The sequence below is a fragment of the Vicugna pacos genome, chromosome 7, assembly GCF_048564905.1.
Source record: "Vicugna pacos chromosome 7, VicPac4, whole genome shotgun sequence".
In the NCBI taxonomy this organism is placed as follows: domain Eukaryota; kingdom Metazoa; phylum Chordata; class Mammalia; order Artiodactyla; family Camelidae; genus Vicugna; species Vicugna pacos.
The window spans coordinates 30,515,550-30,587,638 of NC_132993.1; the positions used below are offsets into that span (position 1 = coordinate 30,515,550).

A 72,089-nucleotide genomic window follows, 5' to 3' on the forward strand; every position below is an offset into this window, starting at 1 on the left:
AAATATATGAAATAGAAGATTTTCCTAGCAGCATTCCAAAGCAAGATCTCTTTAAAGATCTAGTGTGCAAATTATAGCCACAGTCTTTGCTCTAAAATTTAAATATATCAAAAACATGAACAACTTCAAAGTTGCCTTAACATATTTTACATCTCTAGCTCAAGTGATATAAATTCTGCTGTTAAATTTAACTGATGTTTCAAAACTACTAAATGTTCCCCCCCATCTTCCTCCATTCCCTTTGTGTAACTGTCTGTGGACCAGTCAACTGATTCTTCTGTCCAGCCCGGCATTCATTCACACATTTATATATCTGTCCATCCATATAGTTGTCATCTAGTATACCCAATTTCTTGATTCAGAATTTAGCAGTGGTTTTTAATATTGAAACTGCACACAAAGATTTTTTTCCTTAAGTATATTACTCATTTAATTTAATATTATTGAAAAATGTGGACTGTTAAGAGTTGCTTCACCTGGTTTATAATAAACTAGGATATGAATATGAACATATACTATTTGCTCTAAGTATACATTACTATTGAGAATTTAGAAAAAATGAATATTTCAGCTTAGATCTCACTCATGATTCAGAATTCTGTGTTTACAAAATACCCATGATTTTGTCTAGTTTTAAACCCATGAACTATTTTCTTACTGCTCATGTATGTTTCTAGGTGGAATTTTGAACAGTTAGTAAAAGCACAATTGAAGAAAAACCTCAAAAGTTAATATGCTGCTATGCTGATACTGAGATATAAAGCTGAACTCTGAATTCTAGTAACGAGAAGGAATGCTTATTAGAAAATGTTTTTATGATTCTTGTCTGAACATACACAACCTCACCTCCAACTGAAGCAATTTACTTTACAGGTGTACAGAATTCATTATGATAAACAAAGCATGTTTAGTTTCAAGAAAGTGAAGACACAAAATTTTGATACGATTAATTATCTAATCCTCCAGTGATAACTTTCAGAATGACACCTCTATCTGGAAATCCAAGGCTACGTGACAAATTCTGTCATCGACAAAAAAACAGGAACATGCATGCTCTCCTTGTTTTAAACTTAGTGGTCTTATTTCTAATACAATCAGATGTGATTTATAATTTATGGAATATTTAATAAAAAGTTACATTTTAATAACAAGAAATGATTATATCACCTTTATGCAATAATGATGCCATAAAATGTTGACAGTAAATTATATTTAAAAAATAGATTCAGTGGAATGTCCTTTTAACACTGATTTTTGAGGATTCATCTAATATGTACATAAATCTTACGTTTCAAGGCTAGGACCTGATTTGTGGCATACCTTCATAAAGTAAGACTGAATGATAATAAGTTTTGATATACATGCATAAACATATGTGTGTATATCTGTATATAAGTATATTTCAATAGAAAAAAAAGAGAGACAGAGGCGGGAAACAGAGAGCTATTCAGTGTGGGTGTTTGCATATACACACATATACATAGAAAGATGTAGATACTCATGTCTACTCACTTAAATTTTCACTTAAATTCCTCATTTGAAAACAGATTTAAAATTGTAGAATAGATAAACAAGATTACACTGTATAGCACAGGGAAATATACACAAAATGTTATGATAACTCACAGAGAAAAAAATGTGACAATGAGTGTGTATATGTCCATGAATGACTGAAAAATTGTGCTGAACACTGGAATTTGACACAACATTGTAAAATGATTATAAATCAATAAAAAATGTTAAAAAAAAAAGAAAACAGATTTAGTGTTTCTATAGTATTAGTTTAACTATGTCTTTTATTATTTTAAGCAATATTTCTTCGAATTGTTTCACTTTGTCATCGTCCCTGCTATTAATTAGATAATCATTGGGTTACTAAGTTCTACTTTGAAAGAAATCCTTCTGGAATTTTTTCCTGGGTTAACAGGAAGGCAGAGGACAAGAAGGATGTTTAGTACTCATTCATACCTTTGTGTGGCTTAGTTTAGTTAGTTTCCTGGGTAATGTTGATGTGGAACAAGATAGACATTAATGCATATTCTTGCAATGCTTATAATGAATTAACATTTCTTGACTGCCTATAAACTTCCAGGCACTGTGCTAGACATAGAGAATTTAGATCCCACAGTCTTCACCTCATTGTAATAAGACTAAATGAAATTCTGAGTGCAGATAGAAGAGAGGGTGCTCTAGAACTATCGTCCGCGGAGTGAATTACACAGACCTGGATTCAAACCTGTCTCTGCTACTGTTTGCCCCTGTGATGGTGGGGACATGCACATCGCCTCAGAACTTTGCTTCCACATAAAGGGAATGGAGGTATCTGTTCGGTAGTTTTTCTGGGAGGATGTGTTTATTAAACACATCACAGGTGCTTAATCGTGATAGGTACTATTGTGGAAGATAGAGAAGGAAAGAGTAATTGCTAAGATGTATATTTATGTATGATATATGCAATTAAACTGAAATGAACAAATAGGTCATGTTAGAGGAAAACAGGATTACTTTATCTCTTGTAATGACCAGCAAATATCTTATTAAGCAGGAAAAAAAATTATTTGTTATGTTTATCACAAGTAAGTTTATCCTTCTAACAATCCAAGTAAGATTATTTATTTTATTTCTATCAGTGGAATCTTATCCCCATTTTCTTATCTCCTTTTTCACTGTTAGCTGGGCTCATCTGTTTTTTAATAGATGCAACAGTGTGCATATTGTTCTTCATACAGACCAACACAAATTTACCTGCAACAAGGCTGTTTTCTTATTAATTGTATACATTGATGTTACTAGTTGTGAACTACCTTTAAACTTGTAAACCGGTAACATAATGTGGATCACGTTTTGTTAGTCTTGATAGCTGAAATCAGGAAATCGTTGCTTTTATCTAGATACTTTACCCATATGTAAGAAAAAATAAAAATTAAAAAAAATCTCTTCTATCTTTCACAGTTCAATATATATAGGACCAAATTATTTTGAACACCTCTAAGGGCAATGAGCAGACTAATTATGTAGGTAATGATTGTATAACTTGTTTGAAGTTTGAAAAAGTTATTAGAATGGTCTTAAAATTGTTTTCTTTCTTCCTTTCTTTTTTTAATGGAGGTTCTAGGCATTGAACCCAGGACCTCATGCATGCTAAGCATGTGCTCTGCCACTGAGCTATACCCACTCCCCTGTTTTCTTTCTTGACTCTGAGTAATGAATTACTTTTGAGGACAAGGAGAGGAGGGCATTGAGTACACTCTGTAACTTGGAATTTGAATGCTTACAACACCATTAGGTTGGAAGTGTTGAAAGGCAGCCCAACTTCCAAAGTATCTGTTTCCTTATTTATGAAAAGAGAATGATGGTAGAACTTTCTTCATGAAAATTTAAAGTGTATATATTCTAGAATTAAATTTTCACAAAAAACAGTTTTGTCAAAAGTCACAGGATTTTTTTCAAAGGATAAACACACCCTTAGCATTGAAATATATGGCTTAGAAAGCAAAAGTATTTGTAATGTAAGATAAAACTTTATCTTCCTCAATCTAGCATGTGTCTACAGTGAATATTTGGCTAAAAAGTAGTCAAGATGTTTAGGCTAAATGATACATAGCAAGTTGTATCTGTAATTTGATCAAAGTAATTAGTGTAGGCCACATACAAGTATCTTTGCAATTAGTAACTGTGACAATGAATTTATCACAAAAATGAGAATGTGTTGGGGAGACTGTCCACTGAGTGCCATATGGTACGATGTTTAGTGACAATTTCTTTAAGAGAATATTTCACAGATTTAATTCTGCAAGTTTAAATACAGCCACTTGATACGAACTTTCAGAATTCTAGAGTAGTTGTTTGAGGTAAAGCAAAAGTTGGGAGTTTTGAGAATTTTGTTGCATATCAAAATATGAATTTCTAATTATACCAAAATCTTGGAAAATTTAGAAATATGCCTTTTAAAGACTACAGTAGTCTGACATTTAAATATAATTTTAAGAACTTGTATGTGTTAATGTTAAATTTCAGTGCAGTATTAATAAGCACTAGCTCAGCACCTTACACACAGTAGGCACAGGAAATCATAAAACGTAATTCAGTTATTTTTCCACAGTGCTTACTGTGCTGTTTTTCGAACTCGTTAAGTGGGTTACAGTTTGTCTTTTTTTTGTTATATTATTTCAATGTATAAAATGAGTTGAACTTTTCTACACATTTATTAGACTGGATTTTTGCCGCCTTTGTCATTTGCTATAAATAGGAATTCTGCTAATTTAGACAATACCTTATCATGAAAAGGGAAGGAAATCTGATATGGCATACTGAAAGAAAGGATAGATTCCACTGAATGATTCCCAGTTAAATTACACATTTTAGGATGATAGTTTGTATTTTCATTCTAAAATGTTTTATTGAATCCTTAGTTCTGAGAGCATTAGAAATCTGTATTGATAATAATTTTTTAATATATTCATTTATATGTATGTATGTAATAAGGAATGTGGAATTTACATTACTGTGAATTTTAAATCCCAAAGTTTGTGCCTGATGAAGGTATTAGACTTTTGGAGACAAATTGGAAGTTCTAATTTTCTGGATAATTACTAACTGATTCTTAGGAAGGAAGTAAAGCAATGTCTGTTTGTACCCCCATCTAGTAAAGAATGATGTCCTCATTCAATTCTTTTTTGTTTTAGAACAAAAAACATTCCTACTAGAAATTTTAGAGGATGAATTTCAGTTGCTTCTAGCATATGCCACAAATTATAATGCTCAGAGCATAAACTTTGGTTTGAGATCTAGATCTGCCACTTTAGTAGCAGTGTGACCTTGGGTGATTTTTTTAACCATCCTGTAAGATGGGGATTTTAACATCTCACTCATAGCTTTGTGGTTAAAGATTAAATACTATAATGCATGAAAAGTACTTATTAGCACGGTGCCTGGCACATGAATAGTAATCCTTAAGATTAACGTTTTTCAATGCCTCCAAGAAGAAAGTCTGAAAAGATTCAATGTAAAAATACAAAATACAGAAAAAAAAAAACTCTCTTCAAAAACTGTGGACTCAAGAAGAGTGTCCATTTAACATATTTGAAACAAATGTATCTTTCTCTGAAAGATCTGAATCCTGGACTTGTTAGTCTGCTTTGAGTATATGTATAAATATGTTCTAAAATGTATTTCTTTTAGTCTTACTGATATCTATGCATTATTTAAAATATTTCTCCCTAACAGTTTTACTTGACACTTAAAGTGATTTAAAGAGTATATACAAATATAATAGTTTTAAAGATATGCATATTTTACACATAGATACACACATACACACTTAGCTTACCACTCTTTGAGAACTGGGGAAGGGAGACCAAGGGGAAACAGAAATAATGGTGCTTATAGTACGAGTGCATTGTTAGCACGTATAGGTGTGTCAAACTGGGTGACCATGCTGTGGTTAAAGGCACTAGGGCTTTTTTTTTTCTTCGTATCTACACACACACACACTCATACTTTCATTTATAACACATACACATATATGTTCATCTGAATATCTCTCTGAATTTCTCTCCGAAACCAGTGTACTTTAAGAGCAAGATCATTTCTATTTCCTAAGACTCAGGCAAGGAAGCATTCATATTCAGTGTTTCATCTTAAATGAAATAAGCAAAAGATAAGACCAAACTAAAATGCATGAGCAATTGGTTATTTAAACATATAACAATGAAAGGAAAATAAATGTACATACAGTTGGCCAGAGTGAGTTGGCGTGTGAAAGGGAATCTTTTTGATATGTAAGAGGATCCATAAAGAGAGAGGTACTGTTAGAAGTAATACCAGTAAAAGCTGAAACATGTTCCTTTCAAATAATAAGAATTACACATCTGAAAATCTGGTGTCAGTCAAACCAAACCAGAGCAAACCAACACAACAACAACACTTTGCACAAGTCGATGTATAAATGTCAGGAATTTTAAAATTACTTAAATTTATCTTCCTCGGCAGTTTCTGCTTTAACTTTGAGAACACAAAAGCAAGTCAAATATTGGATTTGATAGATATTCACTAAATAATTCTCTACATTAGAGAAAATATATTTGAAATAATGCAAGCTAAAAAAAAAAAAGCCTGAGAGATCATCATGTTAACAACATAAGTAGTTGTAAAATTAAATGAATGAAAAATAATTCAGATTATTATCATTTCTTGCTAAGCCTGCTAAAAAGTTGTATAAAAATAAGTACACTTTCAATAGTTCTGATACGTTCAGAAAACAAATACTGGCAAGTGATTTTCAAAATCCATTGTGTTTGTTCATTCTTTGAAAAAAAGTGACTAAAGATTTACTATAAAAACATACAGTCTGCACATAAAAATGTGCAAAACTGTGAACATTTAAATTAGTAGTAATGAGATAAGCTATCTGCCTTTTTCAGTTCACAACAGCTGCACATATTTTAAATGGCTCAATTAAAATTTATTCAGACTAGATAACTGATCCAATGTGAAGAGTGATGTCAGAATTAGTATTTTATAAAATAGGGTTTAAAATGAAACAGGTATTGGAAAACTGAAGAATTACTCTGAAACTATTTTCTTGAGAAACAGAAAGAGCTATGCAAAAGCATGTAAATAAATAGGAAATATAACTCACCATATTCTAAGTAATGTTTTCTCTCAATTATGTAATATAATACATCTATATATTTATGTTCTTTCCTTTCCATTTTGGGGCTTTAACAATGATTTATTTACTCTTAACTTCCTTTTTTTAGCATATTTAACTTTTCATAGGTTCTTTCTTTATGTGGTTTTCAAACCAAAAGTTGTAGCTTTGCTAAAAACAGATGTATCCAATGTCTTGCAACTGAAGACTGAACCAGACTATGGATTCATTGAATGTTAGAACCACAAAGCACATATAGACAGGAGAGATGTTATACGCATGGACATATAAAATGTGTCATACACATACATAAATATGTCAGCAAAGAGTCACTGCAAAAATTGTGGTTTGGTTCACATAAGTAAATTACATCTTATATGTAAAATATGAGACTTTTTCCCCTATATTATAAATATATAATATATTTACAGAATACATAATAGAAGTATAAATGTATGAATTTTATATCCATAATATCTGAAATATGGCAGTGAACTAAAGGAATAGTTTTCAAATATGGGCAAAGACATGACTTATTTCTATATAATCACCAAATCTTAATCTAAGTGCAAATGATGGCAAAGATAAATTTGTGTGTGTGTTGTGTGTGATTGGTTTGAAGTTTATTCATTGTGAATGTTTCTTCTGAGATAGTCTGGAAATCTCGCTACTCTACCATAAAGAGGAAGTAAAAAGAATTCACTACAATCTTTTTTTGTTTAAGGATTCAGCAATCTACTTTACTTGGCTGCCAAAAGCCAAATGCCTCTTTGGTTTTCCTGGATTGGATCCCACTGTTCTTTCCTCAGCATCTTTCGTTTTGATCCACTAAGGCTTACTGGTAGTTAGACGGTACTCCCTTGGATGTGCCCCTTGTGGCCACTGCAGAGACAGCCACTGCCTGTTGTCCGCCAACGTGTCATTGAATAGGACTCATCAGCCATGTCTGTCTCCACTCCCCTTGCTTTCTCTCTGGCTGTACACCCGGTTTCTGAGCTTGCTGGTGCAGGGGTTACTAATTCACAGAACTGAGTGAAATTCCTTTGTCGACCTCAGATGCCTTAGCAGCTACAGAGAAGGGTCTACAGTATTTTTCGTATTATATCTAAAGAAAAAAAAATTAAATAGGAAAAGAATATAAGACTATCTCCTGAAAAAAATACACAAATCAGTCTTCATATGCACTCACAACAGTGTGTTAAATTTTACTTATAACAGTGATTTTCGAAGCATTGTTAAGCATGCACTAATATCACTTAGGAGAGTTTCACATGCTTAGTAATTGCCAACTAAACAGGACTAAGACACAGTGCATTTTTCTCTCGCAAGTTCTAATTTCCAAAGAAAATTCTGATTCAAATATGTCATCCTGTTTAAATTATATTCCAGAAATTCTAGTGTATGACATAGTGACAAAAAACAAAAAACCCCACTTTTTATCTAGTGCTCAGAGCATTTCTAGATCAAGTGTACAAAAGGTTAACTTAATTATCATAGCACAAGTTAAAGAGAAAACTATACTTAAAAAATAGATTTTTTTGGTTGTTTTTAAATGTAAAGTAAGAAAGGCATGTATTTCAGGCCACCCCACTTCTAAAGGGATATAACACCATCTTTGTCATTGTGCTTTGCAGCGAACATAGTCTACATTTAATCTACACCAAAAATAATTTTATCATCTATGTAATCAGAGCGTTTATTGCCACATAAAATTTAATTTTGATGGAAGGAATGAAAAGTATATTTCATTATGTATGTGTCTATGAATATATGCCTATATGTACACACATGTAGTTCATTATTCTTGACTGTGAGGGCTTATGACTATTGACGTTGTCAATTTTTATCTCATTACTCATCACTGCTTACTGTGGGTGCTAATAGTATATTTCCATGGAGTTTGTGGGTGCTGTAATGTAAATTCTGACATTGCTAGTGTCAGTCACTAATCTACCTCATTCAGTTCATGTCAAAATGATACATCACAATGCTCAACAACTGTCATCTCAGCTTTAAATAGATCTACATTTTCTCAACTTTACAATTAATTGTTTTTGTTTGGAATCTAGTTACTTTTTTTTTAACAATTTGAGCAACTAACTCATTCTAATATATTCAAAACAACTGCTGATTTTAAAATATTCCCTTTGAAAAAGCAAAAAGAATAATAGTGCTAAATGAATAATAAAAATAATTTGTTGTAGAAAGAAAATTGATCAAAACTTGCATTTGGAAAAAGTTAGGGGACTTGGACTATTATAGACTTTTCAATTTTACTTTAAGTGCCTTTCATAAGAATAATTACACGGTGTTTAAATATATTTAAGTTAGGATGGCCCTATTTCACGTTGAACCTCCCCACTGTTATACAGCTGCAGTATTTGGACATGCTGTTGACTTTTTTGCAATGCATATATTTATTTCAATAGTCTTCCTCTGTTTCTCTTTCTTTGCTGTCTGTTCCCATCTCTATTGTTATTACTTTTTTTTTTTTTTTTTAGTTTTTATTCTCCTTTCTGTATCTTTCCTTATGCTTTTTCCTATGATCTTTTTCTTTACTCCCCTGAGTTATCTGTTCGGTTGGCCTTACAATAATTAAAATATTATAAATTAATTTAATTAGGTCATATGCCTGTTTTTCTCTTTCAACCTAGAAAATATCCAGTCCTACCCTTCAAAAGTTTTGAAATATATATCAGGACTTTTTCTTTCTCCCTTTCATTTCTCCTGATATATATGATCATTTCTGTGTCCGTTAAAATTTCATTTCTCTAATCTGTACTTTCATATTGTTCTTTTTATTCTTATTGTTCCAAACATATTTTAATTTTCTCCTATATTTCCCCAAACATTCTCTAAGACCAGTGGAATTCCAGTTTCAAAAAGAAAATATTCTGAATACTCACGATGGGAGTTCCCAAAATTAAAAGAAAAACATTTAAAAAAAGAAAGGCAAAATAACTGAATTGTTTCAATAACCACAATTATTATGATAATATTTCGCTATTTAAAAGTAACAAAGTACTTTGGATATGATGAAATATTCTGAAAATAGTTGCTAAAATCAGTGAAGTTATTCACACAAAAAAGATAATTGAGTTTATATGTGTATAAGACCAGCTAAACTGTATGTAAAAGATGCTTGAAGATGTTGAGGTTGCCAGGGCAATATGAATGTGATTTCTAAGCCAGCTAGCCAGAGAGGAAGAGGACTCCAATCTTTGCAGTTCTAAAGGAGAACTATGAAAATGCTCTCCTAAAATGGGTAAACTGATAATATACTCCATTTCCAAATCCATGCTTTGTACAGCCCGAATATGCACATGTCTTCTTCACTTCTCTTTTTGTTTTGTCTTTTCTCACGGCAGTCCATTCCACACCACCATCGGATGCATCTTCCCAGTGGGCAGCTTGAGGTACATTACTCATATTCTCCTAAAGCCTTCAACAGTTCGCTCCATGTCTGTCAAGTAAAGTTCATTTTTCAAAGATGTTCCATAATCTGGCTCCAATCTATTCTAGCCAATCTATCTTTCTGACCTAATACATCTGTGAAGTGAAGAGCATACTCTTAACAACCCCAGCAAAATTGGACTTTCACCTCTCTGCCATCACTTGCATTACGTCCACTGCCCTCAGTGCTCTTCTCTCAACTTGATGTGTTCAAACTCTACGTGTTCAGTCAGAATCAGCTCTTTGAAAACTTCTTCGATTTTAAGTAACTAGAAGTAATGTTTTCTTTTTGTGAACGTTTTAACACGTTTGTTGTACCATGTATTCTGTTTGAGTGTGTGTGTGTATGTACGTACCTTTAATTTCCACTGTCAGACTCTAGATGATAACTATTAGTTGCCTAAGTGAAAAGAGCCTCCCATCCCAATATCCAATTACTTTGTTTACCATATACTTTATGTTAGGTAAGATTTATATGTATTTGATAAATGATTGAATAAATACATCTTTAAAATTATTATAGTAATATGTAAGGAATTATATGAAAGATATTTTGTTTAAAATGCCTCCAATTTAGAGGTACTTTTTTCCCAAAGTACCTCCAAACCTTTCTTTATGATTGCATCTTAAATAACAGTAAGGGTTTGAGATTAGGGCTGATTTGGGGTACTCTTTGGCAAGAGAATAAACTATTGAGAAACAATACTCCATGACAACATCTTTCTATGGTAATGAGTCACCTGATTATTGAATCTTACAAGATTCCTCCATCCCCAATACCTATCTATTTCTTTCTTGGAGTGAGCTTATCAAGGCTCCGGTTTCTGGTAGCTTGGTGGTAGACTAGACACCTCTTCCCCTGTCCTGATCCTTCTCAAGGGAGGTGGTAAGAGAACAAAGCTGGATCTCTTTTACTTTCCTCTGAAGACTTCCAGTCCAGGGCCTGATTTCTGGCCTTGGTCCTACTGTTGGTACAAAGTCTAGATTCTTTCTAGAATTGAAGGAATCATGTGAAGGGGGTTTGAGAAAAAATAAACAGAATTCTTTTTTTCCCTCTCAAGCCATGGTCAGATATAAAAGGAGACTCCAGAAGGTGATTAGATAATTATTGCTACTTTATGATATAAACGATCAGCTCTGAGGACCTGCTCTCTGGCATTTCTAACATTGGCTTATCATCTTGATTCTTAATTCCTGCGTGTTCATCTGGCATCTCTTTCTGCTTTTGTGTCACCTTGATTCATCAAACCTGACCCTATTATTCTGATGAGGTTGTGACAATTCAGGTTACTGCAAAATAGGTCCTGATATCATTGTCCATATTTATAATCAGACCATGACCTGTTGCTCCACCAGGAGCACAAAGGTTATCAGGTTGCAGCACCCCCCTGCCTTCATGGACTCTGCACCACTCCCTCCCTACTTTCCCCTTCTCACAGAGAGGACTTCCTTCCTTCTTTGAATACAGTCAGCCTGGTGGCATGTTTTTCCGTTACCCCCAACACATTTATAAAAAGACTCTCTAAGCCTAACAGAAACTGCATTTTAACTATAATATGGCTAAATAGCTCAAATATTGTGGAATAGAATTACATCAACTTCACCTCGTCATACCTTACTCTGAAGACCAAAAGTAATGAGAACTCTTCCTTTTCATCTAGATGGGTAGCAAATATTGCTACAACAGCTTTAATTGATGGCTTTCTCTATGTATGTTATTTTCTTTTTGTTTCAAAGCACAATGAAGGCATTGTGTCCTCTTTCCTCTACCACTTCTGGGAGGAACACTTAGGAGACCAGCGATGTGTTCTCCACCTCCTGCATAGCTCATCTCCTTTCTTTGCCATGATATAGTATGACCATCACCAAAAAAAAGGTATATAAATAACAGTTACTCCTATCTTTGCTTTCTGGATTTGAAATGTGACATATGAGACTGAAGGCCATTTATTGAATCAGTTAAACAGCTTTGAAAAAAAGCTAGTGAGACTGAGACAGAAAATAGCATAACCTTATTTCAATTGCCATTTTATGTACATAGGGAAAGTGACATTCAAATTGGCACTTTGTTTCACTGATTCAAATGTGCTAGGTTATAATCATGGAAGTAACTACTACATTGTTCTTTTTTGAGGACAAAAAATAACAGAAAAAAGACATCTTGCTGTTAAGGCTAGCTTTTAAGTGGGAAATTAATTTTTAAAAAAGAATCTTCAAAAAATAATTTTTATAAAAAATCAGAGATAACAGAATTTATGGGGTAGATACTTGCATATCAGTGTAAACTAAAAATAAATTTTCTTTTAAAATACCCTTTGGTAATAGGTGATAATTGCCCCAATCTATTTTCCCATGACCTCTTTAAAGAGATGGTCATAACACTTTTGAAATACTCATTCTCAAATGTTTTATTTACATACTGAGTGGCATACAGTTGATAAATGTTCTCCTGACCACTTCTGGTTATCAGGTGTTTAAGGCACCACAAAGTGGTGTATTGAATTGTTCTTCCAATATGGAATCTGAATTTGGCATCACTAAAGAATTTCCAATTTTTGGCTACAGTAGTAAAATAGATACTTTATTTCTCTCTTAGACTAATGTAAAGCACTTCTATGATATTTAGTACTTAGTGCAATTTTCTCCACTGGTTACACATAGATCAAGTTATTTTTGATATAGTTGATGTTAAAAGTATATCAATACTCTGCCCCATTAGAGCATATCACTAATGCTCTATTCCACCAATCATTAAGGTCAATGATAAGAGGTGACTAGGATGCTAGTATCAAACATTCAGTGTTATCCATGAATTTATCATGGACATATGTCTGCTTGAAATTATAATGAACTTTGAATAAGAATTTAAGTGTAGAACTAAGACAACATAGATAATTCAAGGCAAAAATCTAGTTATCATGGAATATAATCATGGAAAAAAGCTGTGGGTATGGATCTGTACTTAAGTTACCCTGGTAACTGTCATGGTGCCCTGCTCTTTCTTCATTTGTATTCACATCGATAGTTAGCCATCATGTGCATAGGTACATGTACTAAAGGATACTTCAACACAAACATTTTGGTGCATCCATGTCTTGTACTCAGTAAATAGCACCTGATAAGACATTTCTAAGATGACTTTCATATTTTATGAAGTCTAGGACAAGAGGAAAAAATCTGGACAAATTGGTAAAAAAAAAACAAAAACAAACAAACAAACAAAAAACCCCACTTCACCCATATCATAATTTGCAGAAGTGTCCTTTGTTAAAGTGTCTAATTTCTTCTGATTTGAGATGTTTTTCACAAGTTGAGTGTTTATGCAAAACTTTAACTTTTTTTTTCTGGTCTATTCCCAAGTTAAAATCCTCGACACTTGGAAATATGGTCATTGCTGAGTGAAGTGTTCTAATGACAATGTTAGGGTTTCAGTGTACAACAGACTCAGGGAAGGGTTTCACTGGCAACTCTAACAAGACTGCACAGTGAAGACATATGTTTATCCTTTATTTAGGATGACAAAAACTTAAACATATCTTTCAGCACTGTCTCCCTTTTTCTCACACAGATAGACTGTATATCAGTAATCTGGACACCAAGTTATTTAAAGCTATTATTTAGTACCATAATAAGTAGTAATTTAAATACAAGGTAAAATCACCACATTGTCTTGTTTACTACTGATGTTAATTTTAAGCTGACGTTCAGTGCTCCCCAAAAAGGCAGCCTATGATTTGTTATCATTAAACTGTCAACTCTGCCTTGAGTTGGAAATAGATTCACACTACACTTCTTACAGCGTATCACTTTATTTTCTATCAGTCAAAAAAAAAATCTAGAGTCGTTTTAATTGTGTCTGTGCTATTTTTCTATTAACTGTTTCATGCATTTTTCCTGGCCTTTTAATTGCAGTTTAATAGTGGTCATTAACACATTAAGGGGTGTTAGAAGAACATTTGAAGTCCTCTTGACTTCTACCAAAGTTGACACTTCAATGCTAGAGTAATTTCAGCTATTCATTTATTTAATAGTGACCTATGCAAATGTGGAACCATGTCATTTTACAAATTGACTGTAATAATTAACTAGAAAGGCAGAGTAAAATGAAACAGGTTATAATTAGAATATAACTGCTACAGTATTACGTCAGCTAGAATAAAATAATCTCAAATGATTAAATTGGTTTCAATTATTAAGAATCAGTTTAATGTACCCACTGTTCTGATTTTTACATTTCTCTTTTTTGTGTGCATTAGATGTCACCTCATACAATTTATGTATTTTATTCATCTTGGTAAAACAGGCATTACAGAAGTTTAATTAAGTAGTAAAAGACTTCACATTATTCTGCTGAATTCTAAATTAGTTGTAGGAACTCGTCAGAGTGCATGCCTCATACCACTCAGGATCATTTCAATTAGCTGTATCTGTTAAGCCACTCACCAGTCCCCTTACACAGTAAATATATGTAACATGTCACTAACCATCAGAATGTATATTTTAATCACATTATTATCGTAACTTTCCCAACTGCTTCTTGGATACATCATCTTGATATAGCTTTGTTTTTGTTGTTATTGTTTTAAACACATAACAGCCATCTTTCCAAAATCCCAAGAATTTCACACCACATATGTGGTGTTAGGTCCGGCTTCCTGAGCATATAGCAGAGAGCCTCTGCACTCAGAGGGGCCCACACTTCATTCAATGTTCTGCTCTTGCTGTACTGACGTTCTTAAGATTTTTGAACAAGGAGTCTTGCTTCTTTCCTTTTTTACTGAGTGCTACAAATTACGTAGCTAGTCCTGCTGGAAAGTTCTAGTACAGAAGTATAAGAACTTCTTCATCTTTGGCCACAGATTCAACATTTTACTATCATTTACCTCATCATTAGGAACTGACTCTTCCTAACATGCAACTTCAAGAAATTTTGCCACGGGGACAGTGTGACTAAGGAGGACATCTACTTAGCCAGTTTAATTAGCCAACAGCCTTGGTAATCAGTAGAGCTCAAACAGTCACAGCCATGTTTTATCCTAGTACATGGACTGTGTTTTAGTTAGCATCTTCATATCCCAGTACATACATATATTGGTTTCAGTCGTTAGCTTGTTCTTAAAACAAAGAAGCTCTATAACAATGGTGACACAGGCCTGAAAAAATTTGTTTCCAGATGGTACATATCTCCAAATTCTGGAATATCCTTTATCCTATAAGAATCTAAGATGATGCCGGATAGTTATAAATTCACTTTTTAATAAAGATGAACTCTGGTGACCTCAACATATAAAGTCTGAATTTTTATGCAGAAAATGTTTTATTCCATGATGTCATGTTTCTGATATTATGTGTTTTTCTTCTATGGCATCTTCTTTTATTCTGATTGATCTTGGAAGCTTTAGCACTTTGGTAATCCTAGAAGTGCGGTCAGGAAACTTCATGTACTGTGGTCAATTAGGGTACTAGTTAAAAATGCAAATCTCTAATGCATCAGAAGTTAAAGTCTTGTTAATTCTTCTACCTTTTCATGTGTTATTTGTTCTGTTCCTTTAGGCCTTTCTGGGGAGGCTATAATAATGATTTTGTTATGTATGTAGGTATATTATGTACTGCTGCATAACCTGATAGGATATTGAGCATGCACATCTGGCTTCTATGCCTTAAGGAAATCCTCTTCAAATCAAAACTCCAACACAGGAATTGATCAGAATGAAGGTGAAGTCCTCCTGTAACTCAACGTTACTGAAATCTGTTCCATCCTGGAATTCTGAAGAATATTTCCAATGGTTAGAATTTACAGTTTGGAAAATTAAAAAGAAGCCATTGTCCTATCTAGAAAATGGGTAGTGCGATATCTAGACATATACTGTGAAACAGCTTTAAGAATTAAGAGTGCTCCAGAACTGACTGAACAATTCAGAGATTGGATGAACATTAGCATATCCCATGTATGAATTAAAAAATTCATTCTCAAAGCTTTTAATATTGATTTGTAGATCCCCAGTTATGAATCTGGGGATAACCTCAAACACACCCCAAAAGCAAACTGATTCACTGAAGTGATTCACTGAAGTAGTTTCCTAAACACTTAGATCTTATCATCAAATAAATTGACCTCTCTTCACAGGACTTGGAGACCAAAACATTTTTTGCTATCTACACTGTTGTAATTGATCAATCAAATACATTAGTTCAACAATTTTTAACAATAACCCATCCTCACCTTTTAACAATCAAAAATAACTAATCCAACTAGTTTTCTGATTGATCTGACTCATCAGTTTAAGCTGAATATTGAACCAAAAATTCAGTATATTCAGGGCACCATGAGATCAACTGGGTAAAAAGAGGAAATACTTATTCCAAAGAGAGTAGCAATAATTTTTTAAAAACACCATTTAGGATTTGAAAGAATGCCTTGAGCTTGAAAATCACTTCTATTTTTTCCAAATGGAATTAGAGTTCTTTATTATAATATAATTATAATTAATATTGTGCAGTTGTAATAATATAATTATTATTAATTACATTTTCTAAATGTAATTAAAATCCATTGCTTCGAACAAAGGCAATCACTGGATTACAATTATCTGTATTTCTAAAGGAAACAATTAATATGGCAGGTTTCAGTTACATTGTACAAATAGCCAGATACTGTACGTCTTATAACTATTAATTCATATACCTGGAACAATAGTAAACACAGGTAATATATGCGTATTTTATTCTAGGAGGCAGTTTTTCAAGATCTGTCTTTAATTCATTTGTAATTTAGTTGGTGATTAAAAAAATACCATTCATTTAGATTTGTTTCTATATTTATGTGTGACATCTTGTATGACACATATTTAACTTTCCAGAATCATATATATCATAATATATCACAAACAGCATCATTAACATTTCAAATAGGGGTTACTTCTGTATTCATGAGTTAGAAGTTAATAGTAGATTAAATATAATTGCATGTGCATTCTCATAATAGAGCTACAGAGTTGTCAATTAAATGTTATTAATGGGAGGTTAAATTTTCTATGAGTTCAGAGACAATGTCAGATTTCAAATTCCAAGGTTTACACCAATGTCACCCATGTAATTTATTCAAATTTTAAAAAACCTCAGTTTATGCAGCAGTAAAATGGACTGAAAATAGTCTCATTTCTTCCAAAATGATTGGGAAGGTTAAAGACTGTATTCAAGATAAATAATAGAATAAAATATTGTAACTTCTAATTGCTGATAGGTGAATACTTAGTTTTTATTTACATAAACTCTGTTGTAACTGATTTGACCCAAAATTGGGAAATAAGGCAAACTAAGAAATAAGCAGTCTTTTTATACCCTCTCTAGTTTTCACAGCCCCTGACTGTCAATAATTCTCTACTAAGTTGTTAGCTCTTAATGAAGATATTACTATAGAAAAGATGGGTGGAGAGCCAAAAACCCTTATTTCAGATGACTTTCTTTAAATTCCAATTTCCCATTAAGAACTAAAGAAAAAAAAGTACCTTAATAAGCAAATGTAACCTGATGAAAGGTTCAATATTGGTATAATATTATATTCAGAGAAATGGTACAATAACCAAAAACTTGAAAGTAAATATTTAAAATCTTTACTCAATCTCTCCAAATGGCAAAAGGAAAAGTAAATTGTTGACATGCTCTCAGAAACCTTTCTGTCTCAAAGTTCTGACTAAATGACCATCCAGTTCACTACAACCTCACTCACTTTATTATGCAGATTAATAAATGAACTTAATCTTTATGTATTCTCCCTCCTTAGAGTAATTCCCCCTACATGAATTCTCTACAACAAAAGAAATCCAGAGAACTCACCCAGCAAAAGAGAATCCTACTTAAGAACCTTTCCTTAAGGGTAGAGGAGTTGGGGAGGGTTGATTAAGGATAGTACGTAAATAAGATGATCTGTGTGACTATCTTCCTCTTGGCTGATAAATGTTCTATAGCTCCACAGACCACTCTCTTGGTATTTATTGATCATTCAATTGTTTCTTGTATCTATACTTTCTACCACCATTTCTTTTATTGATGCTGCATAAATGAGCTTGTCTGCTGCCTCCTAGCCCTTTCAACAAAACCTGGGTCTGGAATGTAGACGTGCTCCACCATCTCTGTCCTGGTAACATGTGGGGCATATGTTCACTAAGCAAGTACTCTCCCTGCCACTGACTGCCAAGTGAAGCAAAAATGGCACTACCAAATATTTGGATACTTTTCAATTACCAAGTACTTGTGTAATCTTGCGGGAGTCACTAAATTTGCACCTCCTTTGCTGGGGGACACAAAATACCAAAGGGTGAATGGCTGAACAGTAACCATGATGTACCTGGTACTGACCGGCAATAGAGAGCAAATAGGGCCCTAATCTGAGCCTGACCCTGTGGTTGGGATGCTGCTCTCTGGAAGGGAAATAAGAAACCCACTTACTGCGATTCACCAGGACCTCATGATGAATATTTCAACTTCATCAGGCAGAAATATACCTGCCCTAGTTCTGGTCTTGAGTTTCCTTATTTTATCTTTTACTGCCATGATAGCTTCTTACTTTTCTCATGTGAAGGAACTTCACCAATAGAATTCAGCAATTCTTTCTGGTGGTGAGGGAGTCTATGATTTTTCCAGGAACTCCCTCAGAAATATGATTCAGAGGAAAAGGACAGTTTATTACTCAGCAATAACAGTAGCTGGAGTATCAGCATTCCCATAGGGTGATGGGAAGGGAGTCTGATGATTCTGCACATGCATTTGGGAGCCTTACAGGAGAGGAATCCTGAGCCAGGGAGCCCAAACCCCTTTATGATGGGAAGTAGCACGACTGACTTGGCCCCAGAGGGATGGAGACATTATTTTTATAGTAATGAACTGTAAACAAGCCTGCAGGTTGCTCCAGAGGGAGACGTTATCCCTATCTGCCCAAGGTTGTTCATTTTACACACATTCTTGGAAGGATTGTCCATAACAATTATAGTCAGTGCTTTTATTCACAGGACATACCCAAAACAAAGGAGACCCATGAAGGATATTCTCACAACTCTGTTATTTTCTTCTTTGATATATTAATATTAGTCCTACTTCCTCTCATTTTTCATACTTATTAATTCCATCATTGTTATGTTTTCTCAGCACTTACTTTTGAAATGATGATAACTTTTTTAAAGCAAGAAACAGAAATTACTACATATGGATTTACATAAAACTAGAATATCTTGATTATAAAGTACATATGTGTATATAACATTGTATATATACAATATTATGTGCATAGTGCATACTAAGCACATAAAATGAGCAACAAACATTGCCTCATTTGTTTACATGGTGTAAAAATAATTTCTTTAGTATTGATGGTCCTCATCTATCATGCCTCATGTAAAGACATTATATAAACTAAGAAAATAAAGTGAAAATACTCCCCATAAAGAAACATTGAAAGTATTATAATGGTTTTTTTCCCCTGATGATTATGGTAGACAAAAATGACAAGAAATCTAGTTTATATGGTTATATATTTTCACATCAAGAAGTTTATCATGAAGTTTTCAATTAAAACATGTATGTAGCTAGAATTAATTTTTAAAATGATATAGAAACATGCCTATAATAGTGTTGTGTATCTCCTGTGATGTAGTTGTGACATTATGCTCCATTATGAGATTTCTACAAAAGATAGGTAGAAATGAAAAAACATAATGGCTATAACGGCATTTGATAGGCCAAGAATGTTGCTGTTAGAGATGAAGTTGAAAAACAGATCCTCTTTAAAGGAGCTATTTCTCAGGTATAATCTGATATAATAAATAAAAAAGGATGTAGCCATGTCTAGTGAGCTGAACAGCAGAAACTTGGGCAGGTTTGATTTTGGTGCCCTAAATCCCTGCTTGTTATTTTCCTTCCTAAATCATATTCATCTACTTAATTGCCCATGTAATTAAAAGAATCACAATGTGCCAGAATGAAATGCAGCTTTAAGTGATTAAATAAATAAAATAATTTATATTGTTAAATTTTATAAACAAAACAAAATAATAAAAAAGGAAATGCATTTCTAGTATACAATTAACTGGAATTTCTAGTAGCAAACAACTCAGGTTTGCTGAGTGTTTTTTCTGAAATAAACAAGTTCTTGCCGCTCTTTTTGATCAGCTTTGTCTAAATAAAAGAAGTGACTTGTATGTTTTGGGCAAAACTATTTTGGGTACATAACCATCACAACCAGAAAAAAGTTTGCAGATTTGAAGGAATAATTTTCTGGTTAGGTCATTCTGCCCCGAAGAAAGGCACTGAGAATACTTTAAGTATTTAACAGGAAGAACAAACTTACATTTTAAAATAAAATGACAAATATTTATTGACTGTTTATTACGCTTTTTCTATATAGATGAGTTCCATAGAATTTAAATAGTACTCTTAGATCTCTTCATCAGTTCTAGATACCAGCTAATGTGGAAGCCAAAGGGAAATACAGGGCCACAGTAGGAGAATAAAAAGTACTGGCTTGAGTAAATTAATACTCAGGAGTGGCTATAAAACAATAGGCTTTTTGGATTCAGGCAAGTTGTAAACCAGACTTTAAGCATCCTAATAATTATTTAAATACATGTCAACATTTCTTTCACTATTGAAACATACTGTTTTGTTGTTTGTTGGTTTAAGATTAGGAATTTTGGCTAGTTTAATTTATATGGTTTATAACTTAAGAAAAAAAACTTTAAAGATCAACTTTATTGAGATACCGGTTGCATATAACAAAATGCACCTATTTTAAGTGCATTACAATTTCATACATTTTGATAAATGTACACACTCATATACACACCACTACAAGCAAAGTATGGAACCTTTCTGTCACTCCAAAAAAGTTTCTACATGCCCTTTTGCAGTCACTTTCCTTGAACCCCTAGCTCCAGGCAACCACTAATCTACTTTCAGTCACTATAGATTATTTTGCTTGTTCTAGAATTTTACATCAGTGAAATCATGTTATATGCATTCTTTTGCTCAGCATTATGTATTTTTAGATTTCTCCAACTTGATGGGTTAACCAGTACTTAAACATTTATTTTAATCCCTAAGTGGTAGTCCATTGTATGAATTGTAGGAATATGCCAACATATTCTTCATACATAAAACTTATGTTTTAAATTCTTTAGTGTAAATATCTAAAAATGGAATTGCTGAGTTATGTGATGTGCATATATTTAACTTTGCAAGAAAGTGTCAAGGAGTTTTCTAAAGTGCCATTTTATACTGGCATAAGCTGTATATGTAAGTTCTCATTGTTCTCCATCCTTGCCAATACTTGAGATTGTCAGTGTGTTTTAATTTATGAATGTGAGGAGGTATCTTGATGTGATTTAATTCGCATTTCTCAGATGACTAAAGGTGATGAGCAACTTTCCAAGTGCTTATTGGCCTTTGATATCCTTTCTTTTGTGAAGCATCTGTTCAAATATTTGCCTGTTTTTAATTTAACTGGAATTTTGGTCTTTTCATTATTGGGTTGTAAGGGACTTTTTTAAAAAGATGTATTCTGGACACAAACTTTTTGTCAGATATATGTATTAGAAATATACTGTACCAGTCTGTGGGTTGCCTTTCATTTTCGTAAGTTTCTTGTAAACAGCAGACATTTTTATATTTTGTGAATTCCAATTTATTATTTTTCTATGCTATACATAAGATATGTCTATCCAAATATCAAGATTTTCTTTCATATTTATCCTAGAGTTTAATAGTTTTAGCTGTTGTGTTTAGGTCTCTAATTCATAGCAAATTAATGTTTTATTTAGTATAAGCTATGGGTTGAGATATTTGTATATCTATATAGATATCCATTTACTTTATCAAAATTTGTTGTAAATACTCATTGAGTTAATTTGACAACTTTTTCAACCATCAGTTGCCCAGATAGGTGTGCCACTGCTTCTAAGCTGTCTGTTCTTTTGAGATGAATTATTACATGTTTATCCTTACAGTTAACACACTGTTTCATTTTCAGTAGCTCCACTTTAAAAACAGCTTTTTGCTATATAAGATTCTTTATTTTTCCTAATAAATTTGAAATAAGGTTGTCAAATACTACAAAAAAGCCTACCAGGATTATGATTAGAATTACATTGAATTTATGGAACAGTTTAGGGAGAATTCCCATCCTAATTGTATTGAGTCTTTTAATTCATAAACATGATATAACAATCTTTTTAGTAAGATTTTTTTATCTCAGTAATCTTTTATAACTATCAATGTACAGTTCTTGTAAATATTTTGAAATATTTATAATTAATGTTTTATATTTTTGGTGTTATTATAAATGGTATTTTTGAGATTCATTTTTCTGTTTATGCAGTAAATAGAAATACAGTTGACTTCTATATATGGATTTTGCATCCCATAACCTTGATAAATTTGCTTTTTAGTTATTGTTTTTTTCCCTAGATTATTTGATTGTAGAAAGTAAATTACAATGTAATCTATGAATAAAGATAGTTTTGCTTCTTCTTTTAGATATTTATGCCTTGTGTCTTTTTTGCACCTTATTTCACTGGCAAGAATCCCTCATACCAGGTTGAGGTAAGAGTAGCTAACTTTACTTTGTTCTTAATTTTAAGAAAATATTATGTGTTTTACAATTAATTGTAACAATAACTATAGGTTTTCAGTAGATACTCATATCAGTTTTAAAGAGTTATTTTTTATTCCTAGTAATTTCTTAATCAGTGGGTGTTAAACATTATCTAATACATTTTCTGCAACTATTTTGATTATGGCTTTTCTCCTTCATTTTGTTAATATGGTGAATTTCATTGTTACTATGTGAATTTTATTCACATGCCTGGAATAAACCTCACTTGATCATAATGTATATTTATTTTACCATAATGCTGGATTCAACTGGCTAATATTTTGTTAAGGATTTTGGCATCTGTATAGGAACTGTAGGTCTTTAATTTTTTTTTTCTTTTTTACTTTGTTTTGCTTTGGTTTTGGTCTGATTTTACTACCAGGGTAATAGGGGAAAATGTCTTATATAAAATGGACCAGTAAACCCTTTTGGACATGCCGTTTTTTAGTGACATTTTAAATTGTGAATTCCATTTATTTAGTAGATATAAAACTGTTCTGATTTTTTAATGCTTCTATTTCAGTTTGTGTCTTAGGAAGAATTTGTCCGTTGGTTATAACTTGCCAAATTTCTTGGTGTAAATTTGTTCATAATATTACCTGTTATCCTTATAATTTGTGTAGTATCTGTAGTGATACGTTCTATCACATTTCTAATATGATCCACTGTGTTTTCTATCTTTTGTTCTTAATGGGTCTAACTATATGTGCATAAATTTTATGGACTGTTTTAAAACCCAGCTTTAGTATAGCTGATGTTCTCTGTTGTTTCCTTTTTAAATTTTTATTGGTTTCCACTCATTTTTATTTCTACTTCTTGTATTTACCTTGAGTTTAATTTACTGTCTTTCCCCTAGCTTCTTAATATGGAAATTTAAACATCTCCTGATTATTAACATATAAATTTTCTCTCGATTATTTAGAGATGTGTTATTTAATTTGATAACATTGGGGGATTTTCCAGGAATATTTTTATAGCCTAATATCAAAATTGACATCATGTCTGTCCTGTTTTTGGTTACACATTCCATCTCTAGTACAGCGTTGGAAAATTATAAAAGGGTATGAATTTCAGGAAGTGGAGATCACTGGGGGCTATCTTTGTGGCTGGCTACCACAGGTGCATACATATTTAGCACAGTGTTTTCAGGATGAATTGACCATTTGTGATTATATAAAATCTCTACGTCTGAAAATATTTCTTATTCTGAATTGCACTTACATTAACATGGACATTCTAGCTCTCTTATGACTAGTGTTTTCATGTTATGTGTTTTTACATACTTTCCACTTAAAATATCTGTGCTGTATTTAAATAGAAATTTTTTATGGACATCATAAAATTGGGTCTTAATTTTTAATTGAGTTTGTTTAGACCATTTAAATTAATGTAATTATCAATGTGATTGAACTTAATGCTACGATGTTGTTACTTGTTTTCTATAGTTCCTACTGCTCTTTGCTCATTGTTTTCATCATTTCTTGCCTTCTAATTGATTGACTATTTTCAATGTTCAATTTTATCTCCACTATTGCCTTTTACTTAGTGTATCTTCAAATATTTTATACCACTTAACATATAATGTAAAAATCTTTCTATTCCCCTCTCCTCTTTTTTGTGCTATTGCTGTCATATGTTTTACATCCCTATATGTTATTAATCTCAGGTACATTGATTGTTTTTTGCTATAAACAGTCAATTATCTTTTAAAGTAATTTAAAATGAGAGAAAATGTATGTTTTTGTTTTCCCAATACATTTACTGTTTCCGGTATTCTCCATACTCTTAGTGTGGATCCAAATTTCCATTTAGATCATTTACAGATGCAAGTTTTCATTTGAATCATAGTCCTTCAGTCTAAACAACTTTATTTATCTTTTTTGGTAGTGCATGTCCTTTTCTAATGGTTCCATCATCTATGTGAATTCTGGGTCTTTTTAAAAAAATGGCTTTTATCTTTAATATTGGCCATACTTTCTTGCTTCCTCACATATCTAGTAATTTTTTATTGGATGCTAGACATTATAATTGCTATATTGTTGAGTTCCTTAATACTTTGTTTTCTTTAAAGAGTATTGAATATTATTTTGAAAAATAGTCATCTTGTCAAATCAGCTTGATTATTTAGGTTAATTTTTAAGTTTTTTAATGGCAGGTATAATATAGTTTTTAACTCTATTCTAGTGCTAGTTTAGCCTTGCCCGTCTGAGGTATCCAGCAAAATCCTGAATGTTCACTGAGGTCTCTCCATTTTGTCTAGTTAAAACTTAAACATATCCCAACCCTGTGTGAGCTCTTAGAATTATTTAGTTCACAATTCCTGATAGTAGTTCTTTTTCTAATACTTCTTTGCCCAGCCTCAAGACATTTCACAGTAGCACATGGGCACCTTAGAATTCAGAAAAAGAAAATAAAAAGACTTCCAGGAAAATTTATAAAACCACTTATTTGCATATCTCCCTCTTCCCTGATATTTTGCCCCATAAATTCCAGCCAATTCCAGCCGAACTTTCTTCTTCATCTCTTTAACTTTGCAATGCTGCTATGATCTGCTCAGGTTCCCCTTCCAGATTTTGCCTTTAAATAGAAAGTCAGGAAAATTATAGAATGTATCCCATTTTTCTTGTTTCAGTGATCGCAGCCCTGGGCTCCCAGTGGTCTAATGTCTGAAAACAGTTATTTTGTTATGTTTTGTTAATTTTTCTGGCTATTTACAACAGGAAGTCATGTCTCATCTATGTACTTCTCATGGCCAGTAAGAGTTCTCTTTACTTTTAAATTTTGGCCAGATTTTAAGTTCAGTGGACATAAATTATGCAGAATATTAACTAGTAGTTATATTTTGCAATATTCCCTTTTGGGGAAACCTAAACAACCACAGTTGAAAAGCAAATGGTGGATGAGATGACTTTATTAGCTAATCTGTGTTATATGCATCATGCTGCATCTGCATGGAAGTAACATTATCCTCAGTGAATGTAATTCACTGAATTTATAAAAATACTCTTTTGAGATTTCCATATTATCAACCAACCGAAAAATGGTGATGGGGTATTCCATTAAAGTTTAAATACAACTTTTATTCAGGAAAACCATTAATGGACTATTTATAACATAGTAACTCCAGTCCTTTATACTATGACAAATTTAATAAAGAAAAGAAACAGAAGCAAGAGTGCAGAAAAATAGAAAGAGAAGACATAATAACTCCTAAATAAGATTATAGAAATGATAAAATATATGATGAATATGGGACAAAGAGAGGAGAAGAATTTTTAAAAGCAAAAGAAAAAAAATTAGGGAACACTTTAACCAAGATATTCAGTAGTGAATTACTTAACTACAAAATTCTATCCATTCCATTTGTGAAACACCCACATGGTGTGACTTGAAGCTCCCTATAGAGAGAGGTGAGAGGAGACAGCAGGTTCGTAGGAAGGAAGGCAGGTCAGCCTTAGCAGAAAGAACATGAGTGAAGCATGAAAGTAAGAAAGTGCAAGGTAAGTTCTTGGAATGAAAATAAAACCAGTTTGGCTGCAATGAGGGGGAGTACTATAAAATAAGACTGGAAAAGATGAGATAAATTGGGGCCAGATTATATAGGCCTTTGAATGCCAGGCTGAGGATTTGCTGTTCTTTTTGGTTAAAAATGGGGAGTCACTGAAGGTTTTTGAGTAGGGGAGTGAACTGACCTTTGGGTCAATTACTCTGGCTGCAATGTGTAAAGTAGATTGGAAGAGGAAGAGAATAAAAGTGAAGAGACACCCTGGGAGGCTATTGAATTAGATCAGGTGACAAGTAATGAGAACCTGAACTATGGGAGTAGCAGTAGGACTGGAAAGAAAAGGATGAATTCAAGATATCTTTCATGGGTCAAATCTATGGGGCTTAGTAACTAATGAGATCTGAGAGAACTGTTAAAAAAGATTCTGAGATTTTTAAGCCTGAGTTACTGAGTAAGTGATGAAGTAGGGAAATAAGGAGAGAAAGCAGATTTGAGTAGTTGTAGATATGTGTGTCGGGGATATTGGTGGTGGTATTTTTCGTGGTGGGAGGTTTGATTTTGATTTGCTACCCTGATCCGTAGTGGAAGTAAGCAGTTTTCAGAAAAAGAAATTGAATAATTTAATTCTAGTGTTAGAAGGACTGTACTTAACTTATAGTTGGCACTCAATAAATGTTGACTGAACCAATCCTAATTAATTTCAGTGAACATTTTTCACTCATTCATTCAACAGATATTTATGGAACAATGACTTTATGCCAGGCACTGGCCTAGATAATGGGAGATATCATGGTTTTCAAAGAAATAGTAATCTCCTTTATGGAAAACATAAAGTCTGGTGGGAAAGATACAATTAAATGAGCATTTACAACAAACATACATATTTTAGTTAAAGTACCACTTGATATGCAAGACGGTAGCAGGGACCCTTCCAAGTGTAGGGTGCTCAAGGAATGTTTCTCAAGTAAGTTTCTGACCCAGCTACAAGGCTGAGTAGGAATTAGCGAGGTGAAAAGGGGTGGGAAGGAGTCCAGGCAGAGGGAACCTTAATTCAAAAGGCCAGAGGTGGTAAAGTTCGAACCTTCTGAGGAACTGAAAGAAGTTCATTATGGTTGAGTCATAGAGTATGAATAAAGAAAGATAGAGAATTAGGTATGGACCATTTCAAGAATGATCTGGTCCACCTTTTCAAGGATTTTGCCTTATGAACAGTGGGAATTCAGTGAAGGGTTTTAGCAGAGAAATAGCATGATCATATTTGCATTTTTTAAAGACTTATTAACTATCCACTCTGAGCAAGAGTATTTACTGTTCCCTTAGGGATCCACATATAAGTAAATAGAAGCAATGAAATAAGACCTACAATAGCTTACAATGCTATTTACTTTAGCCTATATTCATTAGATATAGGAACACAGCTAAGAGGACTGATTTTGTCAAAAAGAAGGGAAGTATTAGAGTAGACTTAAGAAAGGCCATTTTGAGCTGGGCCTAGACAGTTAAAAATAGGCCCCTTAAATAAATAGTTTAAGTAAATGCCCAAGTAAAATTTCATTTACAACCTTCAGGATCTCTCATTTGTGTCCAAGTACTTCTGTCACCAATTTTCTGCCATATTGTTCATTTTTAAAGTTTGTATTTAATGTTGTAAATTTGTGTAAAGTATAAAAGTATTTGAATATGTGTAAGAAAAGCTACCTTATGCAATCACCAATGTACTCAAGTCACAACTACTTGCCAAGTAGTGAAAAAAGTTTTTCAATATGTTAACAATTGGTTTACTTCTTTCAGGAAGTATATACTTTCTGACCATTAGCACCAGAAGTAAACTTGATTCTCTGCCTTGTCCATCTGTCCCCTGGGAATTTGGCTCACTCCTCTGCCTTTCCCCAACTCCTGACAATTAAGCTATATCCATGTGTCTTCAAATCAGTGGAATTACTCAGTGGAACATCCCACTTCCAGACTTGGCCTAGTGAAGTTCCCACAAGAATGTCCACATTTTTCTGTCTTCACTCATTGGTATGCAAAATGCAAATGAGTCAACAGAGGACTCCATAGAGGCCACAAGGAATGATAGGTCCACGAAAACAGAAGGAATTTGGGTGACTGAGTCACAGCTTGGAAGACAGCTGTCTCTAAGAGTGACTCAACCCATTATTAGAGAGAATTTATTGAGAATTTGAATTTAGAGAGAAATTATTTCATTAGATTCAAGCCCCTAAAATCAGGAGTTGTTTGAGAGTTGAAAATTGGGTTCAGGTCACTGAAATTTGGGAGTTATCACAGCTAGTGTTAATTACCTTGGCTAGTACAATCTTATATTATTTCTTCAGTGCTTCTAGGAATTTGAGTGCTGCTCCAGGCCTTTGGTCTCTGGTATGAGACTTTATTGCTTGAACTCCCTGAGATTACCTCCCCAACTAAAGATACATTATCTACCCTTTTATATAGTCAGTGAGTATAGTATCAGTGCTGATTCTTAGGAACTTTGGCTAAATCTTAGAGGACTCAAACAAGTTTGTTATGTCATTTGTTAATTAGTCTAACTAATATTTATTGAACAGATATTAAATCAAGTGATATATACTTTCTGCCTTGGTACGCCAGACAATAGGTTATGTGATGGGTAGTTTTCACCTTGGTTGTTCTTATAGCAAATAATAATACCAGGAAATCAAAAGGAATATCTCTTACAACAAAGTAGGCTAATCTTGACATAAAACACTGTACTACTTTTTATAGCCACAAACATTATCTGGTGAAAAACACTTATTAAAGAGACACTTAACCAGTTTTACCTGGTTACAGATAGATGTGGGACCAGAATTAGCGTTAGCTATCATAGCTCTTTCTCAAATAACTAGGCATATTGTTAAGAAAATTAAAATTTTGAATGTACAAGATAATTCTTTTCTAGACATAAGTTTTCAGAGAATATCCCACTTTGCATTTAGATCCAATAAGACCTAAAATCCTGCCCAGGGTCTTCATCATTCTCCCATTCGGCATCATGTATGGTTAACTCATGCAGGCCTGAGTTGGAAGCCCTGTTTGATGCCTACTGACTCTTTGACAGACCCTGGGCAATTTACATAACTTAACTCAGCCTCATGAAATAATAGTACCGTATGCTTTTGCCCTTGCTCCCCTGCAGTTCTTTTTTCAACACAGCAGCCAGACTGATCCCATTAAGAAATTGAACTCAGATCATTTTAAGACTTTGCTCAAAACTCACCAGTGGCTTTTCATCTCACAAAGAACAAAAGTCGGTCTTCATAATGGTCTGCATGGCTATCTGTGATTGGGTAAATGTCTGACCTCATTTTCTATTCCTCTCCTTGTTCACTCTGTTCCAGCCCACCAGCCTTCTTGGTAGGTTTAAAAATTGTCTGGTGAAAAACAGGGTGTAAAAACATGTCTGGTTTGTATCTCCTCAGTACTGTTATTATTTTTGATAATACCCTGAGAGTTTCCATAATCTTCAGAATAAACTCATAATAATAATAATTATAATTATCATTTTATTATGTATATCATGTACCAACATGATGTCATTCAATCTTCATGAACACCCTAAGAGATGGTAATAATACCTAGTGGTTTTGTGGTGCTATCTGGAATCACACTGAGTAGGTTCACATTTTCCTTCCACCAGCTATTGACTTTGGCCAAGTTACTTAATCTCGCTGTGTCTCAGTTTCCTCATATATAAAATGAAATTAAAATAGTAGCTTCTACCTAATAGAGATGTCATGAATTAGTGTTTGTAAAGTAGCTAGAAGAAGGTTGAGCACATAGCATAAGAGTTGCTAAGTATTTAAATAAATATGAATTCTTATTTTTGTGCCTCAGTTTTATTATCTGTAAAATGGGGATAACTATAGAACTTATCTCACAGAATTTTGTGGGAATTAAATGAGATCACACGTGCCAATTATAAAACAGTGTCTGGCCCATGGTAAGCTCTCAATAAATGTTAGCTCTTAATGTTTTTATCATCATAAAGACATGGAGGCTTAGACAGATGAACTAAAATGTGCAAGGTCACACAACTTGTAAAAAGCTGAATTGTGCCTTTGTCCAAGACAATGCATTCAAAGTGGCATTCTTACCCACAACCATGAAGGATTATAAGCATATTTTGTTTGTGAGTCCCCGTCATTCAAGTGAGGAATAAAAATTTTGAGTTTCTTTTTCTTTACATATGATGATGGATGTTTTTGTTGTGTAGTAAGTTTAAAAAAAATACATCTATGTTGTTATGGTTTCCTCTTCTCAAGGTGTTAATGTAGCCTTATTTCCAATCTAGGTTGTAGCTATTTAGATGAAGGAGAGGCATGAGCTCCCTGGAAGCTGGTGGAGATTGGAGATGACCAAATCTCAATTTCTCCTCACATGGAATGTTTTCCTCTACCTTTACCATGACTTCATTCTCAGTTTCCAAACTGCATCACAAAGCACAGGAGTTCTTGCTGGAATGGAGGAGGGTGGCGGTCATGAGACAGTCTTACAGACCACATCCGGGAATACTGATCCATGTGGATGTAGCCAAAACTGTCATACTGATCTCAGGGCTGCAGAGACCTCCCATCCCCTCCTTTTTGGGTTTTTCTTTCTTTTGAGTTTGTGAAGTTCATTTGTGATAGAAGTTAGAGAAATTGTAATATCAATAAGCTGGGTCCCTTCCAGATCATTAACTCTGTGTTTCTCACCCTTCATTTGTTCACCTGCAAAACCCAATAATCAGCTACATCCCGAAAGAAACAGTTATTGCAGAGCAGCTTTGGGTAAGCAAAGGCAGCCAAGTATATGTTTCTGAATGTTTTCATAGGGAAACATCTGCAAAGTGTTTGTGCAGTAGGAATAACACAAGGGTTTACATAACAATTGTGTAGCTTATTTTCTTTTTTGGCAACGAGGAAACACCCATGCAGCAGATTTAAAAATATTTGTGTATTTCTGCTACATTTTCATTGGCAGTGGACAGACAACCACAGTAACTGGGATCAATCAACATTCTATTTTCCAGCTGTTTCACAAAATGTGTAACCAGTCACAAAAATGTATTTGGATCCACCCATACGCATTCCTAACTTTTCCCTTCTGTCTCCTGAAGCAGTCTGCTGGAAAAACTGGTCATATTTTGGATATCCAAATTAAAAATCATTTAAATGGAATGGTGTCTTATTTTATAAAACAAACCTCATAAAAGCAAAAGCAGTATTAAATTCAGAGAAAAAGGAGGCAGTCCTAAGGAATATGTATCTAAAGCAAGCATATGATTTACTAGTAGTATCATGTACTAAACAATTCTGAAAGAGCTGTAAAGTCCTTGTCAGAAACAGAAAATGGAAGAGTCCTCAGTTCAACTCTAAACTGAGGCTAAATGATGTCCTTAGCAAGTAGGAACTCTGTGTACATAAGGAACAGTCATGAGACTAGAAGACGGAAACATGGCTACTTCTCATAATTCTTTGTTTCCCTGTATAAAAAATAAGCATGCATACATAGGGGAAAGTGGAGTAGAGAGATGTGTGGAAGCAGTCACTATAACCGAGAAGCTCATCATTCTAAACCACGTATTCCCAGGTAAAGTGTCTGTGATCGGGTCAATGCTGTGATGCGTGAGATCTGGGGATAGTCCGGTAGAAACACTGTTCAAGGTGCCAGGCCCAAATATTACTGCATCAAACTGAAGTAAATGCCATTTAAGTTGGATTTTTTACATCTGATTATTTGAATATCAAAACGTAACTTGGTCCTGCTACCACCAAAGCAGACGAGGCCTTTGAGTAGAAATGTGAAGACACTGTTTATCAGCTCCACCTTATCTCTGTGGTAATAAGCACATGTTTCCAGCAACCCACGCCAGCTGCCAAACCACAGATTAGACCCAGAGTCACTAGTTCACAGTGGGATCCTAAAGCCCAAAGACGAACAGCCTAGCCTAGAGCTATTTACCAACAAAGACCAATTATTTAAGTGAACTATTAAGTAACTGAATCTATATCCCCGAAAGTTGTAGGCAGATTCAGAACAATAAAATCAAACAGAAAATGAGTCACTGAAAAGTAGAAACCATTTTTCCAATGTGAAACTAGGAGAAATGAAATTTTAAACATTTTTAATGCGATTTTGTTATTAGATCTATGAATGTTCCCTGTATTCTTAGTAATTTAGAGCAACTAAAGTTACCTATCAATTCCAAATAAGTTAAATTATGTTATCTTCTGTGTATGTAATGAGTTGGTTTCAACAGAATAGTATTAATATAAATTAAATTCCCTACTCCCTTCTCTTTTCTGCCTACCATCCTCCTTCACCAATAATTGTACAACAGATTTAGAGAGATCTTGCAACCTTGGGTGCCTACAGGGACCAGTCAGGTGACAAAAGAGTTAACCAGGCCTGGAAGGGACTGTGTTGTACTGGACATCACATGTGTCATCGAAGAGGGTGAGCTGATTTAGCTTGATCACTTGTTGCTTTGCAGATATTTGGATATTTGATACTGTATATGGTATATAATCTGGCAAAAAGGGTTTTTTCAATCCAGGATCATAGAAGCTCAAAAATTAATCAAGAGAGTAGATTCAACAGTGTGAGTGTGGGGGATGGTGGATGAAGTGTTTGATTTTGCATCGCTTGGAAATAATAACAAGAAGAAATCCTTCTTTATATTGGAGAGCACAGAGTAGACAAGACCAGTGCGTGGCATTTCCTGCCATGACATGCGGACCACTTCATGGTACGTCAGAAAGGAACTGAGACAGATCAAGGCCAAAAAATAGAGCTCTCCCTCACACATACTAATGTCTTGTGGAATTAAACGTCTCTTCAATGACCAGATGGTTGAGCAGGACACGTGAAAGGAGATTCTGAGTCCAGGGGCCCAGGCAGGGCCTGGGGAGGGGGGAGTCCTCCTTCTCTGTGACTCTGTCCTCTACTGCTCACCTCTAGACCTGGGTTGGGGCTCCCACCCCATCTACCTGACAAGGCCTGGTCAGGCCTGAACCCCTGAAACCCACAAAACTGGGTGGCCCCAAGAGCTGGAAACTCAGGATACCCCAGATGCTCAGGGCCCCACTGTCTCTGGGGAGCTCTGTGGAGCAGATCCCCTCATTAATATATGAAATTCCTCCTCCCTTCTCTGTCTTCCCTCAATTATGCCCCAGCCACCTCTCCCAGTCCCCAGAATCTCCTACAGAGCTGGTGGGTGGCCCCCTGGTTTCCATATGTATTTATAATGAATTCAACTGTATATATGTACAGATATCTTTTTTTTAAAAATTTAAATACTATGTATACACTGATGATTCCCTCATTTATAACTCTTTCTCCTGATCTCCAAAACTTGGGTATCCAGCTATCTTCTCAACTTCTCTAAGTAAATGCCTAATTGGAACTTCAAACTTGACATTTCCAAAACAGGAATATTTTTCAACACAAACTAGAATTGGCTACATAATTTGCAAGGCCAGTGCAAAATTAAAATGCAGGACCCCTTGTTCAAAAAGTAGGAAAAAATGCCACTCAGTATTAAAACATAAAGCTTTTTCCTTTTCTTTATGCTCTCTCTCAACTTGTCATGGTATTTTTTCATTTGCTTTTTTTACGTCATAGTCTTTGGAATACATGGAAGTAGTCATGCCTGAGTACAGACCATCACAGGGCCAGCAGAGGTGGCAGCAGCAGGAATTAGAGGCAGTGTGTGAGTCCAGACAGGATAGTCAAGCCAGGCATCTCTCATTCTCATGGGTTGCTGCCTTTTCCAAGGGTATTGCAGCCTCCAGTCTGCATTGTGCTAGGTGTCTGGGTGTGCAATGGCCCAGGGAAGCTGTAGGGTAAGCATGCATACTGGAGTAGAAGGTCTCAGAGGTCACTGGGGGAGCTGGGGCAGGCAAGGCCAGGCAGGGCCTGGGGTATCAGCTAAGAACCCATCCCGCGGAAGAAAGGTGTCAGCAGGAGGCATGAAGACATGTGAGTTGAGGCTCCAGTGTTCCAGTGGACTTCATTTACAAAACACAAAATCAGGATCTTTAAAAATGCTCTTCCCCAGAATTTTCTCCTCAGATGTCACCTCCTTAGAAATTCTGACTAACCTGTTTGAGATGCTTTTTTGTCTGACACCAAATGTGTGGTGTCTTTTCTCACACCAAAAACCAGTTTTCCAATTCTCTGAAACCAACTGGTGTATGTCCAACAATTCAATTCTGACACAAACTATCCAGAGTCAGTCCAGAGTCATAATACCTGTAGAAAAGAACCCACAGGTGGAAGGGCTCAATCCCACAAGACTGCCTTTCACTTCAGATGCCAGTTGCAGTCCCAGGCCACCTATCCTTCTGACGGACCAGCTGTAAACTGGAGCTTCCCATGACCTCCTCCTTAGATTAACCGTTGACAGGTCTCAGGAAAACACTGAAGTGTACTGGTTTATTATAAAGGCTACAAATGAACAGCCAGATGAAGAGATGCATAGGGCAAGGTCCAGAAGAATCCAAAACACAGGAACTCCTGCTCCCATGGGGTTTGGGTGTGGACCCCTCCTAGAGTGTGGTTATGTTCCCCAACCTGAAATATCTCTGAACTTCTTTGTTCAAGAGTTTTAATGGAGCCCACTCTCCAGCTCTCCTTCCCCATCCTGAAGGTAGGTGGTGGGGCTGAAAGTTCCAATTCTCTAATCACTTGGTATTTCTGGTGACCAGCCACAGCCTGAGGCTACCTAGGTACCCCATCCTAAGTTCCCTTATTGGTATAAAGTCAAGTGTGACTGACAGTTGCTCAAGGTGAATAATGAAAGACATTCCAGTCTCTCAGGAAATTCCAAGGGTTTTAGGAGCTCTGTGCTAGGAACTAGGGGCAAAGACCAGATATATTTTTGAATTATACCACAGCTATCTAAAATAGGAACTTGCATTATTCTCTTTCCCTTTCTTGGCTTTATTTTCCCTCCTCACATTTAGCATAACTTTTTATTAATAATTCATTTGTTTCTATATGTATATTTTCTGTATTCCCAAGTATAATACTAGCTCTAAGAAGTCAGAAGCTTTGACTCTTACCAAACCTTTTAACCCCAGTGCCTAGATCAAGAGCACATAATGAGCTCTAAATAAGTATTTGTTGAATAAAAGAATATATAAATATGGCTGTATATTTAACCTAAATTTTCAGAATAAAGAAAAATTTGCTTATACACAGAAGTGACTAGATTAAAAATTTCATATTAGGTAGAATTAGGACTTGTTTTTAGCAATTAAATTCAGTTATATGTTATATTTGCCTACTTGACTCTTCACTATTTAATTTATAGCCACTATATCAACATCGTTATAAATTACTATAAGTACTACTTCAATAGCCTTGAACAGTGGTTTACATTATATGCAAGATATTGTATTAGTTTTCTTTTGCTGCTGTAACAAATTACCACAAACTTAGTGGTAGCACAAATTTCTCATTTTATAATCTGGAGGTCAGAAACCGGAAATGGGTCTTTGTGAGCTAAAATCAAGGTGTTGACAGGACTGCATTCCTTCTGGAGGTTCTAGGAGACAATCTGTTTCCTGAGTTTTCCTAGCTTCTAGAGACTGCTTGCATTCTTCATCTCATAACCCTCTTTCCTCCATCTTCAAAGCCAGCAATGGTAGGTTGGGTCTTTCTCAACTTGCATTTCTCTGGTTTACTTTTCTGCCTTCCTCTTCCATTTTTAAAGAGTCATGTGATTAGATTGAGCCCACCTGGATAATCTAGGCTAGTCTCCTCATACCAAGTCTACAAAGCCCCTGTTATAAGGTAACATTCATAGGTTCTGAGATTAGGACTTGGACATCTTGGGGGTCCAGTATTCAACCAACCAAAGGTGGTCATTAGGGTTAGTACCTGATGAATTCTTTTTTATAAATAATTTTTGAAAACCTTAGAAAAAGTGTTAGCAAGTCAGACGACTACAGCAGTGAGGCAGCTAAACAGAGCCCACCAAGATCTGTGGGTCTTGGTGCACAGGAGTGCATGTGTCCCAGCCGAAGGGTCAGCAGTGTTTCAGTTCCATCAATTGTTGCCATGCAGAGATGTGAGCCCAGGGTAGTCAGTTCCCTCACTTTTTGAAGACAACCTGGAAATGAAAATTTATATAGTGAACCCACACATTTTTGTAATGTTGGCAGCATGATGCTTTTCAAAACTCTGCAGGCTGAAACAAGACATTTCTGCAGTCTGACCCTGACCCCTGAGCTCCAGTGTGCTGCTTCACTTTTGGATGGCCAAGAGGAGCCCTCCCCTGTTAAGCTCTCCAGCGAACTTTTCATAGGCATGTAGTATATGCCTGCCTAGTGAGTTATGTTCCACATGTTAGGAGCTAATGTTGAAAATTTGGATTCATCAGCCAATGTCTATCTTTTGTGGCATGATATTATTTGGAGTTCATTTATACATTGTTACATGGAATGAATATGTATTGCTAGACAGACATTTCATCAAAACAATTTTGTGTTATTTACTCACTGAAGAATATTTAATAAGTATTTATTGAGCAAGTTCCTCCCTATGTGAGGCACTACGGAGGGATATGACAATAAATCAGAGTCCCTTTCTTCAAGGAACCTGTCATCAAGGGCTCAGATTAAAAATTTTGACAAAGACTATTGAACTTCTCGGGCGGCAGGTGGGGGATAGTTTACTTCTTTTGAGGAGAATTGAGTTGAAGACTTGAAATAAAGTATATTTAAGTTAAGCTTTAAAGGATGGATACTAAATACTCCACTTCTCTTTTTCTTGTAATTTTTTTTGTATAACTTAACAGTTACGTTAAGATGGACCTAACTGCATAATGATGTCTAGACATGTGATTAATGAATGAAGTTTTTAAAAGATGTATTAACAATGAAAAATGAGTAACTGATCAAAGAAATTAATGTTAACCCACGTTTTCCTTATACAGCTTTAGGAGTGCCTAGATAGATGGAAAATATACTGTATTGTCTTAGTACTTGAACCAGAAGTAAAAGTTAGAATAGGTAGGTGCTAGCACAGTGAGAAATGTTGAATGTGATGGGCAAACCAGCTGAACAAACAGGCTGGAAATTTGTTTTATGAAACTCACCTTACAGAATTTCACCCAATAAAACACATGGACATGCAGTAGTAATTTTTTTCTGTGTCTATGTATCATCACAAAAGGCCCTTTTTAATCATATTCTGGGTGCACATTTGGTCCCATTTGAACACAATTTATGAACACTTACTTTCTTATTTGAATTCTGCCTTTTGACAAAATGGGCAAGAATCCAAGCATGGTTAACTGTTAGTCTAATACATCTAGACCTGAATCTTAATGCAAAACAACTCAAATTCACCAGAACTCAACATACCATGAAATTGTAACCTTTTATTTTATTTGGTTGTCCTCAGTATAATTCCATATCCTTTTCAAATGTAAAAATAAATATACTTGAACATAACGGAAAGGAAATACAAGTCATATAACAGCAACCATAACAAAAATCTCAGACTTCATTTTCATCGTAAAAAAACCAATAAAACGGGAGTTAGAAAACCCATGTTTCTTTAACCTGTTGATTCCTCCTTCTATAAGGTTATCCCCAGAAGTCTGCATGCTACCACTTTTCCCAGCTCAGACATAGATTTGGCCAGAAATGAATTAATTCATTGCTGCTTTGCCAAATAGGCATTTAAACATTTTTTTCCTCTCATTCTTTCCTTTAGCTTCCAAGGCATCTGTGAATGGAGTTAGACACAAATCCTTTGTAGTCATGGTCTGCAAATTTTGTCTGTTGAGAGCAACACAACTAAGTTAAAATGCCATTTGGACAATTTAGTGTGTATCACTACTATTTCCAATACCAGGTTAATTTCCCTCCAAAAGATTTTTGTATGTCCAGCATCAAATGCTGACTGGACAATGTTTGCTCAGTTTCCTGCTTTCAGTTTAGTTTGCATTTTATCACAGACAGGTGTTCTTGAACTTTGTCTGCTTGAAATGTGTTGTTCTCGTAATCTTACTAGAACTGTCTGTATTTTTAAGCCATAGGACTTCATAGGACTGTTTTGCCTTCAGTAATAAGTTGTATATTTTAAACAAATGAATATCCATGTGTTACTTGTTCTTCCTGCATTTACTGTTTTTAAAAATAATGATAACTGTTGGACTGTTGTTTATCCATCCTCAGCTACTTCGTTAAAGCTGACTAGAGCCATCTGAAGATCACAGTCCTTGAGTAGATCTACTGCAGTGGCAGGATTTAGCCAATTTACCAAACTGTAGTTTGCAGATTCTGCTGTTGCCTGCTAGTGTAGACAATCTCTTTGAAGTTGGAATCCCTAGGGACACGTTCGAGAGGGTGCTGAGTTGCTTCAAATAGTATCATATTTAACACCAGAAAAAAATCCATCGTGAAGGAGCTGGCAGTGCTGTACTGCTGTGCTGAGATGCTTTTTCTGAGAGAGTAGCATTTCGATAAAAGGACAGAATAACAATGTACTGTATTGATTTAACGTGGAAGACAACAGTGATTCTTGCAATTTTTTTTTGTTTTGTTTTCTTGTCGATCTTTTACACTTGAGCACTGTTTCCCTGTTTTTCCACTGTGAGCCCAGATTGGATTAAATCATGTGGGAAGCTCAGTTTCTTAATTAATTTCAGCCTGCTTTTGAAAGGATCAACTCAAATGATAGAAACTCATCAAACTTCTGCTTGCAAATGCTCTGGCTGGCTTGGTTAGTCAACCTTCATCATTTAAGGGCTCCAAGCCTCATTGCTTATTGGTATATACATGAGACAGAGTTCATGGATATCAGGTTTCAGTGGGGAAAAAAATCTTAAGTGTTCCAATGCAACAGCACAAACACACATACAGATTTTTATGAGGTATAAATGGATCATAAATTGAGGCCTCGGAAAACTCAGTAATCAATTTAATATAAAATGACATACAATTTATTTCGATCAATTTGCCTTATTTGCTTTTTTTTTATTTCACTTTTTGTTTTAAAGAGCTGTTCAAGGAGGTGCTTGTTAAAGGAGTCTTTTGGCAGGCTGTTCCCCCAAACTATAGGAAGAAGGGGAAAGTAAAATGGAGATGGCAGAAGCGGAGTGATGCGTTTAAATTGACTGACAACATCATTCCCTATTATTACTACCTTGTAGACTGCCAAAGGACTAATGTACTTCAGACATCTAATGTAATTAATTCGGGACCACAAATCTGACTCACAAATCTATGTGTGGATTCAGCAGGAAAAAGAAAAATACGATCCGAAGGAGAAAAAAAAATCTTTTTGCACGGCTACCTCTAATTTTAAACAGGGTATAAATTAAACATTCTTTGATAATAATATGCAATGACAGCATAATCATATGCTAACATTTAATCACCTTTTATATATAATATTACCCTGATTCTTCTTTAAAATTTTATGTTGTATATTGCTGTACATTTTTCTTGCTGATTGATTCTCTTTATTACTACTGATTTTATTTATGCCGCTAATTTTTTTTTCCTAAGCATATATTTTAATGAGTAGTTTTGTTCGGCTAACGTCTACAGAATAAGAGAATTCAGCACACCTGCCTAAATAAGATGCTTGAGATCACTGAGGAAAGAAATTGACATTTTACTTTACCCTCAGCATGGAGCCAGGGGCAAAGTTTGATCTGAAAACTTGCAAATTAACCAAAACTGTCACTCAGGAGTTATGGGCCTGAATGCTGCAAAATATGTTCTTTGAAGTCCTCATTTCAGCAAAATTATTAAAAACTTTATATCTAATTAAAATTGTAACTGCATTCCCATTTTTCAAAATCTCTATATCCTCAGGGCCAATTGGGATGAGTGAATTTGCACCCCCCTCTCTGCAGCAGGCTGAACTGCTCCTACAGCAATATCAGATCATTACCATCTCCCCAGCTGAGAGGGAGCAGCCATTATCATGCAGCATTATTAATCTTCTTGTCTTATCAACTTGCAAATCACAAGCCATCGAGCCTTATGGCATGGTTCTGGGTCCATAGTTATTCATTTTGTAGGTCTACCTAGCCTTTGAGTCTCCTTAATCACCTGAAGATTGTCAGTCTCTTACCTTGGCCTGCCCCCGTGGCCCTTCTCAGCTTCTGTGAAAAGTCCAGGATGTTCTCTCTCTTTCAAAATAGAAAAAAAAAAGAAAGACAGAAAAAGACTTTTTTGTTTAAAAAAGGGAGAGAGAGAGTGCATGAGAGAAGAGAGACAGTAAGGAGGATAAATTTCATTAATGGATGTGAATTAACATCCTACTGCCAAGAGCTGACCCTTTCTCCTGACATGTATGTCTAAGTCATTCTTGTCACTCTTTCCCCCATTAATATTCTGAAAAAGACAGTGCATTGAAGAGAATAGAATAAGATAGTTCCCTTAAACAGGCACTGTTGACCTTAGGTTGGGGATTTTTCTTTAATTTGCTTTTCTTAAAAATAAAATATTAATCATATTGGGAAAGGAGAGCAGAGTTCCTCTCCATTTTTTTCAGTATATTCCATTTCTAATATTGCATTCATTAAATTAAGTCATTGAACATTTTGAAGATTTTTAAGTGCCAAAGGAAGATAGAAATGTAATTTCCAAGGGAAAGTCGATGCGACAGGCCGAGGTACCCTTGTGACAACTCCTATTTCTGCCAACCTCAATGTACATGCCACAAACACTGGTCTTTTGGGATCTTAAATGCCTCCTGATCATTTTAATATTTTAAGTTTTTAATTTCACCAAAGTGCAATACTCCAACCTGATTTTCAGCTCTTAGCAAAAATTCAATCACAGGATCTTCAGAGCCAGTCAGATGTTATGATTGCTGTTGTTAAAGATCTTAGCTTATGATTTTGGGTTGGTGATTGCATTTGTGAGAGACACAACATAAACTAAAGCAGGTATGTCACCTAGACTTTTAGAATAATGAAGACATATTTAAGTTCACATTGCTATGTAGGGATTCTATTAGCTATCACTGTCATGTGTAATGATAACATTATACCTTTGTAATTAAAATCATTTTGCCCTGCAAAAATAATATTATATGCCTATAATCACCTGGAAAGAACCTTTGCCCTTCTGTCATTTCAAAAAGAAGGTCATTTAGATGAGAAACTGTGATATGAATTTGGAAAGGTCTTTATCATCTCTGGAGGCCCAGGTTAAAAGTGCGACTTAACAATACTTGTGAAATGAATTTGACGATAATGATGAAACCCTGAGTATGTGTTAGTACACATACTTCTCTTAATTCTTTAAAATGCAACTAATTAGAGACCTGGCCTCAAAAGAGCAAAGGTCTATACTTTAGAATTAAGATATATTTATAGCTTTTCCTAAGGATCCTGATATTTTCAGGAGGCATAAAACCCCTACGCATTATTTATGATTTGAGCTGAATTTGAAATGGCTAAATTAGTGAGAAGGTAAATTTACGTTCTTAAATAAAAGTGTTCTTTGGCTTCTCATTTAAATTGTCCTAGATCTCACAGGAAAGATTGCTGTTAGCTTTAGGACTTGCTTAGCTAAGTGTGAAGTAGAATAATTTGCCAGTGTGTTTAATTTAGTAAGATAGCCCATCAGGAAAATTCTTCCCCAATTCTCTAATTTTTCTAAGGATCAGGTGGTTTTACATTAATTAATTGAAAAATAAACACCATTTCCTTTCATCAGGTTGAACACAGTCTTAAGGGAAAGTAGGATGACCAGAATTTAGTGAAAAGCAAAAACAAACAAGCAAAACCACAGAAATCTGTGTCCACAGGGCTATTGGGTAGGAGCTAGCTACCTTTAGGCTACTATCATTTGTAAATTCTAGTATCTCCTCGTAACAGTAACTCTGGTTTTCTTATTCGTATCACACTAAACATAAGCTCCTGGTATCATGACATGCACTACTTGTATACCCACTTGCTGCTAATTGAATTTAATTTCTCATGGAGAACTATATTCAGCTCCTGAATGATAGATAACACATGTTGTGATGCTATATTTCAAAGGAATTATGTTAGCTTTTTTTGTCCTCTGAGGTATGGATCAGCAATTATTCATTCAACAAACATTTATTTATTTGGTGCATACCATGTGCCAGGCACTGATTCAAGACAGAAGATAGATCAAAAAACAAAAAAAGACCTCCACCCTTATGCAGCTAACATTCCAGTGAGCAAAGACAAACAGTAAACAATAAACACAGTGTATAAATTGTATTGTATTTTAGAAGGTGCTAAGTGCTCAGGTAAAGAAGGAAACAGAGAGAGGAAGAGGCAGTTGGGAATCCAAGAGTGTGTAATGGAGGGTGGAGGGGAGAGGAAGAGAATGATTGTTGTATTAAAGTAAGAGAGGAAAAAGTGAGGAAGTCAGCCACACGGAAATCTAGAGGAGAAGCGTTCCAGGCAAACAGAACACCACTGGAGTATTTGAGCAGAGGAGTAACATGTTTTAAGTTATATTTTAAAGGATTAGTCAAGTTCCTGTGTTGAGAAGAGCTTGTGGGTATAAGAGTAGTGACCAAGACAAGGCAAAGCTTGACTAAACTTTTGGCAGATTGTTAACCTGATTATAGATGCCTCACCTCCCTTTTCTTAGAGCATTTACTTTAGAAAATTTGCAGTTGCCAGTTCTCTCTCTGACCCTTTGAGATGTAAATCTTTTCTCAGCCTTTTGCTAGTTTTACAGCCCAGGAATGTCTTTCTTAAGGATCTGGGGGCCATCTCTTTGAAATTTAATCATGAAGAAGATGGTGTCCTTATCTCCCAGTCTCTGTGGGAGGGTACGAGCCTAACTGGCTTAGCAGCAATTAGCAAACACAAAATAATCACACTGACAGCCTGCCCCCTAAGGTTTTCCACTTTTCTGCCAGCTCATTCTAGTGCTTAAATATCCTTCTGCCTTTTGTTTCAGCGGTGTTGAAGTTGAGTTCAGTATTCTTCCCTACTGTGGTAGTCTTGAGTAAAGTCTTATTTGTCTTTTAAAATAATTTTCAGTGATTTTTTTTTCTTTCATAATTCAAGCAGGAAAATGTATTGGCTTATCTAGGCAAGGGATGATGGTGGCTTAGAGGTGGATGATAGTAATCAGAATATACTAGTCTTTACACATAGGATTGGCTGGCAGAAGGAATATGGAGTGTGAGAAGGGGGAGGAGTCAGGTCTATCTCCTCCAAAGTTTTTGGCCTCAGTGACTGGAAAGAAGGGATTGCTATTGCTATGATGAAGTAGATTATGGACTAAGCATGTCAGAATGCTCATCTGAATGCATCTTCAGTTCTTGTACAATTGAAGGAAAGCATTTAACTCTTCATACCCTCAAAAGCAACAATTTCTCATCATAGTCACATATTCATACAAAACATTCTTACCATTTTTGTTCTAAAGGAAGAAATGCATTGCTTTGGGTGACTCAAAATGCTTATTTTTACTAGATTTAATGCCAGGAATAATTCTGTTTACTTTTTATTGTGGTTCATATAATATGTACAAAAGACTGGATACAATGTATTACCTGTTTAAAGAATAATAAAATAAACATTTGTTTTCTCCTCACATGGGTTAAGAAACAGAACATTATCAATAACTTTGAGGACCCCTTTGGGCCCCTCCTAGTCATATTTTCCTTCCTTCCACACTGAGGGAACCAATATTCTGAATTTTATGTTGGTCCTTCTTTTGCTTTATTTCCTAAGCAGTTTCAGCAGTGTAGTGGATGCTGTGGTGTGCCACCCAAATCAAACTTTCAGGACAAAGGCATTTAGTCCATGTGCTGCCAGGAGTGTCAGCTGATGACAGCTCACACGTGTGTTCCTCTCCAGGAAGTGCTGGGCCTGCCAAGGGAGAACAGAAACCATATGCGACAAGACAGCATGTACAGGAGGGGGCCGGGAGAGTACTGGGGGGACTGAGCCCTGAGTATGCTGAACCATTGCAGGTAGGCTGTAATGCAGGATATGAAGAGTTTATCAGTATGAAAGCACTTACTTGTGATAGAGGAAATAACATCCTGGCAAGAAGCCCAGGAGGATGTGAGGCTCTTTTGGAAGCCCTTAATGATGACCTACACTCAGTGAAGTAGAAATACCAGAGTGCAATGGCAGATGGTAGAGGAAGGGACCGAAAGACTTCCAAGGGACCAAAAGAGGGCACGTAGAAGGGATGGACTTACGTAAGGTAGGAAAACTCATCAGCCAACTATGTTCCAAAGGAGAGCTTAAAGCACAGCCTATTTATCAGAGTAATAATGTGCTTGTGATGGGCGTGACAGAATTATTGAGAGTTTTGGGAGATAATCTCTAGAGGCCAGGGCTGATGGTGGAGATGATGTTGCAGAACTGGGCTTTCTCATACTAGCAGAGATAACAAGCATTTAACTACCGGAAAGGAACTGGGGCAATTATTGTGATGTGTAGCAAGGTTGGAGTAGTAAACAAAACAGGACAACCTGCGAAGAGCACAGTGTTCTTAGAGGCAAGGTTGATGAACAGCCAATAAGAGTGGTGCTCAACTTATATAACCAAGAGAAATCAAGGGTAGGTGATCAGGAGGTTGAAAACCTACCTTAATAAAAAGGCACAAGCTCTTGCCAGTTTTCAGACTTGAGTTGGATCTCACATGCAGAATCCACTGACTGAAGAAGCTGAGTCCCACACGGTAGGAATCTGCAACCCATGACAAGCATATACAGAAATAATTCTCCCAGTTCTTCCACCTGGCATCCATAGCCATTTACTCAGGGAAAGGAGAAAATAAGACACTTCGAGGACTGTTGGACACAGGATCTGAATACACATTGATTTCCAGGGATCTAAGGCATTATAATGGGTCCCCTGCTGGAGGGGGGACAAATGTAGGTCAATAATAAGTAGAGCTGTGGCCTATAGCTGACTCTCAATGTGTCTACTAGGTATATGAACCCACCTCATGATATGTCCTAATTCTTGGAGTGTGTAGCTCCCAATGTATAACTTGGTGGTCGTCAGAACCCTCGTATTGGGTCCTTGGCTTATGTGTGGGGTTAGAGCTATGATAGTGGGAAAGGCCAAGAGGAAGCTTTTGTATCCTAGCCCTCACCCTCTTTGGCCAAATAGCAGATTAAAAGTATATTGCATTCTTGGGAGGCTGGCAAAGATTTGTGCCACCTATTAAGACATAGAGGGGTGGTGGTGATCATCATACCTCATTTAACTCACCACTCTGATTCCTACAACAACCTGGCAGATCATGGCGGATAACAAAGACCACTGTAAGCTCCAGAGCAGCTGCTCTCCTCTGTGTGGTATTTTGTAGCACCTGTTGCAGCTGCTGGGCTGGTATTTTTGCTACCGTAGATCAACACTGCCTCAGATACGTGATATGTAGTCATTGATTTGGTGAATGTATCCTTTTTCATCACTGTCAGGGAAGAGAATCAAAGTAGTCTGCATTTATGTGAGATGGAAATAGTGTCTGTCTGCTTGTGGCCATAACAAATTACCACCTTCTAGGTGACAACAGAAATTTATGTTTTCACAGTTCTGGGGGCTGAAAGACCAGGATGGAGATGCCAGCAGGGTTAGTTTCTGGTGACACTGTTCTTCCTCACTTGCAGAAGGCTACCTTTTATTGTGTCCTCAGATGGCTTTTCCTCTGTGTGTGCTCACCCCTGGTATCTCTTTCTCTTCTTAGAGAAATTCTGTTCCACAGTATATCCAGGCTCTGGGGCAACAAGCCCTGCTCCTTGCACCATATGACCTTTGTAGTATTGGAGGTATCCTTGGTGAGAAAGGTTACCATGTGGACTTTAATGGCAAGTCCCAGCAAGAGAATCACAATGTAGACCCCTAGGGATCTGGAATGATATCATGCCATCTGCATCAGAAAAGTATAAACAATTAGAAAAATATCTCCTTGAATGCTAGTGGGTCCTGGTAGAGATGGAGCATTTGATCGTCGAGTATTAAGTAATCATGCAGCCTGAACTGTCCAACATGAGCTGGAGTACTCTCAGACCCACACAGTAATGAGGACCAGAAGCAATCAGTTTTAAGTTGGAAGTGATACATTAGAGATTTTGTACAAACAGGACCGAAACACACAAGGAAGCTGAATGAACACATGGCCCAGACACCCGTATCATCATCACCTTTGCACAAATGCTTCTTCCTCAGTTCCTGCCTATGACAGCACAAGGGTGAAAAGTTCCTTATTACCAGCAGGTGAAAGCAGGAAAAGGCCAAGCCTGGTTCATAAATGTATGCAAACTGGAAAATGGATTGCTGCTCAGCTTCAGTCCCATTCACAGGTGGACTGGAAGACAGTGCTGATGAGAAATTATCACTGAGCAGAGCTTTGGTTAGAGAATTGGGTAATTCACTTTGTGGAGAAAGAGAAGTAACCTGAGATTTAAAAAAATATTCATGGACTTATGAGCAAATGATTTGAATCATTGGTCAATAACCTAGGAGGAAAAAAAATGAAAAATTTGGGACATGGAGGACTAGGAAAGGAGCCTGTAGATGGACCTGTGGGAATGTGCACAAAGTGTAAAGATTTTGATGTCATACATTAATGCCCAGCAGAGAGTATCCATATATAAGGACTAAACAAATAAGCAGACAAAATTACTTATCGGTTGACATTAGCCATCCTCTGTCATCATCAGTATTCCCCAATGCTGGTACAATGGGCTCAAGAGTGGAGTAGCTATGGAGGTGGTGTGGAGGATAAGCTTGGGTCAACAGTATGGGATCACGCTCAACAAGGGTGAGCTAATTTCTTGTGCTTATTAATGTACAACCTAGCAACAGGAGAAATTACAGTATTGAGACTCTGAGATAGTACCATCCCTCAAGGAAATCAACAGGCCACTTTGTGGCAAGTGATTATATTAGAACATCCTAGAAGGGGCAGGATTTATGTATACTGGAGTTGACATATATTTTGCATATGTGTTTATCTTTCCTATAATTTCACCTCCCATCATATAAGGCCTCACAAAGTGTTTGATTCACTGACGTGTGATTCCACATATCTCCTTGGAGTAAGGGATTACAAAGAATGTGTAACAGTGGGCAGGTAACCACGTGATCCAGTGGTCCTTTGTATACAGCCAGTCTGATAGAGTGATGGTACCACCTTCAAAGGGGCAGTAAGATACTGTCTTATAGATGATACCTGGAAAGGTGGGTCTCCATCCTCAAGAATGTAGTGTATTGCCTAAATCAACAATCATTATTTGATGCAGTGTCTGCAATAGGTAGATGTAAGACTTCTTATATGACATAGGCAAGGAACACACATGCCACCCAGTTGATCCACTGGCAGGCTCTTCTCACACTCTCCTGTCTAGTTTTGATGGTAAATGAACAAGTGAGCCAGCCACAGCCTGAGAAGGGCGTTATGAAAAGAATCTCAGACTCTTTTGGGTTAAGAGTCGGAGTCGCTCCACCACGCATGTCACCTAGACCAGCAGTGGTGCTGGCTGAGGATAAGGGGACTCTACAGTGGGCGTAGAGGAGAAAGACAGTAAGTACAAGTTGTAGCCTTGGGTCCTCTTAAGTAACAAGGACTATATTTCATCTCACTAAGTGTTGTCTTAAGTTTCCCGAGAAAAGAGAGGAAGCCGATTCTTAGAGATGGGGTTTCCAGTTGGGATGAACAAAGCAAATGGGCTTTAGTGGTATAAGGGGTATCCTGTAGTTTAGTGAATGCTTTGATGTGTCTGCCAGATCCCTCTTCAGGACTTAGGCGCTAATTCTTCCAGCTGCGGGGAAGGTCGGCTGCTGATAGCTTACAGCTATGTGGTTTTCAGGGAAATACCATTGGCTGGCGGAAGCTGCCTCACACAAGTTTTTACCCAAAGGGAAGCCTGCATCCAGTGTCCAAACTATTCCATGTAGGGTACAAAGGCTTAATCCACCTGCTTCAGTTCAGGTCCACTCAACATGGCCACCCCAACTCCAGAGCTCCCTGTAAAATTGATAGATGCTTTTTTCCCCAACTGCATCACAGGTCAACTTCTCCTTTTCCCTAGTCATGCTTCCCTTAGTCCCTTACAAGTTTTGTTTCTGAAATGACTTTCTTGTGAACTTCTGCATGTGTTCTCATCCGAGTCTGTTTTCTCATGAAGTCAAGTGAAGACACCATCAATAATCAAACTCTCATACAACAGGTCATTTAGCTTTGCTTGATTTTGGGCTTAATATGAATGTATTCTTACAGTTTGCAGTCCTTTGTGCTGTGCTTCTTTCACTTACTGTTATAGACTTGAGATTCATCAATGTTGATACATGTAATGATATCCCATTCATTTTAACTACTGTGTAAAATCCATAGACTGCAAATACTACATAATTTATTTTTTCTGCTACTGATGGGCATCTGTTTTTTCCATTTTTATTTTGATGTTATAAACAATGATACTAAAAATATTTTTGTACCTGTGTCTTAGTATACATATGAGTTTCTGTAAAGTATAACACTCATTTTGCCCAAACAATAATAATTTTGGATTTAGATTGACAAGTAAAGTATGAAACCCAGTAAGTTTCAGCCAGCATCAAGGTTATGTAGATTTTAGAAGGATAAGGGCAGCCAACAAAGCATATACAGCAACAGGATAGTAGTGGTCCCATGACTTTCAGAAGTTGCTTCCCATGCTACTAATCACTTTGTATTCAGGGAACATGTAGTCAGAGAAGAAGAGGCTGAATGTATGTGGATCATTTAAGATAATGATAGCCATCAGATTTAGAGTCCTTTCATCATTTATACCTTGATAGTCATGGGACCCCCTAAGGGATATGTGACTGTCTCATCCTTTTTTACAGCTACATGTCAGTTGTCCAATCTTAATGACCATGTGCTTTTTAGCTTAGTACGTAGCAAGTTCATCAGAATTCTTTTTCATCTTGAACCTTGTACACTTTTATATATTTTTTTGTGTTAGTGTTTCAGAGAATTTGAATAAGGGTCAAAACCTCCCCCATCCCTGATGCTGAGGGAAAGACTACAATCCAGTTGTTCATACTGTCCATAAATATGCATAAGAATAGAATTGCTTGTCCAAGAGTTATGTGCATGTTTGTCTTTGTAGGTCCCACCAAACTTTCCCAAAGTGAATGTACCAATTTTCATTTTCATCAGTATCGGATGAGACTTCTTTTGCTTTATGTCTTTGCCAACTCTAGGATCATCAGACTTCTTAATTTTGTCAATTGAGTAGCTATAAAGTATTCTTTTTGTATAGTTTGAACTTTCATTTACGTTACTTATCAGTAATGAAGTTGAGCAGCTGTTCGTATGTTCATACACTACTGCGATTTCTCAATGTGATAGGCCTGTTCATACTTTTTGCCCAATTCTTTGTACGATTATTTATTTCTTACTGATTTTAGGAGTTCTTTACATCATGGGAACTAATCCTTTATCAGTATGTAATGAAGATACACTAGTTTACCATTTGTCTTTTTCCTCTCTTTATCATGTTTATTTTAAACTCGTGGAATTTATAGTCTTTATTCTATGATTTGTATTTAATATACCCTTTTCTACCCCAAAGGCATAAAGATATTTTCATGTGGATTTATATACAATTTTAATCTATTCATTATTGATTTTTGAATTTTGATGTGTGCACAAGGTTGTGATACTACACACAACACACACATACACACAATTGTCCCCTCAAAATTTTCTGACTAACATAGCTTTTACCACTGGTCTGTGATGTTCATTTTATTCTGTGCTGTATGTCAAGTTTCATATATAGTGGAATTTATTGATAGAATTAGAGGTATCATATAATTTTATCTTTTTTAATGGAGGTACTGGGGATTGAACCCAGGACGTCATGCATGCTAAGCATGTGCTCTACCACTAAGCTATACGCCTTCCCCCCAGTTTTATCTTTTAACATGTTAATCTGGAGGTAAACTACTTTCTGCTTTTGAATTAAACTCAAATTGGTCATACCTCTATCCACTTTGTACATTATGCAAATTAATTTGGTAGTGTTTAGGAATTTTGCACCTGTGTTCATGAGTGTGATAGGCCTATAGCTTTCCTAACTTGAATTATCTTTAATTTAACTGTCTAAATAGTGAAAACTTCATGAAGGGAGAGTGTTTTCCTTTTTGAGTGTTGGGGAGAATGTGGAAATAGGGAAATATCTATGCTTTTATGTCAGACTTGTATGTATATACGTGTGTGTGTATGTGTGTGTTTATCAGGGGAGGGTAAGGGAGAGAATTTTAAACTATGAATTTACTATCTCTAATTTTTTTATTGCCAGATTATTAAGGTTTTCTGCTTTTTCCTGAGTCAATATGGCAAATTTTATTTTTCCAAGAATTTATCTTCTCTACGTTTTCAAGTTTATTGGAATAATTTTGTATAATATAGCTTCAGAGTATCTTTTAATTCTTAGATGTTGCATGTAAGATAATTGTACAGATCTTGTACTTCCTATTAAAGACTCTAACTCACATTTTTATTTAATAAAATTTATAATCAAAATAAATTTTTAATTAACCTAATTAAGCATATTTTAAAATAATAATTGTCCATTAATAACTGATAGATTTGTGTAAATTTAAGCCCAGTGTTGCTTTATATAGTACATATCATACACTCCTAATCATAGAATATAAGAATTTTAAAACAGAACCAAAAACTTTGAGAATAATGTTGGCAGATGCGTACTGATGTCTACTAGTAGAAGAAAAGAAGAGACTTTTGCCAAATTCCAGTGGCTTTTATAATAAATGTGTTTATTAGGCACGCAAATACGACCAAATGTGTGGAAGAAGTTACATGTCTCTCACAGTTTTATAAAGGGCTGTTCAAATCTCTTTCTTCTCATGCTAGCCATAGGCAAATTTCTCTGAGCCTAAACTGAAACATTTACTATTCTGTTGGAGTCCCAGAAGGTATCCATTCTGAGATACAAATAAGTTTTTAGAAAATTCCTCCTGATTTATTCTTCAAATGTCAGTTACTTGTGGTAAGCCAATTTTATTTCAATTCTCAGTGGAATAGAAACAAGTAAAACACTTTACATTTCACCAAAGAAATGTTGGTATATATATTGCTAACAGCAGAGGGAATATTGAATGGAGACTGTAAATTGAGTGCCTCTGCTTTTTTCCATACCCTTTAGTGCCAGCTGATTTATCAGTTAACAAAATATAAGACACTCAAATGTTTTGAAATTATTTTTAAAAGAGAAACACTAATTTTTTTGATGCATGAGAATATAAATGTATTGTGAAAGAATTCATGTTGGTAGCTTACAGATAAACATTATTGGCTATGCATGTGTTACTTTGTCTTTCCCTCATCACTTATATAAGAATAAGATGTAATAAAGTTCTAAAAAATGCTAGATACATTAGACACCATATTTCCTAGATTTCTAGAAGATGGTAAACTCAATATATATTGAGACTGATTCTTAAATTTTAAATATATTTTCAAGGAGAACATAGTTTTAAAAATCTTAATTGGGTAAATTGCTGATTGAGTTAGTCAATGCTTATGCCTAGTAAAATTATAATATCAAGGGACTGACAAAGTCTGTATCTGTACATACATGAGAGAGGTTAATCTTTCATAAGTTTCCATTAATGTGCTTTGCAATGGATATATGGCAACTGGGTCTTTTTTTTTCAGTGACTTTCCCATGTTTGTTTTAAAGCTTTCATTTTGTATATTAATATTGAAAAAGTCATTTCTAGTCTCCTGATAAACCTACTGATAATGTATCAAAATTCAATTCTGTATCTATTGTTAACATTCACAATTTTTATAAGAAAATGTTATGAAGGAGTAATCAGAGCATGGGCAGTGAGAGTGTGGGAGAGGATGGAGACCACGTGTGGTGAATGAGCAGTGGAAAGCATCATGCAGAGAAAGGCATCACTAATAAGATCCTGTTCATTCATTTAACTCATTTAGTGCACACCTGATAGAAGCCAGGTTTTGAGCTAGGTCTTGGGTTATAGTGAGGAGCTAAAGCAAGCAAAGTCTTAGCTGCCATGTAGCTTATGGTCTAATGGAGGATCACTGTTTCAATAATCACAGAAACACATGCAAAAGTATAGAGGTAAGAGCTGTGAAGGACAGAAGCAGGATACTATTAAAGTTATAACAAAGGGATGTGACCTAGACTGTGTGGTCAGGGAACATTTTCATGAGAACATAAACTGGAGCTAAGATATGAATGATAAGTATGGATTCACAAGGGGAAATTTGTTGGGTGGAAGAGAGAACCTTCCAAGAAGAGAAACAAAACAAAACAAAACAAAACAAAACAAAACAAAACAAAGAGAGACCCTGTGATACGCAGGACACTTTAAGGCTAGAACACGGTGGGCAACAAGGAGAGTGTCTCAGGATAAGGCTTGAGAAAGAGGCAGAAATGATACCACACAGGGGCAATAGGCCATGTGAAGGTTTGAGCCTTTATCCTAAGACCAGTAAGAAACCAGTGAAAACTTTCACTACATTATCATGTGGTAAGTTTGTGTACACGCCATGTTGCTGTAACAACAACAAAACCCTAATGCTGTGGTTGAATTAAGGTTGAAGATTTTTGTTTCCTTGCTTGTTTGTTTGTTTTCTCTCATCTATCATAGTCCAAGGGAAATAGACAGCTCTTTTCCAGGGAGCCATCCATTGACCCAAGCTGGTGAGTCACTCTGCCATCCTGACATTATTGCTTCCTTGGATCCTCCAGATTTCTATTTCTAGTGAGTAGGAAGGGAGAAGAGAAAGCTAAGAATAAAGGCCTTTGTCCTTAATGAGATGCCCATACTACTTCCATCACATTATATTGGGTTGAATTAAGTCACAGGTATACAATATTAATTTTCTGTAAAGAGTGTTTCCTTTACAACTGTTTAATGGCTATTATACAAGCATTTACCTAAAGAGAGCTAAGAGTAGGGAGGATATAATAAGCATTTTAAAAATGTTCTGAGGCACAGTTTAAAAATGGGTGACATAAATGTGAGTTAATCAGAAAACATAGCAGCAGTCAGGTGTTGACAAGCTCCAATAATTTACAGTGCCTTTTCTGAAGAAAGCCTTCACTGTCAAGTGTGATTTGACTAAAGTTCAGTTATCATCTTTTGCATACAACTTAGAAAAAGTGTGCCTCCAAGACTGACACATTGATGAAGCCTTGACATAGAGATAGTCAGCAACAAGACAGTACCAAACAGGATGTGGGGTGGGACTAGAGGAAAGAGTTCAAATTTCTTATTAGTTTGACTGAAAAATATCTTGATTCCAGTGAAGGCAGATTTGGGAGGAAAGATAATGAGTTCCATTTGCTCACTAAGTTCAACAAACAATTCATGACTCCCCATACTGAGTTGCTGGAAAAATAATGATAAAAAAGACAATCTCTAGAAAGATAGTTGTGTAATTAATTGTGATGGTAGGTAGTTATAATCAGCTGTATTCATGATATAGTGACTGAATAAAATAAAGAATAATAAACTGTATTAAAGAGGGCAATTTATATTGCAACGAGGAGAATATGGTTAATTTAAACCATGAAATATGAATTACAGCTTGTCCAATAGACAATGAGAAAGTGTTGTATCCAGAGGGAATTGAGCATGTTAAGTTGGAAAGATTAGAATTATGAAATATCATTCATTCATTCATTTGGCAAATATTGCATATCTCCTATGGAGAACTCTTAGTTCTCTGTAGATAAGAGTTATATGGTAAAAAAAATTCTCTAACTTCATGGAGTTTATTATCTGGTGGAGAAGACATGGAATAAACAAGTAAATTAAAAACATAGTGTGTCAGATGAGGAGAAGTGCTATGGAGAAAAAAGAAAACATAAAAGGGATAGAGAGATTGCTGTGTGCTGCTTATATGAGAAGAAATGGTGCTATTTTTAAGTAGGGCATTTGGATGGAGTAAGTATAACTGATAAGGTGCTGTTAGAGTAGATACCTGAAGGGAGGAAGCAAGTCATACAGTTTGAGTGTGTGTGTGTGTGTATGTGTGTACTTGTGTGTTTATGGGGGGGGGGTTCATAGGAAGGGAAGAGAGAGCAGTAAGTTCAAAGTCTCTGAGGCAGGAATGGTTTCTGGTAGACTTAAGGATTAACAAAAGCAGTGTCACTGAAGTAGAATGAACAAGAATGAGAATGGAAAAATTGAGTAAGGTAGGCCAGCAGGGATCATATCATGGAGGGCCTTACAGATAATTGTTCAAACTTTGCCTTTTACTTGGAGTGAAATGGGGAGCTTTTGTACCATAAGAGTGACAAGTTTAGTTTAGGATTGAAAAGGCTGCTGTGGTAAGAATATATGCAGAAAGGTAAAGATATAAGCAAAGAATCCAGTTTGAAGACTACAGGAAAAACCAATATGGCCTGTTTTGCTAAACTTCACACTGAGATGCATAACAAGTAGTGAGAGCTGACCTTAGAAGGGCAGGCTGAGGCCAAATAACAATGACTCTTGCATGCAAAGCAAAAAGATTTGGATCTGGTTTAGTACAATGAGAAACTATTCAGGGATTTTAAAAAAGAAAAAAATTTGATCAGCTGGCACCAGATACAAACTAATCCAAGTTCTGGACTATCATCCGTACTCTAATCTGCTTCTCTTTACGTGAGCCTCTTTTTCACATATCTGTTTTCTTTGTTCACCAAGGATCATACCTGCCAACAGACCCTGGCCTCACATGTCACACTTTCAAAATTAGTGTAACTGACCTCCATCTCTTCCAAATTAAAAATAAATTGTTGGGTAGGAATGTGATTCATCTTACACCAAGAAGCATGATCTTCTAATGGGAAGCCTCTACTAAAAGCCCATGTTAGGAGTTCTGCTTCTTCATAGAATGTAGTAAGGGAGAAGGAGTGTCACATCTACTCTCAACAGTGAGAAAAAGCTAGCTAAACTAGAAAGTATACCTGTTTTTTTTTTTTAACCTACTAGTGATCTGAGTGACAGGGAAACTGAATAGCCTGGAATCCAATGAGGAATATGCTCTTTTAAGAAGAGAGAGGATGCACAGAGCATCTTACTTTGCCAGAGTACTGGAAGAACCATACAAAGTGTTAAGAAGAAATCAGTTAAATTAACAAATTTCTAAAGGCTGACTATGGGCTGGAGTGACAATATAGAACTCTACCCTGTGAACCCCAAGCACAAGAGGATATTGTATACACTCCCAGAATCTTTTCTCGACCTCTAGTAGGTGTTCATGGAAAAGATTGGGAGCAGGACAGGAGACTAGAGAAAGTTCCCTTCAGTATGCAGCCAATGAGAAAGCATCATCTGCTGCTGCAAGAAAGGAAGAAAACCCCACTCCCCACCTAGAAAATTCTCTTGAACAGAGCAGAGCAAAAGGTTTAAGACAGAGAGCAAGAAGAAGGAGAAGGGAAGAAGACAAAGATCAGAACAGAAAAAAAAATCTTTGAATAGACAGCAGCTAGGAACTTCCCCCAAATAATGAAAGACATCATGCCACATACCCAAAAAACTTGAGCACCTCTAGCAGGATAAATATGATCATGCACACATGCACAAATACATGAAGACACACACACACACTCACATCTATTTAGGCACATCATCTTCAAATGCTAAAAACAAGAGATAGAAAGGAAATTATTAAGGCTTACAGAGTAAAAATGGCACAACATATTAAGAGAGAAGAATTATATTAGACTTCTTGTCAGAAAATGCAAACTAAAAGAACAATGGAGTGACTTTTTAAAAAAAAGTACTGAAGCAGTAAAAACAGGTCACCCTGGAATCCTATGTTTAGCGAAAATTTCTTTCAGAATAAAAGCTAAATAAATAATTAAATGTCAGAGACTGTCATACTGTATTCAAAGCAAGATCCAGTTATTGACTGTCTACAAATACAGTTTCTTTTTGAACACAAGTAGGTTGAAATTGAAAGTGTAGAAAAATATAGATAATGTAAACAGTAATTATGAGAGTGGGAGTGACCATACTAATACTGGATAGCGTAAACTTTAATACAAGTAATATTACAGAAGACAAAGATAAGTGTTTCTTAATGATAAAAGGTCAGTATATCAAGAAGGTGTAACAATCATAAGTATATTACACATTTTATAAAAGCAATAAAAAGCATAAAATAAAAATTTATGTGATTTAAGGGACAGATAAACAGTTCAACATTTATAGTTGGTGATTTAAATACTTACCTGTAATTGATAGCATAACTAAACTCAAAACTAGTAAGATTATAGAAGAATTAAGTAACACTATCAACAACTTAAGAGAATGCACCACCTCATGGTCCATAAAAGAAAAAATATATATACACTTTGGATTTCATTAAAATTTAAACCCTTGCCTTCAAAGATGGACAAAGGAACAGACAAACCACAGATTGAGAAAATATTTGCCAACCATATATCTGATAAATATTTATATCTAGAATATGTGAAGGATTTTGTGGCTTAATAAAAAGACAAACAACCTTATAAAAATTGGACAATTGATGTGACTAAATACCAGAGCTTATATATGAATGGAGAATAAGCAAATGAAAAGATGCTCCACATTGTCACTGAATAAGGAAATGGAAATTACAGCATAACACTACATACCCATTAGAATAGCTGCCATCCAGAAGACAGACAACACTGTTGTTGAAGATACAGAGAAACTGCAATCCTCGAACATTGTTGGTGAGAAAGTGAAATGAGGCACAATTTTAAAAGACTATGATAATTTCTTACAAAGTGAAACATGCATTTATTATAGGACCTAACAGTTCTACTCCTAGGTATTTACCCAAGAGGAATAGAAACATATGCTCACACAAAGACTTGTATTTGTATGTTCATAGCAGCTTTATTCTTATTAGGCACAAACTGGAAACAATATAAATGAACATCAACTGGTGAACAGCTAAACAAATGATGATCTAACCATAGAATGACATACTACTCAGCAATAAGAAGGAACCACCTACTGATAGAAGGATCCTCAGTAATATTATGCAAAATGAGAAAAGCCAGAATTAAATGAGAGCATATTTATATGATTATATTTACATAAAATTTCTTTAAAAAGGTGAAGTTGCAGTGCAGAATGCCGATTAGTGGCTTACTGGGAATGGGGTGGAGTGGGGGATTGACTTCAACTGGTCATATGTGAGGGGATGTTTTGGATGATAAAAGTGTTCTAAAGATAAATTATGGTTATGGTTGATGATCGTATAAAGTTAGTAACATTTATTGAATTGTACACTTAAAATGAACTTTAGAGTACATTAATTATACCCAAAGAAAGCTATTAAGGAAAAAAAATAAAACCTCCTGGTGAGCAGATATCTGATTCTACCATCATTTTCTTGTCTTCTCTCTGATTGGATGAAGTATTCTCTTAGATGCATTTCTCTATTGCAGAGAGACAGGGTCAACCATCTCTCTCCCTCTATGTCTTCCCTTTTTTAATCAAAAGGGGGATCACAATAAAATAAGTCCAGTAAAATAAGCTAAAGATAAGGACTGAGCCAATTATTAAATTTAGAAGGTATAGATTTGGGTCAGTGTGTATTCAGCCACCTTCCTATAGCCTCTGTATCTGTCTTTCTTAATACTGAGCAAATAATGATGGCCTTGAGAAGTGAGCTATTGTCAGCCATCAATGAGAGTCATAAGAAATTTAATAGCTGTTCTTAACCAAAATAAGGAAACACAGGTTTTCTAGAAATACATGCTTATAAGTGCCTATAACATGGGTAGAAACCAAGTAAGTTTATGAGTTAAGCCACAATTAGTGACAAATTAATTATGATAGTTCTTGTCTCTATCTGTTCAGTATTTGAGACTTAGCAGTGTGCATATTCAGAATGAGTCCAAGAGGCTAAAAGTCCATCATGTAAAAAACAGTTTCTATCCTGTGATTAACAGTTACCTCTATACAAGTCAAAGGGCACCCAGTGTGAAAACATGAGATGAAATCGATAATCAAAAGGTGATCCAATTAGGATAGAGAAGAGGTTATATTGGGGAATAAAAGAAGAGTAGGCTATAATAATTTTGGACATAGAAAGTTTTAAGTTTTAGGATTTTATTTATGAGCTGTAGTCTGTTTCTAATATTTTTAATAGGGAAGTAATAAAATAAAAGCTGTATTTTATGATAAAAAGCATTGTATAGGAGAACTGAAGTGATCGGAAAATGGAAGAATGAAGCATTAGGATATTATTTTTATTACACTAAACCAAGCATGGTGTAGTAACTGGGAAAGTGACACTGATGATGAGAAGAGCATTAAACACAGTTATCAGTTTTGAAAATTTCCTGTGTACCAAGTGCTATGTTAAAGTTTTACATTATTTTATCTTCTCGTAAATCCCATTTGGACAATAGTAAGTCCAGGACATTCAGTCTATTGATTTGGAATCTGTGGCTTAAACAAGTGAAGAATTTTCCCCATTTTCCTTAGTTGGAAAATGGTAGAATAAAGGTACAAACTAAAGGCTTTCTTCCTAACCATATAACAAGAGCAGGGATTATTTAATAATGTATGTTGGACTGAGGAAATGCAGTTTAGAAATTTCAAGTAAGAATTATTTGTTGGCTCTAGAATTTAGGTTGCTAATTAGGGAATCAGAAGAAACCATATTACAGCAGCAGACCCAGGTAGTACTAGTTATGAATTCTGAGTTGCTGTTTAACTACATCAAAGTACTGACACCAGTATTTGGGAGAAGTAGAGTATGTTCAGTGTGACTGAGAAATACATCCCATATTACTTATGTTTTTCCATTTATTTTTTTGTATACAATGAGCAAAATTATACAAAAATGAATCGAATGCCTAGAAGTGATTTTCTAACATGGAGATATGGATCAAGTTTTAGTTTCTATCACATTAATAATAAAGGCTTTAATTACTGAGGATATTATGTTGAGATGAACCTCATAAACAGGACTGAGATCCCAAGGCACCGAGCCATTCAGTTTCCTTTAAACTAAATTAGAATATTGAATTGCCATCAGATAAGCCTTAAACCTTGATATTTAAAATTTTGTCATAGCTTTAGTTGAAACAAAGGAAACCAATCATAATTCTTCATCAGGAATTCTCTCAAATATCAAATATTAAAATATTCTTTTATAATTAAATGAATGGGAAGGTCTATGTGATAAAAGAATACTTTACATCTAAATTAAAATTATACACATATATTTTACTTCTTTAAAGCGATTATTCTATCAATAATAAGTCTGTGGTCTTTAAGGCACGACTGATTAATTCTCAGTGTAGTGTAGAGGCGTGCAGAAAATGTACATCCCAAGAACTCATCAGTCAGCTTAGTCACATGATTAGGAGACTCATTTAATTAATAATACCACTTCATATTCATATAGCATTTTACAAATCTGACATCTTTAAGTTTGGCAGACATGCTTTATCTGCAACAAAGAAAACAATCGGAATTGAGAATAAGATGTAATGTGTAATGCTTTAATATATGAGATCAAAGACAGCCATCACTTTTTTTCAGAGAAAGGGAAATCTGATTACCCAGCTTAAATATGCTGTATATTAAATGAAATTCTGATCATAAAGAAAGGTGCTATCTACTCAAAAGTATAATTTCTGTACTTTGAAAATCATCTCAGCAAGAATTATCTTCCTCTATCAAATTGTAGCACTTGTCAAAATCAACTGTAAAGCATCTCAAGTGCTCTTCTGAATCAACAAAACAGATGTATAGTGATGCGAGGTTGCAAGGAGAAGGAAATAACAGTGAACCAGATGCCCATCAGTGCCCTTCATCTCTTGAACCCACACTTAACATGGTAGACACGGTAGGTCTTTAGGACACTACTCACATGAGGGAAATACAAGACTGATTCTTAATAATATGTAAAAATATGTAAAAATAGTTTCCTTTCTCCTTTGCTGCTAGACTTTTATTCTTTCTTTATATTCCTAAATAGACCACAGACATGTAGCATGGCATTTTTTTCTTCTTTTGGTCTACTAGGAATTTAAGAAATTTTCTTATGATGTGCTTTGAGAAATTAGAAGAGGAAGCTGTAGAAGTCAAAGAAGTAATTATTTGATCACAGGTAAAATTTTGCTTTAATCAAATTCTTTCTCTGTCTTACTGATAATAAGCTGCTCTTTGTAGTGTATAAGGACTGGAAGCTCTGGAGTCAGACTGTGAGGCCAGCCCCACATTCCTTTGTGTGAACTTGCGCAAGTTAGTTAACCTCTCTTTGCCTTGTATGTAAAATGGATATAATAACGTACCTACCTCATGAGGTAGTTTTGAGGATTCCATGAGATGCTTCCTGGTCAGAGATTGAAAATGCTGCCTGGTACTTAGCACTGAAATGCGATTCTTAGATTTTTATCTCTTGTTCATTTCATTAATATTCAGATGCTATGGTTCTCTCTTTGTCAAATGATGGTAACCAAATAATACTTAATAATGTGCCTGAGTATATTGTAAGAAACTACTACAAACCTGAGTCTTAGAAGTTATGTTTATAATTTATATGCATATTTTAATAGCTAACAATGGAAATGATCTTATAAGCTAGCTAAATATAGACATTCATTTTTTGTCATCCATGTACAGGACAATGTTGGTTGATAGAGACATAAGTCATATGACTGATGCTATGATTTTTGTGGTTCCCATCATATGCACTCTTTACATGTTGACTTTAGAACCTAACCACTGTATAAGATCCATTATCATGAGACCAATGTCTAGTGGAATGAGAGTGGAAGGGTTTTCTTGAGGCCAACACAGATAACACCAACTTTGAAACCAAGAACAGTAGTAGCTGGCATCCCCTTACCTTCCACTCCTTCTCTGAAGACTTTAGTGAGGAGGCAATGAGGACAGAGTGGGACATACATCCATAGCTTCAGTCTGTGAAGGCACCACTTAGAAAGGAGGCTTTGAAAAATCTGTCACTGAGAAACGAGGAATCAAAAACTAGACTTTACCTGAGGAACCATATCCTATTGCTGCTAGATATGACTTCTTTCTGCATTACACAATCCTACTCAACATTTAAGACTCAATAAATGTTTGAATAAATGAGCATGTTTCCTGATTTTCTTACCATCCCTAATATCTCTAATAAACTATGTATGGGCTGAATGTTTGTGTCCCCTTAAAATTCATGTGGTGAAATCTTAACTCCCCACCCCAAGGAGTAGTGGCTATATTTGGAGTAAGGCAGTAATCAAGGTTAAATGAGGGTCATCAAGGTGGGGTCCTGATCTAACAGGATTAGTGTTCTTATAAGAAGAGACACCAGAGTGCTCTCTCTCTGCCTCTTTCTGAGAAGGCACATGTGAAAGGCCACTGAGCGTATAGTGAGAAGGTGGCCATCTGCAACCCAAGAGAAGTGGCCGCACCAGACACCAACCCTGCTGACACCTTGATCTTAGACTTCTAGTCTCCAGAACTATGAGAAATAAATTTCTGTTAAGACACCTATTCCATGGTATTTTGTTATGGCAGCCCAAGCAGATTAATGCAAACTATTACTTATAACCTTGGTTGCTTTTATGGTAATTGCCGAAGTATTCTCTCTGATAAGCATCTTGAGACTGGTTCCTTGTTTGTTTCAGCATTAAGGTTGGCCAACGAATTTCTGAGCAGAATAGCTCAATGGATAAAACTTCCTTATTAATTGAACTCATGTGACTCCTGCTAAAAAAACTCAGTGAAATATCTTTTGATAAAACTGATTAACCACATTTAACAGTCTAGGATACCATTACATTTAGCAGAAACAAGTAAAAAGTAACACTAAAATCTGACAACAAATGATGTAAACAGACATCACAAAAATGTAAAATACAAATGGATAGTGAGAAAAATAAACTGTTTGATATTAGTAAAGCAAATAAATGCAAATTGTAATAAGATTCCCCTTTTTAAAATGTTAACAATTTCAAAAAGACTATTAATATTCAATATTTAGAGAGAAATTAATTTCCTACAAGCTTTAGCTAATAACCTAGCAATGTACATTTAGATGCTTAGTTATTTATACATATTTGCTTATTATTTCCAATTCTAGATTCCACCCTAAGAAAATATTCTTCAAAGCATAGAATATTTATTTCCTTTCTGTTAAATTTTTGTAACTTTAGAAAAGAGCATCGCAAAACCTTGTGCTTAAAGTGTATATAACTGTCACTCATTTTAATTACAAGAATCAAACAGTTTATCCTGAAATCCTATCCTCTTAACTGTACTCTTTGAAGTACTCTTTGCTCTCTCTCTCTCAGGTCATACATATTCTTGGGAGTCTAATGCCTAGAAAACTTGAGAAAGACCCCCTAGTCTTAATTCGCTATGGTCACTGCTCAGGTGCCCATTGACCTATCCATACGTCTATTCCAAAGCCATCGCTTTGGTGATACTTTCACACTTCGACCTTCAGAAACTTTCTACTATCTCCAAGGCCTCATCAATCACACGTCACTCTTCCAGCATACATGAGCTTCCCATATCCATGGTCCTTCAACCCTTCAGGGCATTCCTAGGAAAAAGGAAGTGGGGTATAGTTTTCCATTATTTCTACAACCCAATATTACTCCTCTCAGTTTCCCAACTCTCTCTGGCATCAGACCATTTTAGAGTCTTTCCAAACTTGTAATTCTCTCTCCAAAATATCAGTCTGGTTCTTTACACTGGAGGAAAATAATTTATCTATCTATCTGTCTAAGCATCCATCCATCCATCCATCCATCTTCCCTATGCTTTCATGATAGCCTTATAGGAAAATAAGACACGTATTCAATAATGAGAGGTGAAAGGTGAGCAAGTGGAAACTGGTTAACAATGTTGACTCCAGAATTTCACTATGATTGTGGCTTACAAGTAGTTTCCTTCTTACTATGTTTGCTAACAAGCACACCTTTTACTTAGACTGCATATTTATTTCACTTAGATTGTATTTTGGGGGAGAAGCTTTTGTGGGATTTAGAATTGATGAATAGGAGAGTCCCCTTCTCAGTTAGCTCAATCCATTCTTTAGCTTCTCCCTAGCAGGTACAGTTACAGAATTTAAGAAATATGGTTGGACAGGATATCCTGAGGCATTATGCTGAAAGGGAGTAGGGCTTTAAGAACTTGGCAGTTGTGCAGAGAGATGAAAATTAATCATATTTCCATCTCCCACTACTGTGGCCATATAGTCAACAGATTTTAAAATTTATTTTGCATCCAGTATGTTGCATTTCCAAATTAATCAAATGTATCTACATTCAATTATCTTTAGAGGTAATGACTTACAGATACGTGAAATATTTCAGTCTTACCTACCTGGAATATCAAGAATTAAGCCAATAGTATATTCTCTTGGACTGGTAGTTTGTAAGTCTACTTGCCTTTGTTTGAATATTTAATAAACACCTGTTCTGTATAAAATATAATCATTGAAGTATAAGAAAAAGGCTTCATCAGTAACATATCCATAAGAGAACTAAAGAATCACTAGCGGAAATAGAAAGGGATATTTATGAATTACGTAGTTTTAAGAGTAGATATTAATTGTTTTCTTTGTGACTATTGAACTCTATGATAAATTCCTTTATGAATATGAGTGTGTATACATGCTAAGATATAGCTCTCTATAACTTATAACTTCTATATATCAGAGTAGATCCACCAAAAGAAGTTTGGAAAATAATACTGAATGATCAGTATATCTTAGTAAGGGTTACTGTGCACACTTCAGAATAAAAAGATGAGTTAGAGCTATTTTATTGTCTATAATAGTTTATGAATTAATAATAGAGTTTGAAAGTCATAAAACTTGTTGCAAGAACTAAATAAGGGCAATGAAACACATCTGGGAGGAGAAGGTAACTCCTTCTCCTTTTTAAGTATATTGATATAACACTTTTATCTGTGTTATAATCCTATGTCATTATCCCTAGAAGTGCTTTTAGTGAGGCTTCTGAGAATTTGTGCTTATTTTTCAAACGATTAAAAATAACACAGGTATAACTGGATAACAGAATGGGCTGATCTCAGTGGAAATATAGACAAGAAATGAATTTAATGTTCTCCAGTTAGTCCCTTTGACCATGCTGTTAAATTCCCTGTCTGCATTGAGTCCACCTTGAACAGACATCATGGATTTCTCTTAACTATAAGAACAATCTTAGCTTGGAAGTTAAACCTCAGTGTCACCTCTAAATATGTTCAGTTCAATCAAATGTAAAATATTCAATTTCACACCCAGCTCAAGTTTTCTCCCATTCTCAGCACTCAAGTCTGACTCATTAGCCTGGACACGAAGAAGGGAATTGTGATCTATTACTTTATTCAGTTCCGTATGTCCATCCACTCATCCCAGTCCATTTCTTCTGAGTCTTCCAGAGCTAAGGTAGGAGGAAGGATCATGTAAAGAGTGGTGTTAAAAGAAAAAAAAAAGCTTGGCTGTTGCTTCTTTCTTTTTGTTTTAGCCTCCATGTCCTCTGAGTGTGTCTCAAGCTCAAATTCTGTTCTTTCCATGGAACTCAGATGGGTTCTCTGTTTCTATGGCACTTCTATACTGCATAGTTCTCTAGGTGACATCTCAACTCCTGCCCACATAGGTTCATCTCACTGCTCCTTCCCATGACAAGGAACCCTCTTACTCAGGGACCCATCAGGATGGCTTGAGTTGGTTACTTTATGCAGTATAGACTCACCATGTAGGAAGCTAGTACGTCTTTTCTGGATTACACCCAGAGAGGGTGGGCTGACTCTTGCTGCCTTCTCTGTAGTCAAACTCCTGCCTTGAAAAGTCTCTGGGACAGAAGCTCCCACATTTCAGAGGATACCAGTTGAAGCTCTTAAGACCTTTCATACCATACTCCACTCAGCTGGCAGCCTGGGTAGGCCAGTAAACAAATGCAGCTCAGCAAACATCCAGCCAGGGCTAGTAACGCCAGTTTCCCCTTCTTGTTGTCATCCTTAATTTCTAAGAATGTTTTTTTTTAGAGCAGAAAAATCACTTAAAGCAATGCCATCTCTTGCATTTCCACTAGATAGAGGATGGGGTGGAAAATATCTTAGAATACCACATTTTCTTCAGCAAAATGAATTCTCTTTTATAGACTGGATAGAATGGTGGGGATAACAGCAAAAGACCAATTTGACTACCTCTTAGGAAACTCAAGAGTAGGGTGTCTGACATCATTTTGGCTGTGTTTGGAATATAGAAATACTACTCGTTGTCCTAAGTATAGGGCTTTAGCCAAAATTCCAAGACCCAGGGACCATTCAGTGTATTATGACACATGGTCTTTGAAAGTTTCAGAGAAGCATAAAGAAGAAAATTAAAATCACCAGTCACTTCCACTGCTAAAATTTCTGTATCACTGCCTATTATCCTTCTTAGCTATGCATAAAATACTTGCATATATATATGGTCAGAATAATATTTTATAGATCCTTTAAATTCTTGCCTTTCTACTTAAATATATTGAAATATAATTCATTGTTGTCATAAAGCATAATTTTCATTGGTGCATAGTTTTGCATTATTTTATAAAATTTGCAATTATAAGAACACTTAAATTGTTTCCAGTGTTTCCTTCTGTACATAATGCTTTTATGAACATCTTTGCTCATTAATTCATCAAATATATTTTGAGTACCACTATGTGCCTCTCTCTGGGATATATGCCTGGAATACATCAGAGAGCAAGACAAATGCAGCATAAATCTGTGAGAACAAAGGGGTAAGAGGAAACTTTGGGGGTATGTACATGTTCACTGTCTTGATTGTGGTGATAGTTTCATGGGTGTGTATGCTTGTCAAAACAAATTTTGCAGTTTTAATATATACACTTTATTGTATTTTATTTATGCCTTTATAAAGCTGTTAAATCACAAAAAAATCTAATAGGAGAAGACAATTTTCCTAAGTTTATTTAAACATTATGATCACTTAGAAGTCAAAGTGCAGGGTAATAGCTGAGAAGACTGGACCAAATAGCTACAGAGAAATCAGTGGTATCTGAAGAGCTGAGAGGTTGCTACTGACAAGTCAAAAGGGAGGAAGACTGAAAACTGTCCAGTATATGACTTAGTGCATGGGGCTATATTTTCTTACTATTGCTGTCACAAAATTACCAAACTTGGTGGCTTAAAACAACACAAATTCATTCTTTTTCAGTTCTGGAGACCAGAAGTTTGAATTAAACTTCATTGGGTAAAAATGAAGGTGTCCGTGGGCCTGATTCTTTCTGAAAGTTTTAGTGGGGAATATGTTTCCTTGCCTTTTCTAGCATCTAGAGACTGGCTCCATTTCTTGGCTCATGAAAATTCCTCAAATCACTTCAACCTCTAGTTTACATCACCCTCTCTCCTGTTACTCTCCTGTAGTAGTTCCTCCCTCTGCCTTCTTCTTGTGATGACGTTTGTGATAGATCATTCGGCCCACCTGGATAATCCAGGTTACTCTCCTAGTCTTAAAATAGTCTATTTAATCACACTGGCAAAGTCCCTCTTGCCATCTCAGGTAACATATTCACAGAATCCCTGGATGAGGACGTGAACATCCTGGGGCGGGGATAGCATTTAGCCTACCACAGACGTTATTGTAGAACTACTAAATAATGCATTTCAAGTTAAAGAAAGTTGGGAAGTGAGTGAGAGGTGAGAACAATGGAGGAAGCAGGGGTAAATGATTTTGTAAGGATTTGGTGATAAGTGGGGAAGAGGAAGAAATCGGAAGTCAAAAGATGAACAGGTCAGAAGCCATTTGATGATAATGGGAAATACTGAACGTGTTTAAATGCTGATGGGAAAAGCCTGAAGGGCAGTAGAGGGTGAAGATGGAGGAAAGAGAAGGGATACCAGGTGTTCATGTTTTCTGAGACATGCCAAGGGGCTGTGGTGAGGACCCAGGAAGGATTGAGCATCTCATTTCCTCAGAAGCATTTTTGAAAAGATTTGAGCATAGAATACTGTGGAAGACAATTTATTTTTTACCAATTTATTCTTGATTAATTTAAAGGCATTACATAACTATTTCTTTACTTTATGGTTAGTTGTAAAAGTAAAGTTATTACACTATTTTCTTTTTCTTTCTCTGTGAAGAAAATATGAAAAATCCCAAACTTCGTTTCCTAGAAATCTGAACTGAACAACAGCAAAATCGCTGCTGAAGAAAGGTGTGGTTTTATAGATCTCCATGATTGCTTTCCTTCATATTTTGAATTTGTTTTTTTCTAACTTTGCACTGGTTTGAATTTTTGACCAGACTTGACTAAACTGTACTATCAGGTGAACTGCATTGGATGCATTATTGTTCCCAAAGATTTACCCTTAACATTTCCATCACTATTTTTTCTCCCTTTCTTCCCATTGTCATTTTTGTACATCCCAAATACAACAGATCATGGTTTCCACTGAGATCTCCAGGTAGAGTATTTCCAACTTTTCCCGTAATTGGTGTATGCAATGCCTGCTCACTGAACATTATGTAAATTATGGCAGGGGCCAAGAACCCAGAGGTGTGTGTGTGTGTGTGCGCGCGCGTGCATGTATGAATGAATGGTTTTGTGTGTGACATGTGTTTTTGAATGATCCCTGTGTGCATGTTGATGTGGAGTTGATAACTGAAAGATTTCAGTAATAATTTTCAAATCAGGATCATCCTTACCAGATCTAGTGTAATGATAAATTTTTCAGTTTGTAGTATAATTTTATACACTTTATTGGGCATTTATTGTTTAAAAGACACAGTACTGGCCACTATTAAGGAAAACAGTTCTGTTCTTGAAAAGTAAAAACTCTACTGGGAGAGCGGTTGAAAAAGAAGGGGGAAGAGCTAAGTAATTAGAAATATAAGGGAATGTGATCAACTTGTTGTTTATCTACTTTATATATATTATTATCTGCAAATCTCGAACTCCCAATTTATCCCTTCCCACCCTCTCCCTGCCCTGGTAACTGTAAGTTTGTTTTCTATGTCTGTGAGTCTGTTTCTTTTTTATAAATAAATTCATTTGTCTTTTTTTTTTAAGATTCTACATATAAGTGATATCATATTGTATTTTTCTTTCTCTTTCTGGCTTACTTCACTTAGAATGACAATCTCTAGGTCCATCCATGTTGCTGCAAATGGCATTATTTTATTATTTTTATGACTGAATAGTATTCCATTGTATAAATATACCACAGCTTCTTTATCCAGTCATCTGTCGATGGACATTTAGGTTGTTTCCATGTCTTGGCTATTGTAAATAGTGCTGCTATGAACATTGGGGTGCAAGTATCTTTTTGAATTAAGATTCCCCCTAGGAGTGGGATTTCTGCATCGTATGGTAAGTCTATTCTTTAGTCTTTTGAGGAATCTCCACAGTTTTCCCTAATGGCTGCACCAAACTACATTCCCACCAACAATGTAGGAGGGTTCCCTTTTCTCTCCAGCCTCTCCAGCATTTATCATTTGTGGGCTTTTGAATGATGGCCATTCTGACTGGTGTGGGATGATACCTCATTATAGTTTTGATTTGCATTTCTCTGATAATTAGCGATATTGAACATTTTTTCATGTGCCTATTGGCCATTTGTATGTCTTCACTGGAGAATTGCTTGTTTAGGTCTTCTGCCCATTTTTGGATTGGATTGTTTGGTTTTTTGTTATTAAGTTGTATAAGCTGTTTATGTTTTCTGGAAATTGAGCCCTTGTCATTCTCATCTTTTGCAAACATTTCTCCCATTCTGTAGGTTGTCTTTTTGTTTTGCTTATGGTTTCCTTTGCTCTGCAAAAGATTATAAGTTTAGATCCCATTTGTTTATTTTGGCTTTTATTTCTGTTGCCTGGGTGGACTGCTCTAGGAGAGCATTGCTGAGATTTATGTCACAATGTTTTGTCTATGTTTTCTTCTAAGAGGTTTATAGTGTCGTGTCTTATGTTTAAGTCTTTAAGCCATTTTGAGTTTATTTTTGTGTATAATGTGAGGGAGTGTTCTAACTTCATTGATTTGCATGCAGCTGTCTAGTTTTCCCAACACCATTTGCTGAAGGGATTGTAAGTTTCTACTGTAGAGCCCAGGGAACTATATTCAATATCATGTAGTAACTTATGGTGAAAAATAATATGAAAATGCATATATTTATTTTCATGTATGACTGAAGCATTATACTGTACACTAGAAACTGATAACGTTGTAAGGTGACTACACTTTAATTAATATATATATGTATATATATGTGTAAGGGAATGTGACAGTGGCCTAGGCTCTTCTGTAGGTTGGGTAGTCAGACACAGCCTCCCTAGGGAGGTTACTTTTTAAGCTGAGTGCTAAGTGTCAGGATTTTCCAACCAGGATGCTGAACTAAAGTGTATGTCATTAAGGACATTAAACAGTGTCATGGAATTTCAGAGAAGATAGCAATCTAATTTGGTTGTGGGGTCCAGAAAGTTTTTGGTTAAGACAAGGCATTCTAGAAAGATGGGACACAGACAGGAAGGAACAGAGAGTGAACGAATAAATGGAGCTGTGGGAATGAGCTAAGGGATGGCACCCACGGAGAGGAACAAGGGGCGAGTCCACAAGACAGACGCAGCTTCACCTTGTGTGAAGCTGAGGGTAGGAATTTTTGAAATAAACTGAAAAGGATGTTTGAGATCAGATTGTGGAGGCTCTTAAATGGTGGTGTGGAGAATCTATATTTAAAAGTTCATAATGTAGCAGCATCAAATTTACAAAAGAAGGACACAATTTAAATTATACTGAGAGCTGCCAGTTGATTGAAAAGTTACTGTGTACCAAGTACTTCATAAGTACTTCATATGTATTATCCCTTTTTATACAGTCCTCAGAAAATTGTAGAAGTTTATTATAGACGAGTTAATCTGTTGCTCAGATATGGGGAGAAATGTTCCTGTCAGTCACAATCCAAGAAAAGATTTAAACTGATGTCAGGGAAACCCCTCAAATCAGGGAGGCCAATTTAGAATCTGGTACAATGGTCAAGGTGTAGGGTGTAAGGGAACATGAATTAGGGTAATGGCCAAAGGCCCAGAAAACAGAAGATATCTTGGGCTAGAAACCTTTGGATACAAAGGCTACAAAATTTAGACTTCACATTTGGTGTAAAAATGATGTAAAAAAGAAAAAGGAATAAATATTTTATATTCTATATTCCAAGGATGAAATGCACCATGGTTATTGTTTTCAATTTTAATGCTTTTCATATTTTTCTAACTATGTTCTTTTAGCATTTTAAAAGAAATATATGCACAGTATATGAAATTTTAAAAATATGTAATAGGAAGAAAGGGATAAAATTTCCAAATCTCCTAACACCCATTGATAGTCACTGTTAATGTTTTAGCACCCTTCTCAACTTTCAAAAATATCTGTATAGATATCTAAAAGATCCTTTTAAAAACATTTTAGCATGTTATTGTTATACTATAGATGGGATTTTATAGCCTAACTTCAATATTTTCCATTGAATTATCATTGCTCTTTCGTATATTGTATAAACTTCAAAAACATTTTATTACCTGTATAATATTTCATTACCTGGGTTTCCCTTACCTTATTTAATCACCTGCTTACTGTTTCCATTTAGGTCATTTTTGATATATTATTAAAAGATAGCTTTTATGTGCCTTTTTTTGCATTCAAGATTATATACTTAGAATAGATTCTCAGAAATGGAATGAAATAAAAAAATATGGTCATTAGAAATTACATGAAACATACTGCCAAAATGTTTTTCAAAGAGTTTTCCCAACTTAAATTCATGTCAGTAATTTTTGAGGAGCACATGTCACTGCACTCTGAAAAGCAGGGAATGTTATATTTATAACATGATATTAAGTGGGAAATTTAGGTCAATGCTTTAAAATAATAAATGCCAGTGAGACATAAGTCAGATCACTCTGCAGGAGTTGCAGAAAGTTGGTTGCCAAGAAACAGTTGACTCCTAAATCTCTTACCACAAAGAAAACAAACAGTGAAGAGGGTAGATGGAGAGAAGGTTGTTAAAGGACTTTGATTTGGGGAGGAAGCTGCTAGTCTGCTGTGTATTGGACGCATTTTCCAAGTGAGGTGTGGCTCGGGTGCCGGCTCCTCATTTTAAATCTTGCAGAATAAGTTTGTACAGTATAAATGAGAAACCTGGAGTTGTGTCCTGTTCTGTGGGAGGGTTAAATGGACTAGATTCTGATTCCTTCCCAAGAAATCTCAAGTTTGAGAAGCTAGCTGGGTGTTGAAGAAGGGGTGGCCCCGCTCTCTGAGTTTGTTGTGGGAACCAGGCAGGAGTCACGTGAGAGAGAGTGAGACAAGGTGGGTTGAGGCCAGAACCTCTGGGCAGGTATACGCACTTAATCAGAGACAACAAGGAGGCAAGGCTGTATTCTTGGGCTAGTGAGATGCAGAGAGGTGTATTCCTATAGGCCGTGGTTTTGCAGGAAATAGACGCCCAGCCTGGGCACAGATCTTTAAGGCATCGGAAGGGCTGTCACAAGAAAAGTCAAGCTTTAGGGAAGCTTTAATCCTTTGCCAACACCAGAGAGCCAGCCAAGTAAAGGGAGTATTTGTGGTAACTTGTCTTTTTTCCCTCCAACCGGTAGTTTGGGGTCTTCCCTTGTCATCCATGGGTGGAACAGGAGCTCACGCCACTGAACAAGTTTACAGGGACAGTGAGAGAGAAAATAAAGAGAAAGGGGAGTCCTGCAACTTTGTTTTCATTTGCATTTATTTGGTATAATTTATGAAGTTTAAGATTTTTGACAACTTGATTAACCAGCCTTAGTTGTCTTTTAAAGAATCAGTAAGCATCATAATTTTTTTCAATAGTA

The 72,089-nt window shown here is 35.5% G+C and overlaps 1 long non-coding RNA gene across 1 annotated transcript; it reads right to left on the reverse strand.

The window, feature by feature from the left end:
• Window positions 1–14,284: 14,284 nt before the first annotated feature.
• On the reverse strand, window positions 14,285–30,640 carry LOC140697363 (uncharacterized). Its single transcript, XR_012074323.1, has 3 exons — window positions 30,369–30,640; window positions 29,492–29,645; window positions 14,285–15,872 (listed from the first exon to the last, which is right to left on the reverse strand). It is a non-coding gene; the product is annotated as an uncharacterized lncRNA (long non-coding RNA).
• Window positions 30,641–72,089: the final 41,449 nt, after the last annotated feature.